The sequence below is a fragment of the Camponotus floridanus genome, unplaced genomic scaffold (genome assembly GCF_003227725.1).
Source record: "Camponotus floridanus strain SB8 unplaced genomic scaffold, Cflo_v7.5 scaffold92, whole genome shotgun sequence".
In the NCBI taxonomy this organism is placed as follows: Eukaryota; Metazoa; Arthropoda; class Insecta; order Hymenoptera; family Formicidae; genus Camponotus; species Camponotus floridanus.
In genome coordinates, this window is record NW_020229863.1 from 257906 (window position 1) to 329994 (window position 72089).

The following is a 72089-nucleotide window of genomic DNA, read 5'->3' on the forward strand; positions in this document are numbered from 1 at the left end:
CGTTTCGAGATGCGCTTGCAGGTAATGCATACAACGATGTTCGGTGCGTATAACCCTGGTTTTATATTTCGCGAAGGATGGATTGCGCGATGCAGCTGGATCGGTAACTCCCGATCCGGGGCGGCTCAAGCTCCACCTTCCGTGAGGGTTGCAGCTGCGGATTAGGCGGATTGCACTTTCGGCGTCAGAATCGAGAACTCTCGTTCGGAGACGGAGCACGCTCCACCTCTGTCTTCAGCTCTTTCTGTGCGTTTGGTAGGATGTCTCAAGGATTGCTCTTTGGAAGCGTACTGCTTCAAGCGGATCGGAGAGATGAGTTTAGCGTCAAAAATGTGGCCCTTTTTATACGAGCTAATTGCCCGCGTTGGCGCGTGACGGTATAACCCCTTCCGAACGGGTTTTCGGAAAACGGTACGGTCGGGCCCGTTCGGAGGGATTCGGGTAGGAGCCGAACGCGGGCTTTCGCCGGTCGACGGTTCGGGCCACATCGACTCTGTTCGGCGATGTTCGGCCGAATTTCGGTTTTCGGCAGTTTAAAAAGGTGGGCGCACCGCGCCCCTGCCTCTGCCCGGCGGGTGTTCTGCCGGGCGGCAGCTTCCGGCGGATGTTATGCCGGGAATCGTAACGATGCACCGGAATGCATCGTTACAGCTTGGATAGAAAAGAGAAAAGAAGATCGATTTTGGCTCTTATCTAAGAACCAATTTGGTTTCCAAAAAGATTGCTCGACATTAGACGCAATAACAAAAGTCATCCGATTTATAGAGGAAGAAATTAACAATGGAAATTGTGTAGTAGCAGTCAGTATAGACATCAAAAATGCCTTCAATAGTATTCCATGGAGGCACATTAGGAAGGCGTTACTACAAAAAAGATTTCCGAAGTATATACGTAGAATCATATAGTTATTTGTCGGACAGAAAAATTGAATACATAAATAAAAAAGAAAGAATCGAGGCATATAGTGTCACAGCGGGTGTTCCTCAAGGATCAGTTCTTGGTCCATTATTATGGAACTTAGCGTACGACACCGTGCTACAGGTTGAAAAGGAGCCTGGCTGTGAGACTATATGCTACGCCGACGATACAATGATTCTTGCCTCCGCGGAAACGTATGCAAATGCGCTGATTAAGATGAATATACAAATAGAAAGAATTATATACAGGATCAAAGAACTAAATCTAAAGGTATCCGTAGAGAAAACGGAAGCAATTGCATTCATAGGTAAGAAGAAGAGGCTTCCCAAGAATCCATCAATCATAATAGATGGTATAAGTATTCCATTAAAGACGAACGTTAAGTATTTAGGTATTATCTTGGATAATAAACTCACTTTTGTAGATCACTTCAACTATATTGGAGTTAAAGTGAATAAAGTAATACGAGCATTGAGTAAATTACTACCCAACTTACGAGGACCCCACGAATCCAAACGTAAACTATACGCAAACATAATATTATCAATCGTGGTGTGGAGCTGTATGGAGCTCCAATATGGAGCACAAAATTAAGAAAATCCGTAGCCTCACAAAGGCTATTAAAGAAACTACAGCGAATGATTGTCATACGAATAATTGCAGGATACCGTACAATATCCTTCGATGCTGCAATAATACTAGCAAGAACTCCACCATGGCTATATGTAGCTGAAATGTACACTAACATCTATCAGCAAGTGAAGGAGTTAAAAAACAACGATGACTGGACGTTGAAGCAGGAGAAGAGCATAAAGAAAACGGAGGAAATTATTATGCTACAAAAGTGGAAAGAGCTATTAGAAACGCCGAGTTTACCTGGCGAGAATTTAAGAAAAGCTATAGCTGCGTCATTCGATCTATGGACCAATCGATCATTTGGAGGAATTCAATTCCATTTAACTCAATTGCTTACAAATCACGGATGCTTCGCAAAATTCCTATATAGAATACGGAAAGTGGACACAATGCAATGTGTACACTGTACTGATGGTACAATAAATATAGACACGGCAGGACACACTATGTTTGATTGTAGTGGATGGACACAGGAAAGAGATGAAATGAGAAAAGTTTTAGGTAATGTTACTAATTTAGAAGACATCATTAACAAAATATGTAGAAGTAAGGAAAACTGGTCTGCAATGTGCAAATTTGCAGAAAGTGTAATGAAACAAAAAGAGAGAAAGAACGAGAGAAAGAAATAGAAAGAAGAAGAAGCATAAGAAGAGGTAGAAGGATAAGTAATAGTAGCGGGAATAGTAGTCCAGAGTTAGACGGTAGAAATAGTAGTCCTGACTCAGGCAGCTGACAATAGTGAAGTTAGATGAAGAACACCCTCTTCTTCATCTAACTGGTCAAACATAGAGGAGTCCAGTATTAGTTCAAAGAGAGACTTGACCGGAAATCGGACAATTCGGATTAAGACGAATCGGAAACAGGTAGAGCGCTGATGCGCAATTTAGGCAAGACCTGAGGAAGGAATGTAAAAACGGTTCCTTCAGGTCTTGAGCTAAAAGTAGGCCCAATACCAACGGGCCTCACGGGAGGTGGGTTTAGCTGGTAGTCGGGATTTTACATCCCGGAGTCCAGCACTACCCGGGGGGCCGTCCCTCGGGTGTGCGTAAATGCATTCCCACCTCCCTCCCCGGATGGTAAAAAAAAAAAAAAAAAAAAAAAAGGTTAGGTGGGGGGTTGGTTCCGGACGGAGCATGACGTGGTGCGTGTTCAAGAAATTTTAAAGTGAATTACTTCGATAATTCGCGACGCGGGGAGTCTTTTTAGGCTATGTCCTAAAAGAATGAAGTGCTGTGAAGTGCATAATATGTGGGTTTTACGGAGGGACGCTGATTACGTGGGAAATTAGTGTTTAATTGTGGCTTTGTCTTGCCACCTCATATTGATGACGTGGCACTCTATACTCTTGAACATTGGTTTGTGCGAAGAATATGTGGTACCTGTCGTTAGTTTGCAAGGAGTGATTCGATTGTGTTAATAGAGACATATAATTAATGCCTATTATCTGTAGTTAATTAAATATCGTTAAAGAAGTGTCTAGTGACATTTGCCTTTGTCTCTGCCACGTGGCACTTGAGGTTAGGTTGACGCCTAGGGATATTGTCTTGTGGCGCCGCCACGCCATGTGGCACTTTAGAGATTTTAGAGATAAATTGACTTATTGATGTGTCGTGGTGTTGACCCGGAAAAGTTAATTAAAACTGAGGTTAATGAACAGTTAGTTATTGGTTATACTTTATTATATTCATAAAGAAGTGCCTAGTGACATTTGCCTAAGACTCTGCCACGTGGCACTCGAAGTATAGATCGATTTATCGTGCTGTGTAGGTTAGGTTGACGCCTAGGGATAATGACCTCTGACGCTGACATGTGGCTTCTAGATATAAATAAATTTATGGGTGTGACGTGGTGTTGATCCGGAGAAATTAATTAATAAGTGAAGTTAATGAGCAGTTGATGAACAACCGAAAGCTTGAATGTAAAGCTGTGATAAATCAATGAGGTTATAATTAGTTGATTGTTGTATGTCTATATACCTAACCTCACTTTTAAGTCATATAGGAAGTGACAGAACAACTAAATTTTTGGTTGTCTGACTGTTTGGACGGTTACGGAAGTGCAAAGGCTTTTATTTAGGTGGAAAGTGACAAGTGTTTGGTCTTTATATGTTATAAAAGTTATGATTTATAACAATAACAGTTAGTTCCCTATGGAGTGGGTATATGAACATCAACATTGATATAAGTGTCTGTGGAAATACCCTAGGAAATCTATAGTATGTGTATATTAGGTTAGGTGTTTAGTGACATTTGTTCATGTGTCTCAGCCACGTGGCACATGAAATAAACAGGAAGACTGGAATATAATGCAAATGGAGCATAATGGATAAGGTCTAAGTGACAGGCCTAATGGAGCTCCTTCCATCCAGCCTGGAATTCTGGAATGACCAAATGGGCACACAGCGGCTCGGATGAAGGTATACTTAACCCTAACCTTACTATCACTTTTTCTAGTACTCAGAAAGCATCGAGCAGTTGACTGCTCGTTCTGAAGATTCTGGGAGTTTTCTTTCTCAGTATACCTGAGTTACCTTTGGTTTGGATCTGGGGAATTTCCCCAAGTGTATCTATAATACGTGCAACAAAATCTATAGTATAGTTCTGAATGTATGATCCATACACAAGACCTCGCGCGAACTAGAAGTTCCCCCAGCGCGGGATCTATAGTGCGTGACGCGGAATATAATATAGTGTAAAGCTACGACCCGCACATAAGACATTAGGGCAATTACCTTATTGAGTCTTAACGTACTACCAGGCATGAATAAATTGATTATAAAGACTGAAAACCGGAAGTTAGCATTGGAAAAGAGAAGGAAGACGAATTTCAGTGAAAAATTCGTACTATGGTATAGACTACCCTTCGAACTTACCGAATCCACATTTCGGAAGTGCGATCTTTGGTGGCTGCGCAGTAAAAACGGGTGACTTTACGCGAATGCGCAACATGGGGATAATAATCAGGGGACATTGCCCCTTCAAAGGGCACGGCCGGAAGTGAGGTCTGCAACGGATGCGCGGTGGACTTGGGACACCTCTATTGGTTGTGTCTGGTAGGACCGGCTTTCGGAAGACTAAAACATCGACCTTAAGTAATATAGTTAACGTGCAACACATAGGCCTTGTAGAGTTATTCTAACTCAAAAAGGTGATAAATTAGCTTATAAACATGAATTTAGTAACTTCCACTAGCCGCTGGTAAATTTTGCTGGGACAGTAATTCCCCTAGTGAGGATCTATAGTATGTGCAGCTAAGTATATAGTATAATATAGACCTATGATCAATATATAAAACATTGAATATGCTAACACATATTATACATAAGAGGACGAATTTTTACTACCAGATCAAATAACATTGGTAGTCGGAATAGCGATAATTTTCAAAACAAATTAAGATATATACCAAACTATTAATTTAAATAAATAATAATGAGAGGAAGGAAAAGGAACTAAAAACCATTTATATATTAATTTTCACACATTTATTCTTCGCTTAGTTATAATTACGTCACTTTGCACGCTTTTTATGATCGTGCGACGCAGGACCACTCTGCAGGAAGTCAAGTGGTTAAATACCCGGTTCGACACCGACATCACGATGGTCGCAAGGCGCAGGACTCCCTCGACCCTGTGACACCTTAATAAGGCCACCCGCTTGGGGATGAGCAACCCCGGATAGCGCCGACGATGCGGGTGCCCCTGGCGGCCGGCCTTCCTCGGAGGCATTTTTCTTTTCTTTTTTCTTTGTTCGTCTGAAAGGGTTAATTAACTGTTAATCAGTGACGGGTTCATCCACCAAACAGGCAATTAATAATAAAATAATCTAATGATAGTTACCTGAAGAATATCTATTCTGGAAGCGTGACGGAGAAAGCGACCCTTCTGGTTTGAAACTCTCCATTGAAGTGACGTACAATTGCGATAAAAAATGTTGGAATGTTAGGAATTTGAACTTTTTTGAGCTTTCCCTCGGGGCAAACTTTTTCAAACTTTTCGCGGAACTCAGAATACTACCGATTATGAATAATTTTGAGTCCGGCAGATTGAAGACCGGAAGTAGGCATAAATAGAGAGAAGGAAGGCGAATTTCGGTGGGAAAACCAGGATATAGGGTTGGTTACCCCCTGATCTGATCGAATCCACATACCGGAAGTGCGATATCTGACGGCTGCGCAGTAGATCTGGGTGGCTTTCTACGGATGCGCGTCGGGTGGACAGTAATTGGGAGATATTGTCCCCCTAAATAACACTGTCGGAAGTGATATTGAAAACCGGAAGTGGGCATAAACAGACAGAAGGAAGGTGAATTTTGGCGGGAAAACCGGGCCATAGGATTGGTCACCCTTTGAACTAATCGAATCCGTATACCGGAAGTGCGACATTTGGAAGTTGCGCAGTAGATTTGGGTGGCTTTCTGCAGATGCGCGTCGGGTGGATAGTAATCGGGAGGTATTGCCCCACTAAATAGCATTGCCAGAAGTGAAATTAAAAACCGGAAGTGGGCACAAATAGATAGAAAGAAGGTGAATTCCGGCGGGAAAATCGGGCCATAGGACTGGTCAATCTTCGGGCTAGCTGAATCTGCATACCGGAAGTGCGGGGTTTGGTGGCTGCGCAGTAGGCTTGGGTGGCTTTTGTGAATGCGCGTGGCGCGAACAGTGACCGGAAGGCATTGCCCCCCTGAGTGGCATCTCCGGAAGTTAGGTCTTTAATGGATGCGCGATAAAATTAGGACGCCTCTAGTGGAAGCGTACGCGGCGATCAGACATTGGAGGGTCGCATTCCCTCCCTCGTAAAGCATACCGGAAGTAGGAATAGTGGTCGGCATACGGTGAACTCCGATCTGGGGAATTTCTCCCTAGAGAATCTATAATTCTAGGGGTATAGTGACTTGGAAATGGGTAAACATAGTCGATAAGAAAGTGAACTCCGACGGAAGAATTATTTAGTAGTGACGATCATTACCTGAACTACATGTACCCGCATGCCGGAAGTGCGGACTTTGACGGCCGTGTAGTGGAATTGGATAAACTTGAGTGTATGTGCCCTGTGTGAACAAGTATAACAAGGTGTGGCACTGCCGATTAGGGCCCTCGAGGGTCGTTTTTGCTGACGGGCGCGCAGTGGACTCGTGCGGCGTTGAGGGGCGCACAGGAAGCGGGGACCCTGTATTGCGGATGGCTGGGACGTCGCTCCTGTGGTCGACACCGTTGAAATTCTGATTGGACTGAAGTGAATGGAGACCCGATGGTGGCGCGGTAAGTGTTCTGAGCTATTTGAACACCTTCTATAGACACGGGAGCGACGTCCAAGTTTCCTAACTAAGGGTATAGGGTTTTCTGGAGAAACTAACTAGGCCCTAGGAATTTTTCCGATACCTGAAGTATCTAGCTTTATGTACTGGACTGATATAACTATTTCTTATTTTTGCTACATACTTGGACTTAGTAGAGGTGAGCGGGCTCTTAGGGGGGGCTCGACGATCTGGTAATACCTCCAGATTGACCTGAGGCCTTACCCCACCGGGAGCCCGCAAAGATCTTATTTAGTAGGGAAATATACAGCGCGGGATGCGGTAATGGTGGCCCCCGTATGATTCAGGTATATGGTAGGCCAACCGTCTAGATAGATTAAATTGTATCCCGTTTTTTCGCTGTTATCTAAACCTAGAGATAGTCTCATCGAGTGAGTCTACAGGAAGAAATGGTTAGAATTTTGGATATACAAAAATATATGCATACAATGGCCAGCAATCAAAATACACCAGAAGAAATTTTTGGCCATGCGATACATAATCTTTATAAAATCGAAAATGACTTTCTGAAAAGAGGGAAACATGAGCTGAGAAATAGAACACGTGCTACGATCGCTCAATTAAAATCACTATATGATTATGGACAACAAATGTGTGTGGCTAGACTGTATGTAATCCATCGACTTAGGGTGTTTGAAGCACGGGAACACGAATGCAGAGCTCAGTATATTAAGAGGGATTACACCAATTTATGAAGACGAGACAAATAGTGACAAAAAGGAAAAAGATCACTTACAGAAAGATCCCCAACCTTGTGAGGATGACACAGAACTAGATATCATTATGGATACTAGAATGATTAAGGAGATCGACCTTTCGGAAGCTGCTCTACGAGATATTAGCAGAAGAATCGAGGAAAAAAAGAACACCTTGTCTGACATTGAACAACAAATGAATGACGTGTTCACTCTATTAACATCATCTGGAGAATATGGTGCACTGTCTCAGCAAGGAAAAGAACCAATTGGAATTCTTGGTTCTATTGGGTCTGAGTGGACCCAGGGTCTTGTATCACCCAACCACCCTAGAGATGGGGACACTCGAATTTTGTCTCCAAACAAAGATAATATGGACATGGACAACGAATTAGAAATAAACTTACAGCCGCAGAGGTCTCGGAGCCTCAGTGGCGTACCAGCCCTACGGTCCCTGGGGCGGGTATGTCTTCATCATACGTAGGGCTTGCTCTCTCCCTGGCGACGGGGGAGGAGCGTAAATTGGCTACCGTCGATGCTATGACAGGATGAAGTCGCTAACTTATTATCCATGGATTCCCTCAGTACAATGCAGGGGGAATCCGAAGCAAGGAGGAAATCCCTCCGGGAGGAAGAATTAAAAACTCCCAGTACTAAGAGAAAGGCCCGAAGCTCTCCTGGTGCACCTTCGCCCAGCGACAAAGAGACGGGACAGGTTTCACCAGCAATGGGGGTAACTAGGAAAACTACAATTAGGAAACGGAAGATAAGGACAAAAAAGATTTGTCGAAATACAGAGCAAGCTACGAATCCGTTACTGGACTCATCTTTCACTGAGTCATTGGACGAATTTGAAGAAAGTGGGGGTAAAAATGAAGAAACACCCGAAGAGAAAGATGACAATATGGAAAGTACAACGAAGCCGAGAAGAATAACCAGATTATCTGGGAAAACAGAAGATAGGGAAAGAATACAGGTCATCTCTAGTGACGAAGAAGACAGCATGGCAGTTATATCATCCGCTAGCTCAATTAAAGAGACTCGAGGCAGGAAAAATAAGGAATATAATAAAAATAAAAATAAAACTAGAAATATAACCACAAGAAAGGATAGTCTAGGGGAAGAGGGTTCCCTAGATTTAACTAATGAAGATAGGATTAATGAAACAGGAAATATAGATAAACCACACGAAAGGGGGAAAGGATTAACATATAAATTGCCTAACAAAATCTCTCAAAACAACAGGCAAAATAAGGTAGACTATGGACTCTGGACAACACACGAAGTAAAAGCTTTCGCATTAAAACTAATAGAAGATATTGACACAGCTAGGATGAAATGCAGTAAACTCTAAGGTGTAATAGATGAAGTCTTAAAGGACAGAATAACGGGCCTAAAGGATGTCGTAGAATGTCTGGTCGATAAAATCGAAGCACAAGGGGATATTAAACAACTACAGAAAGAAAGATTAGAAGCTGGCACAGAAAATAAACGATTAAAAAAGGATATCAATAAACTCGAACAGATTATCAACCAGAAGGATAAGGAGACGGAAGGAATAAAATTAATGTATGAAGAAATAGAAGAGAAATACATCCAGATGGAAGGTAATAGGAAGAAGGAAATGAAATTACTAGATGGGAACCCCGTAGCTAGTAAAGAAGATATGAAGGTCAGGAATTTACTACAAGATACCTATGCGCTAGTAAAAGAAGATGAACCAGTCTTCAGATCTCCAATAAAAGGCGTCAGAAAACAACTCCCGATAACCGGTAAAAAATTTAAACATCCAGAAACATTCTCGTTAACCCCTCATGGGGGAATTGGAGTAATAAGAGACATCTCTGAGACTGATTACACAGCCTTCCTGGCAGCTGGGGATATGGATACAATAACCCCAACCAGAGAATATGCAAACGAGCAGAGAAGTGAACTAGGAATTACAAATTCTGACAAGGAAAAAGTTAATGAAATCAGTAGGCAAATTAGAATGCTGAATGAAGAACGAAAATTCTTGACCAGAAAAAGGAAGGATAGAATTGAAGAAAATAAGGAGAAACCTAGAATCACAGGAAATGTGCAACTCATCCCGCCTAGGCACACCTACAAACAAGGAACTACTAGAGACAATCCAAATAACCAGGAATTATCGGAGGACCACGACCCTTACGTCGAGGAACAGACTAGGGAATATCTAAACACTCGGGAAACAGTTAGGAATAGACGACCGAGTGATAAATCAACTAGAAGGAACTCCAATAGAGGGGCTGACCCTAGGACTGGCATAAGGATAAGGAAACCACCTAAAAATGCGGTAGTTGCTATTCGAACACGCGACGAGACAACTAGTTACGCAGCCATACTTAAAAAAGCTAGACAGGAGGTATCGTTAGGGGAACTCGGAATCGAGACAACCAGGATTAAGAAGGGAATCAATGGCAATCTACTAATTGAAATCCCTGGTACCGAGGGAAAGAAAAAGGCCAAAATTCTCGCGGAAAAACTTCAGGAAAAACTAGGCGATGAGGAAGTTGCTATTACCAGACCCACAGCTATGGGGGAAATTAGGATTACTGGATTAGACGAGTCAGTCACAGTCGAGGAAGTGAAGCATTTAATTACCGAAACAGGAGGTTGTAATAATGATGAAGTAAGGATTAGTCCAATCAGACGAATGTACAACGGTATGGGCTCTGTCTGGATTCGATGTCCGCTGGTCTCTGCTAACGCATTGGCCCAAACAGGGAAAATTAAGATTGGACAGTAGCAAGAATTGAGCTCCTCGCCAAAAGACCTTTACAATGCTTCAAATGCTGGGAATTTGGACATGCTAGATTCTCGTGTCGATCTCCGATTGACCGAAGCGGACATTGCTATAACTGTGGAATACCCGGACACACGGCTAAAATGTGTGAGAAAGAGGAACCAAGGTGTGTGATCTGTGCGCGGAAAAATTACCAGGCAAATCATAGGATCGGATCTCGCTTTTGTAAAATGATAACCCATACAGGACCAAGAAAATCGTCATGGAAAACAGGAATATACGTAAGAAGAGAGGAAAAACCCCGAACCATAGGAAATTTTGTGACTCAAGAGGAAACAATGGAATATGATGAAGGGAATTATCATCGTTCAGATAAATCTGAATCATTGCTGGGGTGCACACAATATCCTCCAGCAATTTATGAAGGAAAGGGAGATTGAAATTGCATTCATCTCGGAACCAATATATATACCAGCGAAAAACTGGGTCAGCAGTATGAATAAGAATGCCGCTATATGTTGGTCACCAAACTCAAATACCCGGATTATCGAATCTATAAAGGAAGAAGAATTCGTGGCACTAGAAATAGAAGACATAATAATGATATCATGCTATATCTCGCCTAAATACAGCCTGAAGGAATTCTCCGCGGTTCTAAATCGAATAGAGAATAGAATTAAAAATTTAGACAAAGGAAGACAGATAATTTTAGGAGGAGACTTTAATGCGCACTCACTGGCATGGGGCTCCCGATATACATCTAGTAAAGGGAAAAAGTTACTAAACCTTATGGAAGAACTAAACTTGTTACTAGTTAATAGTGGAAATAGCCCAACTTGTACTAGACAACAGGGGAATTCAATAATAGACCTGACCTGGGCGACGCCCAAAACCTTAGGTAGAATCGGAAAATGGACAGTCGAAGACACGGTGCTGTCCCTCTCAGATCACAATTACATTACCTATAGTATAAATATGAAGAAACTCGCACACATCCCAGTTGCTCCTACTAGTACACCTCGACGATGGAGAACCGACAATATAGACGAAGAACTATTTGAGGAAGCAATAGAATGGAGTTGTCACTCCTGTAGTTTTCAAGGTACTCCAATAGCAAGGGATGTGGAATGGATCGATAAAACTATATCTCAGGCCGCTGACTTATCCATGAAAAGAGCTAAAAAACCAGGAAAGAGAAAACAAGCGTACTGGTGGAACAATAATATAGCGGAACTAAGACTGAAGTGTAACTATCATAGAAGAAAGTGGACTAGAGCAAAATCCAGCTGCAAGAAAGATAAAACTAAGGCTCATACAAATAAATATAACCAGGAGGAACTTTCTGAATTAGCAAACCTGTATAAAGTAGCGAAAAAAGATCTTAGTCAGGCAGTATATCAGGCAAAAGAAAATTCTTGGAAGGAACTAATTCGAGAGATTGATAAGGATCCCTGGGGAATTCCCTACAAGCTAGTTATGAATAAACTAAAACTTAGTGGTCTCAGTATAAGAGAAATACTTGATGAACATACTCTCAAAGAGGTAATTCACAAGCTATTCCCCAGAGATAAAAATAGGAACTACAACTTGAAGTGTAGGCGTAACGAATGGAAGGAGGAATGGGACTTGTGAGACTGTGAGTTTTGCGGAAACTAATAGAGTGCTACGCAGAAAAAACGCTAGGAATACGGCACCTGGAATAGACGATATTTCGAACAAAATGTGGAAAAAGACCCCAAACAATATGATCAATAAGGTTGCGGAAATATTCACCAAATGCATGCGGGATGGGGAATTTCCTGCCCAATGGAAAAGAGCAAGACTGGTATTAATCCCCAAAGGTAAAATTGAGGAACAAAGGGTTCCCAAGGCTTGCCCCATATGCCTGATAGATGACGTTGGCAAAGCCTTGGAACGAATCATAGTGGAGCGTATTGAAAATTGGACGCAAGAAATGGCAGAGAAAGGATATCATAACCCCACAATTTGTAAAGATCAATACGGCTTCAGGAAAAATAAGTCAACAATCGACGCCCTATCTAGAGTGACAGAACAAGCTATGGAAACAAGAAATGCAGGAAGAGTAACAATGCTGTTAAGTCTCGACATCGAAAACGCATTTAACAGCATCCCATGGAAAGAAATCGGTGATACATTAAAAAAGAAGAGATTCCCTAAATATCTAAGGAAAATACTGTATAGTTACTTTCACGACAGATATGTCGAATACACAAATAAATCTGGTGCTATAGTCCAAACTAGCGTAGAAAGAGGTGTCCCACAAGGATCAGTACTGGGACCATTAATTTGGAACTTGGTTTACGACCAAGTACTTAGAATTAAAAAAGAGGAAGACTGTGAAGTAATTGGATACGCAGATGACACCCTGATCATGGCTACGGCAGACACATATAAAGAAGCGAAATTCATGGCACACATTCAGGCCGAAAGAATTATACGTACCATCCGGAAAATAGGACTCAAAGTTGCGGTGGAAAAAACGGAAGCTATGATCTTCTTCGGCAAAAAGGGTAAAAGACCGCCCAAAGAGGACTTCCTGAAACTAGATGAGGTAAAAATCCCGATAAAAAGACAGCTGAAATACCTAGGAATGATCCTGGATAGCAAACTGAGTTTCGCGGAGCATTTTCGATATGTTGGTGAGAAAGTTGAGAAAATTAAAAGAGCCCTATGTAGGTTCATGCCGAATCTTCGAGGGCCTCATGAAGATAAAAGAAGGCTATATGGTCATATCATGCAGTCTATAGTCATGTATGGTGCACCGGTATGGTATGACCAATTCATTAAGAATTCCACTATACAAAGGCCGTTGCAAAAAATACATAGATACATAGCCACTAGAATAATTTCAGGTTATAGGACTATTGCATAAGAAGTTGCAATCCTGCTAGCCAGAACTCCTCCCTGGACCCTAGTGGCTCGTAAATATAAAAATACATATCACAGAACCAAGGAGCTAAAGAACAGAAACGAATGGGACAAACGTGCGGAGAAAGCATTGAAAAAGGAGGAAGAAGACAAAATGTACACAGGATGGAGGCAACGGCTTGGGAACAAGGAGTTACCTGGACGTAAATTAATAGAGGCCATTCTCTCTAGCTTTAGGGACTGGATTGTTAGGGAATCTGGGGGAATGAATTTCTCACTAACCCAGATCCTGACAGGCCACGGCTGTTTCAACGATTACTTATAGCGAATTAAAAAAGTTGAGTCAGCAATGTGCTCCTATTGTGAAAGATACATTGACGACGCAGAACATACACTGTGCCAATGTGTAGAATGGATTAGAGAAAGAGAAGAAATGAAGGTAGTAATTAACCAAAACATCAGCCTGAGGACGTACATAGAAGCAATATGCATCAACAGAGAAACATATCTAGCGGCTAACACCTTCGCTCATAAAGTCATGAGTAAGAAGGAAGAAGATGAAAGAAAAGCAAGACAGCAAAGAGAACAGGATAGCGCAACAGGAACACTGATCATCCCCTGACGCAACGTGTCTCATTCACTCAGCCACTCTTATCACACACATACTCCTCATAAATCTCACACACATTTCCTTTCATTACTTTGTGACACGGGAAGGAACCATGAAAGTCCACATGGTCATCTAGGAAGCCAACAATAACAACAATAAGAATATATCCTCAAACAAGTTGGAAAGCGGGTCATAAGTCGCCTAACTGACATCAGGGAAGAATGCAAAGCTGTCCCCTTGATGCCGGCAGTCAGAATGATAGTCACACCGTCAATCCTAGGGAGAGTTTTAGTCGGTAAACGGCGAGTATAATAGCCGGAGCCCGACAGTACCCTGGGAAATCCGCGCCCAGGGTCTGCGTAAGGCATTTCTCTTCCTTCCGAGCCGCACGGTAAAAAAAAAAGGTTAGGTTAGGTTAGGTTAGGTTAGGTTGGGGTGCGCGCCCTTCAGGATTGTCCTGCTTGGGATGTGCAGCGCCGTGTCCTCCGCGCCGCGGTCGGAGACGACCTCTCGCTTCCGGCCATCGTCGAAAAGATGGTCGGGAGCGAGGACGCCTGGGACGCCATGGTCTCCTTCTGCGAGGAAGTTATATCGCAGAAGGAGGCCGCGGAGAGGGTGAGGGAAAATGATCCGGATGCTCACCCTATCCGCAGGAGGAAGGGGGGTGCACGGAGGAGGGCCTATGCCCTCCAGAATCCGTAGCGCTCCCAGCGGGGATTTATTGCCCCGCACTTCCTCCAGTGGCGGGCCGAGGGAGATTAATATTCTCTCCCTCGGCTAGGGGCTGGGGGGTTCCTCTGTGCGCTGGATGAGCGCAGAGGTTTCTTCCCCCCGCATTATAGCCCCATCCCAGAAGGGTGGCGAGGCAGGGCGACCTGGCCTCGCCGCCATTCCTGTAGTGGGGTGGGGTGATTATCACCCTAGCCCCGCCTCCTACCGAGAGACCTCTCTTCAACCGAAGAGGGGTCGTAGCACGAGTATGGAGGGTCGCGGTTGATTGCGCAAGCGTTCCCGCGGCCCTCCCGGTAGCGTGCGAAGAGGTCGCCTTGGAGTTTTAGCGGGTAGTCGGGGCATTAGCCCCGGAGTCCCGCATAACTCCCCCCCTTATCATCCTTGGGGGGAGTATGCGTCAATGCATTTCTCCAAGTAAAAAAAAAAAAAAAAAAAAAAAAAAGGTTGGGGTGCGCGGATACGCGTGAGGAAAGACGTGTGTGCGTTCGGGAAGTTTTTAAACGGAATTTTTTCGATTATACGCGACACAGGGAGCTTTTTTGAGGCTATGCCCTAAAAGAGTGAAGTTTTGTGACGTGCATATTATGTGGGCTGTGCCGGGAATCGCCTTTAATGTGAATAATCGATGGTTATTGTAGCCCGGCCTCATCGTCCCACGGTGATGACGTGGCATTTCATACTTTCGAATATTTGTGATGAGGGAGATCCAAGTGGTTAATCTGCTCTTACTGAGTAGTCGGTGATGGATTTTTTGATAATAAAGATATATGATTAATGTTTATTAGTTATATTTTATCAAATACTTGTAAAGAAGTGTCTAGTGACATTGGCTGTGACTCTGCCACGTGGCACTTGATGTATGACTCATCGAGGTATCGATACATCGTTCGAGAAAAGTTGCCAAACCATAGTAACTTTGCATATTACTTGTTTTTAAAATAATTAGGAGCTTTGGGAGTGTAAATTGAGAGGACAAAATTACTTTGTGGATTATTTTTAGATTTTCTAGTGGTGGTGAAACTCTAGAAAACAATAAATCTATAGTTAGTTCTCTGCCTGAATGAGGGTGTACATAACCTCATTTTAGACAGAAAGTGATAGTGCTTGGAAAATCCCTTGGTGGATCTATAGTTTGTGCCTTGTAACATTGCTTATGACTCTGCCACGTGGCACCTGATGTATGACTTGCTTTTTCGAGATTTGCTAGTGGTGGCGAAATTCTGAAAAACAGTAAAATCTTTAGTTAGTTTCTTGCCTGAATAAGGGCTCACATAACCTCAATTTAGGCCAAAAGCGACAGTGCTTGGAAAAGCCTTCTGTGAAACTATAGTTTGTGCCTAGTGACATTCGCTTGTGACTCTGCCACGTGGCACTTGATGAAGGATTTGACTCAGCGAGGTATCGATATATCGCTCCTGTAAAGTTACTAAACGGTAGAAACTTTGCATACTACTGGTAATTAAAGTAATTAGGAGCCATGGGAGTGTGATCCGAGTGGACAAGATTATTTTTGTGGATTATTTTTAACTTCCAGTGGTGGCGAAACTATGGAAAATAAAAATCCATAGTTAGTTCCCTGTCTGAATGAGGGCTTACATAACCTCACTTTGGACAGAAAGTGACAGTGTTTTGAAAATCCCCTTTGGGATCTATAGTTTGTGTAGATTAAGTTGATGCCTAGTGATATTTGCTAGTGACTTTGCAACGTGGCACTTGATGTATGACTTGCCTCATCGAGGTATCGATATATCGCTCCTGTACAGTTACTAAACGGTAGAAACTTTGTATACTACTTGTAATTAAAGTAATTAGGAGCCTTGAGAATGATTCGAGTGGACAAGCCTTTTCTATGGATCATTTTCAGATTTCCAGTGGTGGCGACACTCTGGAAAACAACAAAACATACAGGGTGGGACAAAAGTCTGGAAACACCCTTGTAACTTTTGAACAGATCAAGGTAGAGAGTTGCAATTAGGAGGGATTTTGATAGGATCATAAAAGCTATTTTTTTATCAGGATGGCACCCCCCACCCCTTTGGGACAAAGGGGCGGGGGTGAGTTAAAAATCTTAAATAGAATGAGGGGTCGAGTGAGGGCTCGTTTGAAAGGTCTTTCCAAGACGAGAACAACGCGGGGTCACTGAGGTCTTTACGATTTTTTTTCACAGAGTTATGATTATTTAAATATTTCTACTCAAATTTTGCGATAACGCGAGGGTCCACAGTAAGGACGTGATGGCTATTAGACTTCGCGTGTTTAATGTTTGCGGACGCGCGTAACGGAGATCAAGACCCTGAGATTCGTCACTTTCCCAGTATTTTGTGACTCCAAACTTTCTCCGTTTTACGCGTGCGCGCGCGCGAGCGTGTGTGTGTAGGTCAGTGGGTCGATAAACGAGATCTCTTGCCGACCTTGCCAGCAATTATTTATTGATAATCATCACCGGCGTTTTGATACCGAGCGTCGATTGGCTTTCGCAACTTTTCAGCGGGTGTTTGTATGAGAATCCAGTCTTATTAATAAATAATTGTACGCGGTCGTTAATAAACAGTAATCAAATGAGCGTCGGGTAGCCTACCGGATTGCATTGAAATGGCGCTTACAGAAAGAGAACGTATTACTCTTTTCATGTTGCGAGGATACGGTGACCGCGAACGGTCATTTCGAGTAGTCCGAGATTTATTTAATGCAGAGTTTCGGCAAGGTCGGCAAGGGATCTCTGTAGCCACTGTACTGAAAACATGTAATCGTTTTCAAGATACAGGATGCGTTAGGGATCGACAAAGATCGGGTAGACCGAAGATCGCTACAAATGAAGATAACTCGATAGAGATATTACAATCATTCGTAGAAGATCCCAACACTTCTACTCGAAAAGCTGCCCAAGCTCATGACTGTAGCTATAAGTCCGTTCAACGTGTTCTCAAAAATTCCAAATTTCATCCATACAAAATAAATCTTGTCCAGGAATTAGTCGCACATGATTTTGATTGCCGACTCGAATTCTGTGACATAATGATGCAGAAAATTGATGATCAACCGGAATTTCATAACAAGATTGTTTTTTCAGACGAGGCTACGTTTATGTTAGACGGTTCAGTGAATAGACACAACAGTCGATATTGAAGTGATTCTAATCCGCATTGGATGAGAGAATCCAAAAGCCAATATCCACAAAAACTAAATGTTTGGGCTGGAATAGTTGGACAGCACATAATAGGGCCCTTCTTTATTGATGGAAATCTAACAGCACAAAAGTATGAGGCAATGCTCCGTGACGATATTGTACCAACTCTTCGCAACATTTTTGATCTAGATTTTGATTCCGTTTGGTTTCAGCAGGACGGTGCCCCTCCACACTTTGCATTACAAGTGCGGAATTTTTTAAACAACACTTTTCCTGAAAGATGGATAGGAAGGAGAGACGCAATCGAATGGCCACCCAGGTCACCTGATCTGTCTCCCCTAGATTTTTTCTTTTGGGGTTATCTAAAAGATCGAGTGTATAAAATTAAATCTCAAAATCTTAATGACTTACAAGTACGGATTATCGACGAAGTGGCATTAATTACTCCCGAAATATTACAAAATGTTCAAACCAATTTTTATGATCGTTTGGCCCATTGCTAAACTGTAGAAGGTCGACAGTTTGAACACTTATTGTAAACAGACCCACTGACCTACACACACACGCTCGCGCGCGCGCACGCGTAAAACGGAGAAAGTTTGGAGTCACAAAATACTGGGAAAGTGACGAATCTCAGGGTCTTGATCTCCGTTACGCGCGTCCGCGAACATTAAACACGCGAAGTCTAATAGCCATCACGTCCTTACTGTGGACCCTCGCGTTATCGCAAAATTTGAGTAGAAATATTTAAATAATCATAACTTTGTGAAAAAAAATCGTAAAGACCTCAGTGACCTCGCGTTGTTCTCGTCTTGGAAAGACCTTTCAAACGAGCCCTCACTCGACCCCTCATTCTATTTAAGATTTTTAACTCACCCCCGCCCCTTTGTCCCAAAGGGGTGGGGGGTGGGTGCCATCCTGATAAAAAAATAGTTTTCATGATCCTATCAAAATCCCTCCTAATTGCAACTCTCTACCTTGATCCGTTCAAAAGTTACAAGGGTGTTTCCAGACTTTTGTCCCACCCTGTATACAGTGATATTCCATCTCATTATGTATTTAAAAAAATTAAAATTAATGGCAGAATTATTAATTATCGCTGGGAGAGACGTCAAAGATACTTTAATTGTATTGGTCGTATGTATACCATCAGCCCGTCTCAGATAGAATTGTTTCATTTACGTATACTTTCACTACATGTTAAAGGAACTACAAGTTTTCAAGAATTAAAAACAGTTAATAATGAAATACATCAAACTTTCACTGCCGCATGTTTAGCATTAGGACTTATAGAAGATGATGATGAATGGTATCGTGTAATGAATGAAGCAAAAGTTTGGATGATGCCAAGACGACTTCGAAATTTATTCGTACGAATTTTAATTCATTGTCAATCAGTTCATCCGAAAAAGTTATGGGATGAGTTTAGAAAAGATATGTCAGAAGATTATATAAGACGATTTGGATCTGTAATAGGAATGAAAAAAGTTTATAATCATATTATTAATTTACTTCAAAAAGAAGGATCAAATATTGCTAATTTTCCTGAAATGGAACAAGAAATAGAGGAACAAGAAATAAATAATGAGGAACAGATTGAAGAAGATACATCAATAGGTATGCGACGATATGAACAATTACATACAGAACAAAAAGAAATTGTTGATACTATTTTAATAACAACAACAAATACAACAATAATAGTGAGAATGTTTTTATATTGATGGTCCAGGTGGGTCTGGTAAAACGTTCATTTATACAACCTTGTATTATCTACTTAAAAGTAGAGGCAAAATAGTTACTACGATGGCATTTACCGCTATTCAACATTACTTTCAAATGGAAAAACAATACACAAAATTTTTGGGTTATCTGTACCTCTTTTCAGCGATTCTACATCGAACATTAAAGTTCAATCTAGGAGCTAAAAATTTAAAACTTGTAGATGTTTTCATTATAGAAGCCCCTATGGCACCACGCTATGTATTAGAAATAATGGATCGAACATTACGTGATATAATGCAAAATGATTTATATTTTGGTGGTAAAATTGTTCTTCTTGGTGGGGATTTCAGACAATTATTATCCGTTAAAGAAAAAGCAACGCGTTATGAAATTATAAATTTATCGATAAAATTTAGTATTCTTTGGAAGTAATTTAAGATATTTTCATTAACACAAAATATGAGAACTTTATCACAGGAAAAAGAATTTGCACAATTTTTACTAAATTTAGGTAATGGTTCTTTAAATGATCATTCAGAAAATATTTGTATTCCAGAAAAATGTATAGCAAATGCAAATTCGAACATAGTTAAAGACATGTATGAAGATATTATAAAACGTAAACAATATCAAATTATGACTAATTACGTTATATTATCTGCAAGAAATGTCGATGTTGAAGAAATAAACGAAAAAGTAGTAAATTTATTGGATGAAACGACAGAAAGAGTTTATACAAGTATAGATACTCTTGAAACAACTGGAGATAATCAAGACATATATGAAGCAATTCCGATAGAATATCTCAACTCTTTAAATCCAACATGTCTTCCACCATATAAATTACATTCAAGAAAATACACTATTGTCATGCTTATTAGATAGATATCTTAGTATCAATGAAGGTTTATGTTATGGGTAATGGTACAAGATTATTAATTTTATATTTAGATAATAATTTACTGCGTTGTGAAATTTTAACAGGTAATAAACTTGGAGAAATTGTTTTTCTTAATCGTATCACTTTGTATTGCGAAAATATATCCATTTATATTCAGAAGAAAACAATTTCCAGTAAAATTGGCATTTGCTATGACCATAAATAAATCACAAGGACAGACTTTCGATAAAATTGCAATTGATCTTCGAAAATATATTTTCAGTCATGGACAACTGTATATCGCATTTTCACGAGTTCGTTCTTGTGATTCGTTGAAAGTTTATTTAAAAGATAATAATGCGAACAAAAAAATAAAAAATTATGTTTATATAGAAATACTTGATTAATGAAACAAAATAAATTAATATATGACATATGATTATGTTATAATAATAATAAAAAATGATAAAATTAATTAATTAATTAAAATTAAATAAATAATTTCAATTTTAATTTTTTAAATTAAAGAATAACATTTATGTAATCATCCTAATAACATTTATGTATCATTCTATTAAATTTTCAAATTATTATAAAAAGTACATATAATATATATTAAAGAATTTTAATTATAAATAAAGAACTTTATTTTAATTATTAACATACATTAGAAAAACATTAATTGTACTAAACTAAGTTACATATATCATCGATTTTTTTCAGTAAAAATTTCAAGATACCAATAATTTTCGAGTTATAATTGAGTAAAAATAAAGGTTTTTTCAAAATCTAAATCTTATGGAAATAAATTATTAACAAAATCACATTCTTTTATTAATTTCAAGTAGAGTTTACTTTAATAAAATTTTAATTTAAAGCTTATTGTTAATTGCAAAGATACATGGTAGCAAAAACTAGAAACATACAAAAAATCATAACTTTTCTCGATATTTTTGAAGAAAAAATTGTCTCCAAATGATCCCACGCACTTGCCATTAACAAATAATATTAATATTTCTATATTTTTGCTTTAAATTTTTATTTTAAAAGAATTTTAACAGAAATTAAAATTATTTTTTTAAATAAATAATAAAGTTAATTAATATTAACTATTAAATTTTAAGTTAAAAATTAAACAAATTTATTTTGACATAAGTAATTGTTTAATAATTAAATTTGAGTCGAAATATATCGCACGTATTGTTGTCTCTTTTCCATGTACATGATTAGTGGTCAAATTGAATAAAAATGAACATTGACCAATTTGATGACAGATTTTGGGTATGGTAAGTTATAAAAGTTTAGTTCGATATTTGACAGTGATACTTCGAGCGGGGTTAAATATGAAAATGATGAATAATGAGAAGAGGAAAAGGAATTAGTTAAGGGAGAAATATGGAAATGAGAGAATGGGATGAATATTTTAAAATAAAAACAATTAAAATTGAATGCGCAGAAAAAAAGGCGCGCGCATTAGCGCGCGCTGCGTGCTAGTCCACTATTAAAAAAGGCATGTTAAATTGATTCTCGCATGTATTGTTGCCGCTTTTCCGCGATGCTGATTGGTTGTCTCGCGATTCTCTCTCATTATGAATATATATTCAGAATATAAATTTGTTATCATCGCGGGTAATCGTTTATATTAATAGGTTAATAGTGTGTTAGAAAAATATTTTCATTATTGTATAATTATGCTATACTATTGTTGTGCAATTAATAAGTTGCTATGTGAAAAAACAGAAAAAGTAGATTTTATAAGAAATACACTTTAGAAGAAGAAATTATCTTAGTAGAAGCGATATGTCGGATCAAAAGGAATTTAAAAGAATGTATAAAGAAGTGGATAAATTATCTGAATTTGAATAATTATTAGATGGAAATGGAAGTTGTATTTTCTAATGAAACGTTAGATAATATTCGAATTAATGATTCGACCGTGTAAGTACTTAAATTATAATATATATCATTTTTTAAAATTAAAATTTAAAATATAAATTCTTATAACTTTTACATTATCAAATTGTTAATGATTCTTGTTAGAAGTTCGTAAGAGACGCGCAAGAGAAAAGTTGGGAAAGTTTTCAAGCTAAAAAAACTTTACATAAAAAATAAAATTTTCTTTTTTGACAGTTGGTACACAAGAATTGTTTACGTTTTATTTACTGTGTTTCTCTCACATATATTTATATTCTTTTAACATATTATATCATTTTATTATATTATTTGCATTGTCACACGAACAATATTTTATGAAAAACCTATTTATTGAAAAATTATATAATTAACGAAAAATTATATGTAGTATCTGTGAATATAACAAATAATTACATTTGTTGTGTGTGAATTTTTATGATATTGTAAATTTCTTCATTAGAATTTTTATTTAAATCATGTATGATTTATTTTTCATCAAATTATATTAATTTTTTTCGTAATTATTATTCGTAATTTTTTCTTCTTTTCATTAATTTAAGGTATAATTTTTTTAAATGTTAATGTTTTTGAAATTTTATAAGAAGTACACATTAGAAGAAGAAATTATCTTAGTAGAAACGATATGTCGGATCAAAAGGAATTTAAAAGAATGTATGAAGAAGTAGATAAATTATCTGAATTTGAACAATTAGATGGAATGGAAATTCTGTTTTCTAATGAAAAGTTAGATAATATTCGAATTAATGATTCGACCGTGTAAGTACTTGAATTTTATCATTTTTTAAAATAAAATTTAAAATATAAATTCTTATATCATTTACATTATCGAATTGTTAACGATTCTTGTTTGAAGTTCGCGAGAGATGCGCAAGAGAAAAGTTGAGAAAGTTTTCAAGCTAAAAAAACTTTACATAAAAAATAAAATTTTCTTTTTTGACAGTTGGTACACGAGAATTGTTTACGTTTTAATTACTGTGTTTCTCTCACATATATTTATATTCTTTTAACATATTATATCATTTTATTATATTATTTGCATTGTCACACGAACAATATTTTATGAAAAAACTTTATTTATTGAAGAATTATATAATTAACATAAAATTATATGTAGTATCTGTGAATATAACAAATAATTACATTTGTTGTGTGTGAATTTTTATGATATTGTAAATTTCTTTATTATAATTTTTATTTAAATCACGTATTATTTATTTTTCATCAAATTATATTAATTTTTTTCGTAATTATTTTTCGTAACTTTTTTCTTTTTTTGTTTTTTTTCGTTAATTTAAGGAATAATTTTTTAAAATTAATAAATTGATAAAGAATTAGGCTCTTTATGTATTTAACAATACGATACACTAAAAAAGAACGATTAAGAGTCACCGCGGTTGGTAGTGCGTAATTTTTTTTTCTTTTACAATTTCTCGTAAAAATTAAAACGTGACAATATCCATATATTTTACTTGGTGCATTTACCAAGATTTTCATTTTCAAGAATACTATAAAATCCTTCTTTACCCTCCTGAAGAGATGTAGGCGAGAAAAATTTTTTTAAATGTTTATGTTTTTGAAATTTTATAAGAAGTACACTTTAGAAGAAGAAAATGATCTTAATAGAAGCGATATGTCGGATCAAAAGGAATTTGAAAGAATGTATGAAGAAGTAGATAAATTATCTGAATTTGAACAATTAATAGATGGAATGGAAGTTCTGTTTTCTAATGAAACGTTAGATAATATTCGAATTAATGATTCAACCATGTAAGTACTTGAATTTTATATCATTTTTTTCAATTAAAATTTAAAATATAAATTCTTATATCTTTTACATTATTTGTTTATCATATATTTCGTTTTTATTAATAATTCTACATATTTTATACTGTAAATATTGTATTTTATAATTTTGTGTGAAAGAAATTAACTTTTCCATATATATTGTAAATTATTATATTATGTATTTCTGTTTTTTGTTTATTTATTATAAATTTTATAAACGTTTGTAAATTTTTTAAATTATTTCTTTAATAATAATTTGAAAGAAAATTTAATGACACAGTAAAAAATTTTGTGTTAAATTTAACATATTTCTCATGTCCCAATTTATCCACTCTAACTTTAATGTTAATTTAACAGAAGGCAAGTATGTAAATAAATAACACAAGTAATATGTTTAAAAATTTACACAAAAGTGTAACACTTAAATTTGATCTGGAAATAAAGTTTATGTTAAATTAACATATTTATAATGTTAAATTTAATTAAAAGGAAATGTTATTCTTACATTTTTATGATAAATAACAGAAGAGATATGTCGATTTAACATATGGAAACTGTTATAGAGAGAAAAATAACACAACTTATCTGTTCATTTTAACATATAACATATTTCATATTTCTTTATATGTGCATATATATATATATATATATATATATATATATATATACAGGGTGTCAATTAAGTCCCGGGACGGCTGAATATTTTCTCATGTAAGGTATTTTTGAAAAAGGTCAAGGTCATTTCTGAAGTAATTTTCAACGAGGAATTCAACGGTGACCTTCAATTTGACCTTGAGCTTGACCTTCAAGGTTATTTGAAGGTCAAAGTGTTTTTTTTAAATAGGAACCCCTATTTTTGATTGTATATTCTTATAGCTGACCTCGAGAGCTTTCCAAAACACTATAACAAAATATTTTTCCCTCAAGCATTTATCGAGTTATGATGCTTCAAATCATTTCTTAATTTTACATAAACCGTAAAATATCTTGTAAAATATTCACTTTTCGATTATTTTACCTTAATACTTTTATGTACAAAATAATGAGAGGAATCAATTGGCGTAAAGAAAACATATAGTTGTTTTTAAGAAAAAATATGGAATTGTTAATTGCAAATTACATATTTTTTCTTAAAAACAACTATGTTTTCTTTACGCCAATTGATTCCTCTCATTATTTTGTACATAAAAGTATTAAGGTAAAATAATCGAAAAGTGAATATTTTACAAGATATTTTACGGTTTATGTAAAATTAAGAAATGATTTGAAGCATCATAACTCGATAAATGCTTGAGGGAAAAATATTTTATTATAGTGTTTTGGAAAGCTCTCGAGGTCAGCTATAAGAATATACAATCAAAAATAGGGGTTCCTATTTAAAAAAAACACTTTGACCTTCAAATAACCTTGAAGGTCAAGCTCAAGGTCAAATTGAAGGTCACCGTTGAATTCCTCGTTGAAAATTACTTCAGAAATGACCTTGACCTTTTTCAAAAATACCTTACATGAGAAAATATTCAGCCGTCCCGGGACTTAATTGACACCCTGTATATATATATATATATATATTGCGACGTCGTTGCCCACCTCGAGAACGCCGATCCCGAGGAGATAGCGTGCAAGCTTTGGCCGATACGGTATTTAACGGTATAAGGTTTTAAGCGGTATCTCCAAATTACGGTAGCGTACGGTATCTGGTAGCTCCCCGGAAAGGAGAGTAAAATTGGGCGCCAGGCACGGTATCTCCGCGCCACGATAACGATACAGTGATATTCGGTAACCCAGGACTCAGTATGTGGCAGAGGAGCAGAGTTCTTTGTGAATTACATATATAGAGAGAGAGAGCGCTAGATAATGTGTGGAAGAGAGAGAAATAATCGACACTGAGTTAATCTTACTTACAATTACTTAAATAAATTACTAAAATAAATTACTAAAATATATTAAACAGTTAAGATACAGTTAAGTAAACGACGTCACAGAGACAAGAATAATATAATATATAAAATTTTGTAGATAAGAAAAAAAATGAAATAAGAAAGAACAGATAAATCTCGGAATATAAACAGCTGATAATACAAATGTGAAAGACAAGCGACTTAAGACTTATAACGGATAACGCGAAGGTCACAAATAATCATAACAGAAATAATCTATTTATAATGCGCGGCTACGGTGAAATGCAACGGTGAAAACGATACGAAAATGGTTATAATACGTATCTCATAAATCGTGATAAGAAAGCTCAGATAATAATTAACAGCGAAGTAATCTTTAATACGCGAGATACAAGAATAAGTCAGATTTCAGAACACGTTCGGAGTCGTGAGACTCGCCACAGGATTTCGATATAAATTGAACTGTGTTTCCTACAATAAACAGCAGTAATTAGCGGTAATCAATTACAAGATAAGACTCGCAATCGAAGTACAGCAGACGCGTACGATTTCGGAACACATTCAGAGGCACGAGCCTCAGGCGAATCTCGATATTAATCGAGCGAAACTTTATATAATATTTGACGGTAATTTATGATACAGATATTCGAAAGTAATGGATAACGAGCAGAAAATAATAACTGAATATACTTTTCGTATAGATTCAACTGCACAAGTCTCTCCAAAAATTTCGATATAAATCGAATTAGATTTTATACAATATTTGACGGTAACTTCTACTGCAAATAATTAATAACGGTCGATGCCGACTGATAGACAACAAATGAATATAATTTTAGTATAGGTTTGACGGCATACGTATTTTGCACCATTTCGGTATAAGTCGAATCGAACCTCCTTTACGATAATCGGTGATGATATTACACAATATATATTTGGCAGAAAACAAAGGCTTCGCTTAACGGTAGCTTCAAGGGTGTTTCTGCGGAAACTGTTTACCCTATTTAACGGTCTTATCGCGACCTTTTATACTCGGCAATAACGACTCGATGTTCAAACAATAGAATCTTCAAAGGAGCGATAACGGTAATATGTTTCGGCGGAGATTTCGCGTTGAATAATATTCTTGCGGAGCTGTTTTTCTCATTTACGGTAACTCGTGCTCGCGAAGAAATTTTCCGCGTAAATCCCGCTTTTTGGTACGCGATACGAAACGGCCAAAATTGCCACGTCACGCTAGGACGTCACTTAAATTTCGGCACGGAACGTAACGGTAACATAAACGATATTAAGGCTCCGGAGTAGTCACCGCGGCCATCTTTAAATCGTGACGTCATAAGCGAGAAAGGACACCCAGATTTATATTGCGACTGACATCTAAATAAAAACATATTTCAATGAAATAAGACTACCAATCTCTTCAGCACACCTGTAAAAATGGACGGATACTAATCCTTTCCTTTCACAATTTATAAATAGCCGTAAATTGAGTCCGAAATGAAGCCTTGAAAATGCGAAAAAACAGGCGATTTGACAGCTGTCGAAAGGAGAGGAAAGTGTTACTTTCTAAAGTTTATTCTTTATACAGCTTAGTATCCGTCCATTTTTACAAGTTTCCTTAATACATTGCAGATCACAACACTAGCACAAAGCAAATAATTATGAAATGGGACGCAACGTAAATTGGGCTGTCATTTCTCGCTTATGAAACCATTTTTCACGCCTTATAGTTCACCGATTTATAGCAGTGAGGCGCTGCATGAGAATTTTGACATGCGGGTAACGTGTGGGTAATATGTCGATATTATGTAAATAACGTAGAAATATTTGAGGTAACGTAGAAACATAATGAGGCCCTTGTACAATGCCAAGCAAGAACAATAAGAATAAGGAAGAATATAGGAAAGAGAGAGAGGAAAGATATTATTTATTATAATAAAAATAATTAATATTAAAATTTACTTTGTGAGATACGATATTAATTTTATTAATATTATTATTTTATATAATATTATAATTTTTTATATTATCATAAATTGTTGTTTATAAATTTTTATATTATTATAAATTGTTGTTTATAAATTATATATATATTTTTTAATATTTTTTAATATTTTAATGGGAATAATTAAAAATAAACACGGGCCCACATCCTTGTCCTCTCCATCCTCCTCTTCCTTCTCTCCATCCTCTTCTTCCTCCTCTCCATCCTCCTCTTCTTCCTCTCCATCCTCCTCTTCCTCCTCTCCAGTCTTCTGTACCGTCTCTTCTCCAGTTTCCTCTCCATCCTCCTCTCTATCCTTCTCTTTTCGCTCTTGTTGAATAATAACTAATGTACACAGAAAATGTTGCAATTAAAAAATTAAATTAAATTTACAAAATAGAAATAATTTTAAAACTTTTTGTATATATTTAAAAATACATACTTTTTATTTCTCTCCTTTAATGTTGTTCCTCCTCTTTTCTTCTTCTTTTCCTTCTCTTTTGTTTCATTTTCTTCATCAGTTGATTCTTCTTCTATACTCATCTCACTTTTTTCCTCATCTTCTCTTCTTTTTTCTTTTCTTAAATCTTTTTCCAATCTGCAAATTCAATCATGTCGTTTATTAAATGTTTTATTTACAGGACTTTAATATAAAGAATACTCTAACAAAAAAAAGAAAATAATCTAAAAAGAAAACAATACATGTTTTATACAGTGACAGGAAAAAGTTCCGGGACGGCTGGATAATTTGAAAAATACGCATCACAGAGGAAAATGACCTAGACAAGGTCAAGACAGTTGTAGGATTTTTCCCGGGCAATCCGACGGTGACCTTAGATTTGACCTTGGATAGTCATTTGAAAGTCACATAAAGATTATCTTCAATTTCTTAAATGGAACCCCCTATTTTTCATTGCATATTCTTGTAGCTTATCTCGAGAGCTTTCCAAAACACTATAATTAAGTACCTTTTCATTAAGTACTTTTTGAGTTATAAGGATTGAAATAATTTCTTAATTTTACATAAACCATAAAATATCTAGTAAACCATTCATTTTTCGATTATCTTAACTTCATACTTTTATATACAAAATAATGAGAGGAATCAATTGGTGTAAAGAAAACATACAGTTGTTTTTAAGAAAAAATATGGAATTGTTAATTGCAAATTACATATTTTTTCTTAGAAACAACTATGTGTTTTCTTTACACCAATTGATTCCTCTCATTATTTTGTACATAAAAGTATGAAGGTAAGATAATCGAAAAATGAATGGTTTACTAGATATTTTATGGTTTATATAAAATTAAGAAATTATTTTAAGCTTTATAACTCAAAAAGTATTTAATAAAAAGGTACTTAATTATAGTGTTTTGGAAAGCTCTCGAGATAAGCTACAAGAATATGCAATGAAAAATAGGGGGTTCCATTTAAGAAATTGAAGGTAATCTTTATATGACCTTCAAATGACTATCCAAGGTCAAATCTAAGGTCACCGTCGGATTGCCCGGGAAAAATCCTACAACTTTTGTCAAGGTCATTTTCCTCTGTGATGCGTATTTTTCAAATTATCCAGCCGTCCCGGAACTTTTTCCCATCACTGTATATATACAGGGTGTTCAAAAAGTCCCGGTACGGGGGAATAACTCGAAAAGTAAGGGTCGGACAAAGAAACTTCGGACAAAAGTTGTAGGGCTTACTCCGAGCTTTTATTTCGTGACCTTGAGTTTAACCTTGAGCTTGACCTTCAAGGTTATTTGAAGGTCAAAGTGTTTTTTTTTTAATGGGAACCCCTATTTTTGATTGTATATTCTTATAGCTGACCTCGAGAGCTTTCTAAAACACTATAATAAAATAATTTTCCCTCAAGCATTTATCGAGTTATGAGGCTTCAAATCATTTCTTAATTTTACATAAACCGTAAAATATCTTGTAAAATATTCACTTTTCGATTATTTTACCTTAATACTTTTATGTACAAAATAATGAGAGGAATCAATTGGTCTAAAAAAAACACATAATTGTTCCGAAGAAAAAATATGTAATTTGCAATTAACAATTACATATTTTTTCTTAAAAACAACTGTATGTTTTCTTTACACCAATTGATTCCTGTCATTATTTTGTACATAAAAGTATTAAGGTAAAATAATCGAAAAGTGAATATTTTACAAGATATTTTACGGTTTATGTAAAATTAAGAAATGATTTGAAGCCTCATAACTCGATAAATGCTTGAGGGAAAAATATTTTATTATAGTGTTTTGGAAAGCTCTCGAGGTCAGCTATAAGAATATACAATCAAAAATAGGGGTTCCCATTAAAAAAAAACACTTTGACCTTCAAATAACCTTGAAGGTCAAGCTCAAGGTCAAACTCAAGGTCACAAGATAAAAGCTCGGAGTAAGCCCTACAACTTTTGTCCGAAAAGTTTCTTTGTCCGACCCTTACTTTTCGAGTTATTCCCACGTACCGGGATTTTTTGAACACCCTGTATATACAGGGTGATTCAAAATAACCCCTGTGTCCGTGAAATGACACATTGTTGAGTCAATTCTAAGACGATTTTTCATTTTGCAAAATTTCGTCCGAAGCTTAGTTTTCGAATTATTAAAGAAAGAAGTTAACGCATGACGGGTCGGATACAAGAGATAGGCAAGGGTGACGCGAGACCCGTCAGACGCGGGCGCTTACGCGGGGCGCCTGCTGCGATCAGCTGGTATACACACAACACACATGCGACACATACATTCTCTCTCTGTCTGCTGTCTGTCTGTCTGTCTGTCTCTCTCTCTTTCTCTTTGATTCGCTCACTCTCTCTCACATTTTTTTTTTTTTTTTTTTTTTTTTTTACGAGAGGGGAAAATGCATTTTATGCATACTCACCGGTCGATCCAGTGAGTTATGTGGGACTCGAGTACCAAGTCGAATTACCAACTCGGTACTCCCTACCCACTAAAAACCCCTCTCTTTTCGCGAATTTTCTTTGACACACTGTCCCTCTGTCCTTCCCGAGATCCGTTTTCACATAACGTTAAAAAATAGTTATTATTACCTTGTTCGATGACTTCTGATGTATTGCTGTAATTGCTTGAAGGAGAAATGAATTTTCCGATAGATCGTACGTTCTCAAATTTAACGTAGATATCACGTTGCACAAGACAGAAATCCACACTAAATTATTAACTGAAAGTTTTTCTTCTTTTATGAACTGCATTCTTTTATAAACTTTAACGTAATCACATTTATTTATTCACTCGATGAGACGAGAAATTTACTGATGACTTTATCACTAATCACTGTCGAATAATAACTGTTGGCGATTAAAAATCACTCGATGAAAGAAACACGCGCGAACACGTTACTACACGATGCGACAATGCGACGATAATTACTCGGTGAGTGCAAGTGCCGCTGCTTCCTTGTCATGGTAGGTTGCGGTAGGTTAAGGTACTACTGGCGCTATCGAACGCGATCATGTGTTCGATTGAAGAATGCGTGGTAGACGTAAAGAATAAACATTTAACATATTAATATTATTATCATGAATATGTGTGATGTCCATACATCGTATGATATCTATTTAAAAATTAATTAGATTAAATAAGTGTTTTTAAAATATTTATTACTTTTATACACCCATATTAAATATTAATATTAAATATTTATTTAATTATTTTATCTATATTATTTACTATTTTATTTAACTATTTTATTTAACTATTTTATCTTTAAATATTCTATTTATTTATTTATCTATTTCATCTATTTATTTTTAACTATTTATTATCAATGATCGAAAATCGGTCATTGATAATAAATAGTTAAAAATAAATAGATGAAATAGATAAATGAAAAAATATTAATTAATCGCGTTTTATTCTCTCTCCTCTCTTTTTCTTGTGTTTTTAATTGCAAAATAAGATACTCCATACGTTAAAAAATTGGTCGCTCTGAAAAGAGCGGATTGTTCTTGATCGCCTTAAAAAGGGCGGATTAATTTTAAACATTTATAATAAATGTTCGAAGTGGCCCCCATCCATTCTAACGCATGCTCTCATCTGTTTCAATAAATTTTGTTGAACATTTTCCATTACGTCTTCTTCTATGGACCATACGGAATATCGCAATTTTGTTTCCAAATCTTCTACATTTTCAGGGAGCGTTTTGTATATCATTTCCTTGCAATATCCCCAAAGAAAAAAATCCAATGGATTTAAATCCGGGGATCTAGCAGGCCAACGTATCGGACCATATCGGCCCATCCAACGTCCAGGAAACTTGTCGTTTAAAAAAGTTGTTACAATCCTGGCATTGTGTGGACCAGCACCGTCCTGTTGAAAAATAATTTCTTCTCTTTGCGATAGCGGCACTTCTTCCAGGAAATCTGGTAAATTATTCTGTAATAATTCCAGATATGCTCCGCTGGTTAAAATATCCGGAAGGATAACTGGGCCCAGTATTTCTGTTCCCATAATTCCTGTCCAGATATTGAGCTTCCAACGAGTCTGAAAATTTCTGACTCGTGTAGCTCTAGGATTTTCTTCATTCCACAAATGCATATTATGTGGATTAAATATTCCCTCTCGTGTAAATAGCGATTCATCGCTAAATACACAAGTTTACAAATTCGGGTCAACTTTTGGACCCGAGCAGATGAGAACGATTCTTAACGTTATTTGGTGCCCTGAACTCAGATCTTCAATCCGTTTGTCAAGATTGGTTCTAGTTTTCGAGTTCGCGGATGGTGGCGGTACTGCGCTCTTATAACAGCTATCAGTTGACCACGTTGCATCGAACATCTTTCGGAACTTGTTTTTGTACTGTGATTGTGCTTCGGAACGTGTGAAAATGCAGAGAAAACGTTGCACAGTTGATTCAAAGTGTTTTTGTTACGTTTGTGGATGTTATATGCTCGGAAAACGTGGAAAAATCATAACAAATGCGCTCAAAGATGCGTATTTGCAGTACTTTGGTTTTGCTGTAGTAAACACTGACAAGCCATGGGTACCGAAATTGTTTTGTAACGCGTGCAGAACAAAGCTGTACAAGTGGTCACTTGGTGAAAATAAGTACTTTTCATTTTCTGTGCCAACGTTATGGAGAGAACAGAAAAATCATGTAGATGATTGCTACTTTTGCTCAATGAATGTCGTCGGTATGAATGCAAAGAAACTAGCACGGTATGAATATCCGGACGTATCATCAGTGTCGAAGCCAGTTCCACGTACGGACAGTGATCCATTGCCAATTTGTCCAGGTATAAGCGAAAAAAATGTCCTAAGAACTTCGTCTTCATCACCGGCGAACAATGAAAGCGATTTCGTTATGGAAGAAAAGCATTTACTTTCGCAAAGTGAACTGAGTGATTTGATTCGCGATTTGAATTTATCGAAACAAAAAGCAGAGTTGCTTGCATCACGTTGCAAGAATGGAAACATCTTGACCCTACAACACAAGTCACTATATACAGAAATAGAAATCACGCGATTTTACCTTTCTTCAAAAAAGAAAATGACATGTGTTTCTGCAATGACATCAAAGGTTTATTTGATGTGATGAATAAAGAAAAAATATGTAATTGTTAATTGCAAATTACATATTTTTTCTTAAAAATAACTATGTGTTTTTTTTACACCAATTGATTTCTCTCATTATTTTGTACATAAAAGTATTAAAGCAAGATAATCGAAAAATGAATATTTTATTAGATATTTTACGGTTTATACAAAATTAAGAAATGATTTCAAGCCTCATAACTCGAAAAGTACTCAATGAAGAAATACTTTATTATAGTGTTTTGGAAAGCTCTCGAGATAAGCTACACGAATATGTAATAAAAAATTGGGAGTTTCATTTAAGAAATTGAAGGTTACCTTTACGTCATCTTCAAATGACTCTCCAAGGTCAAATCATTGCCACTATCTGATGGCCGCCTTTAAGCCATACAACTTTTACTGAGGTCATTTTTTGATTGTAGACTTTTCCTAAGAGATATTTGAGTGGATCACTTAAAATGGCCCACCCTGTATATACAGGGTGTCCTACACCACCCGTACACCCCTTTTCTTTCAAAATCTAAGCATTTTAGAGAAAAACGTTTTCGACAAAAATTGGATGGTTTTGAGGGAAACATAAGATGGTGTCATTGGTTTGACCTTGGATGGCATCGTTAAGGTCAGGTCAAGGACACCTTTAATTTCTTAAACGGAACCATCTATTTTTTATTGCATATTCTTATAGCTTATGTCGAGAGCTTTCCAAAACACTATAATAAAGTATTTAATACTTTTACGTACAAAATAATGACAGGAATCAATTGGTGTAAAGAAAACACATAGTTGTTTTAAAAAAAAATATGTAATTGTTAATTGCAAATTACATATTTTTTTCTTAAAAACAACTATGTTTTTTCTTTACATCAATTGATTCCTCCCATTATTTTGTACATAAAGGTAAGATTTTCCAAAAATGAATATTTTGCAAGATATTTCGGTATATGTAAAATTAAGAAATGATTTCAAGCCTCATAATTCAGAAAGTACTTAATAAAAACTAACTAAATTATAGTGTTTTGGAAAGATCTCGACGTGAGCTACCAGAATATTTAATAAAAAGTAGGGAGTTCCATTTAAGAAATTGACGGTGATCTGCACGTGACTTTCAAATGACTCTCCCAAATCATTGCCACTATCTGATGGCCCCCTTCAAACCATACAACTTTTGTGTGAAACATTTCTTTCTAAAGTGTATAGTTTATTGTAATTTAATTACTATAAAAAACAATATGCAAACGTTTTATTAATCTGAGATATTTGCGCATTATTCTCATCAACTCATTTCATTAATTTATAGGAGAAAAGAAAAATTGAAAAAAATAGATATATTGAATAAAGAAATTAATGTATTAAATAAAGAAATAATGCAAGTAGATCAAAATAAGCATACTTTTCAGGATGATGTAATTATGCATGATAATTTAATTGCAATGGATATCGAAATAAATATAGATGAGGAAAAATTGACACAAGAGCACAATGACACATTAGATAGTAATGAGCTAACTTTTCACCAAGATAGAATTATGCATGGCAAATTAGCTGCAATGGGTCTCGAAATAGATACAGACAAGGAAATAACGACATATACATTAAGTGATAATGAATTGGGAAAAATATTAGAGGACAGTGAGACTGAAGAAAGTGACACTTTAATAATAGATAACAATATAGATGCATATCGCCTAGAAAGTAATACTATGCCACGAAAATGTATCGTAAATTTTGTCTATCTTTTTGAACAATTACATGAAAAATTTGATAACCATAGTCACGGAATAGAATGTAGTTTTCGTGACTTAATATTTATTGGTGCCAGAGCGTATGGACTAAAAAATAAATTCTTTTTCAAATGCCGAATGTGTCATTTTGAAAGCTTCGTCTGGAGTAAGTCGCCCCCTGACAAAAGTCTACATGTAAATATAGGGGCAGTGGCTGACACAATACTAACTGGTACAGGATATACACAGTTACAAGAAAGTTGCGCTCTATGAATATTAAGTGCATGACAAAGAAAACTTACGAAAAGGCCCATGAAACTGTTGCTGAAGCATTTGCAAAAATTGTGGAAGAAAGCATGAATGCTGCTGCGAATGAAGAACGTGATTTGGCATTACAACGCAATGAAATAATAAATGGAATACCACATATAGCAGTAAAAGGTGATGGAAGCTGGATGAAAAGATCATACAGAACAGGACGGTATGATTCTTTATCAGGTGTAGGCACAATAATTGGTGCACGAACAGGCAAAGTACTGCACATGTCTGTTAAAAATAAATATTGTGCAGTTTGTGTTGCAGCAGAGAAGCTTAAAAAAGAACCTACAAATCATAAATGTTATAAAAATTGGGGTAGAGATTGTAGTTCAACAAGTATGGAAGCAGAAGCGATTGTAGAAGGATTTAAGAGAAGTATAGAAAAGCGCGGACTAATTTATTCCACATTTATAGCAGACGGAGGTAGCAGTGTATATAAAAAAATAATGCAAGTAAATCCATATCCAAATGTTTTTATAGAAAAAATAGAATGTCGAAATCATTTATTGCGCAACTTGGCATCAAAAATAAAGGAAATAGCAAAAACAAAAGGAGGTTTTGGCAAATTAAGAAATTTTATTGGTAATCGGATACTTCAAATTAGAACAGCTGTAACGAAAGCTATAGAATATCGTTTGGAGGAGGAAAGTACAATGCAAGAAAAAATTAAAGCTCTCAAAATAGACGTGGATAATATAATAAATCACGTTTTTGGCGAACATAATGGATGTGCAAGAATAGGATATTTTTGCGATGGATCGCAAAAAGAAAACGAAGAAAATTATATTCCAGAATTAAAAAGATGTGGACTATATGAAAAGCTTCAAAATGCATTAAAATATATAAGTTGGAATGCCAAAAGTTTATTACAAAATAAAGACAGTAATAGAGTAGAAACTTTTAACTCTGTAATAGCAAAATGTACTGGTGGAAAAAGAGTTAATTGGTCTAAGAGGATCGTATGAAACGCGTTGTAATGCTGCAGCAGTCACATTTAACACTGGCAAGCCTATAAGTCGATTAAGTAATGTTCTGGGAACAAAACCAGGGGAAATAGCAGTGCATTTAGAAGAAAAGAAAAAAACAAGTACACATTATATGAGAAAACGATCAACACCGCAACGTTACGTAAAACGTGCAATAAGTGACAAAGATTATGGGCCGCAGGCTGATAAACCTGATGCAACATCAGCCGAAATTGAATTAAGAAAAGCGCAACACACGCATATGCTACGAGATTGGCAATTAAAGCGAATAGCAATAGAAGAAGAAACTAAAGAACAAGTAGCAAGCGGCATTTGGCGATATTATCGCACAAAAATAATAACCGCTTCTCACTTTGAACATATATGTAAAATGAGAAAAAGTACTTCTTGCGTGTCAAGAGTTAAATCAATAATATATCCATAACAATTAAATGTGGAATCAGTGGAACACGGGATAAAATACGAAGATATTGCACGCAAAAGTATCGAAAGTGCACTGAATATTAACATTAAACGTTGCGGATTATTTATAGATAAAGAAATACCATTTTTAGGCGTTTCGCCAGATGGATTAATAGGAGATAATGAAATTGTAGAAATAAAATGTCCTTTTGCAGCACGATTTTTAACACCAGAAGATGCGATTGCAGCAAATATGTCGAATCTGCAATCGTTATACAAGAATGCAACAGATAAAGAAATGAAACGCAGTCACGTTTACTATTATCAAATACAAGGACAATTACATATTACACAACGCGAATACTGCATCTTCGCATTATGGACACCATTTGGATTAAAAATGGAACAAATTAAACGTGATGATATTTTCTGGTCAGAAAATATGGTTAATAAACTGGCACAATTTTATGAAGACTGTGTTTTACCAGAATTACTTAATCCAAGACTGGAAAGAAATATGGCAATTCGTGATCCAGATTATATAATTGAAGCAAAAAGACAAAAAATTATGGAAAAAGAAAACATGAAGAAATAGATTAAATGGAAAAATTGAAAAAAAGACAGATACACAGATAAGCATTGCATTAGAAAAAGGAATAAATATATGACAATGCATTCTGCGCTGGGAGCAGTGATTACTGTCAAAGTAATGCATTCTGCGCTAGACGCAGTGATTACCATTAAAATAATGCATAAACTTACTGCGGTAGGCGCAGTGATTACTGTCAAAATAATGCATTCTGCGCTGGGCGCAGTGATTACTGTCAAAATAATGCATTCTGCGCTACGCGCAGTGATTACCATCAAAATAATGCATTCTGCGCTGGGCGCAGTGAGTATCAATATCAAAATGCATTTTGCGCTGGGCGCAGTTAATCATAGACAAATGAAATGTATGTGCAATTCTGTTTATGTACTTGCATTCTGCGTTGAGCGCAGTGAAAATCTAAAATGAAAAAATATATAATAAATCGTGCTAATTACCCATATATACATATGGGTGCATTTATATCTTGCCGTTAGAGTTGCAATTATCAATTCTCTAATGGGTAGATATGATTGCAATCCGTATGTACAGTAGGTCTACTATCCAGTAGGATTCGGTTTCCGTCTCTCCAATGTTTTTCGTTTTTTTAAATTATATATTTTATGTAAATTTACAAATATTTATTTCTCTAAAGACTAATTAATTTATTTGTAGATAAATAAACATTTGTGGTAAGATGTAAGATTGTCGAAAATACTTCAATTTTCGTATTATATGTCATCTTACTATAAAAAATTATATTTTTTTATTGCACATTTTTTGAAAGTAATTGTTATGAAATATTTATGATTAAAATGACACCAAACACGACATAAATCGGATTATTTTTAATTACATAAATAATTAATTTTTTGATTATTGATTAATTAAAAATCATCCGATTTATGTCGTGTTTGATGTCATTGTAATCAGAAAATTCTCATTAATCCATTAAAATTATTTTCAAACCGATAAAATGCGAAATAAAAGTTTCAATTTTTATTTTCTAAAATGTTTATATTATAGATAAGATAAGATCTTCGCGAGACTGGTGAGTTGTCGAAAGTGAGGGAGAGACCAAGTAAGGAGTAAGCGAGATGAACAACATGAAAGAGTTCCGAAGTCTCGCTCGCGAGCCTTCCTTTATCTCCAGTCTTTCGTATTATATTTCATCTTTCCGCAGAAAATACAGTTTTTACATTTCGCATTTTATTGATCCGAAAATAATTGTAATGGAGTAATGAGATTTTTACGATTAAAATGACATCACACACGACATAAATCGAATTATTTTTAATTACATAAATAATAAAAATATTCATGTAATTAAAAATTCTCCGATTCATATTGTATTTGATATCATTTTAATCGCAAAAGTTATGTGTTTTCTTTACATCAATTGATTCCTCTCATTATTTTGTACATAAAAGTATTAAGATAATCGAAAAATGAATATTTTACAAGATATTTTACGATTTATGTAAAATTAAAAAATTATTGCAAGCCTCATAACTCGAAAAGTACTCAATAAAAAAATACTTTATTATAGTGTTTTGGAAAGCTCTCGAGGTCAGCTATAAGAATATACAATCAAAAATAGGGGTTTCCATTTAAAAACTTTTAATTGATTTTTCCGTGTCCTTAACAACACTATCCAAGGTCACACTAATCATGCTATGTAATGCGCCCCTTAAAGTTCTACAACTTTTGTTCGGAACATTTCTCAAGTAAATGCGTATTTATCGAAATACCAGCCTGATACGGTCGCTCTGATACACCCTGTATAAGATATATAATTATTATTAATTACATATATATTATTATTATATGTATAATATAAGATATATAATATTATATTTATTATAAGCTTCGATGCTCGCGTATATATATATATATATATATATATATATATATATATATATTTATATTTATTTCCCTTCGTATGCTTTACGATTCGATTTTCGAGCCGCGTCGTCATTTAGATATCACTAATATGACCACTAATGAAGATTTATCAGGAAAATAAATATAAGAAAGTTTTGTTTGGTTTAAAATTTTTAATGTTAATTTATTTAATAACTATATATTATCACCATTTCTCTGTCATTAGGTGCTTTCCTTTTACATCAAAATTCAAATAAATATCACTTCTGTTTTTCTTCAACATTAATGTTAAAGAAAGACAGAAGTGAGATCTATCTGATCTATTTATCTTTTGATATAAATGGAAAGCACCTATTATTATGAAAGAACTGTAGAACGACTTACCATATGATCACTGGTAAGTCGTTACATATAGTTCTTATTCCAACCGCACTCTCAACCTGTTGTCGTCATCGTCAACTCAGAGTTTCACGGTGAATACTCCGGAGCCTTAAAACGGCACGATACAATATTTGACGATACGAAACGGTACGGAATTTTACTGTACTGTACGTGACTGTCGGTACGAACCCCCCTGAGAGGGACAAATCCGCGACCCCCGGTGTCAGCTGGCGTCCGGTAACTAACGCGAGATAAGCACCCAGGCTTTCTTCGACGATAGTGCGAGAAGACCGGTACACGGAATTGACGCCAGCTGTTCCCGGGAGAAAATCGAGCGACTATTTGGGCGGCGGCTTACATTTTCGAAGTGACGGCTTCCTCGGAGGGTCGTCTCCTCTGGGCTCGCGACTAACTGAACTTGCTCGAGGCTCACCGAACAGTGAAGAATATTAACTGTGTCCGCAAGGCCCTCGGATCCCGCGCCGATCTTCCGCGCATTCCATCAATTTTTGGAGAAACAGGGAGTTGATTCTCCGCTCCCTTCAGAGTCACAGCTGTAGGACGGCATTGCCCTTGCGCAGGGGCTCAGGATCCACGTGCGACAGTATCTGATGGTTGTTCTGATCCTTGTAGACGAGACCGGCTGGCCAGGCCGTATCCTCGTCTTTTTCGGAATCCTCTTCATTTCCCAGTCGGCCGCCTGGGAGGTTGTTTTCAGTTCCGTCGTCCGGATTTTCTGCCGTCTTTTAATCTGAAATTTTTCGGTTTTAATGTTTTGCAGAATTAAGAATAGCTACGGCGCAGTAATCCCATTACATCACCTTTCGTTTTCCTGCGGTATCTTCGGTATCTTCCTATACGGCTCCCTCTCCTCTAGGTATCTCGTTGTGTCTTCATTTACAAATGGCGGTATCGCACGCACGCACAGTAGTCGCACTCTATTCACGGATTTTATATTCAAGCTAAAATAAATCTAAATGATCAAATTATAATTAATCTTGGTTCCCTCTCAGGCGCGAGGGACGACCCGGCACACGCTTTTTCCCTCGGCGGAGGCGCTGTGACGGAGCTCAAAAGCGTCACGTCACAATATATATATATATATATATATATATATATATATAAAGTTTAAAAGAATCATATGAAATTAAAGGAACAAATGTCATTGGTATCATTACTAAATATTAGTTGTATGCATAGAAAAAAATGGAAAAAAGTTTGTAAGCGGTATAAATTTAGGAAATATATACATATAAACTATATAAAAATTATTACAATATAATTGATTATTAATTATTAGTAATAAATAATTATTATTTATTATTAATTATTGTTATTACTATTAAAAATTATTATTATTATCAGAATAGGTTGTTATAGTCCGAGAGACTATAACTTATTATGCCATTATAATAGAATATATAATAGAACATTCGCGAACCGTGCAAAACCGCCATCTCAGCAAACCACGCGCAAGAACGCTCGCCGGAAACGCGAAAGACGCTAGCGAAGGGATTCGACTTTGAACCTCCTTCGCTTGCATTTGGACTTTGGACGCCACGAAGAACCCCCATGACCATACATCGGTCATGTCGCTAGGCGATCCCCTCCAAAACACCCTCGAAACCGAGGAAATAAAAGCCGTCCACCGCGAATCCGCGGCGGACAGTCGTTAATTATAAATCAAACAACTAGTGCGAGACCGAGGGTTAACCATTATATAGTACGACGAAACATCCGACGAAATTGATAAACACCCTAAATCTGAGAACGAAGCGATTTAGAAAAGGACGACGAAGAGAGGGCTCAAAAGAAACTGACTAATGTCGAATAAATGAATATATTTGTATAAAAGAAATTTATAATAAAAGTTGCACAAAAAATCCAGGAATTAACTTGAAATTCCCGGCTACCCCACACCCTGTGCCGCGTCCGGCACAACATTTCTGGTGGCAGCGGTGGGATAGCCGAGATCGAGGACCATCCTGGATCCTTAACGCCTGCAACAAAAAGAAAATACAAAATTAATAAACTGGAAAGAGCAACTGCTATATTAAAGCAGATAGTCTCAACCAGCACGCAACACACACGGACGACAGTGATAAGGAAATCACGGCCAAGCAGCTGAAAGCCGAAAGGAAACACCAGCGCTCAAGGACCAACGTCGATCCATGGCCAAGGCAACTCAACGCAGACGGACAACGCATCGCCGACGAACAGCGCACCAACGCGGGACAACGACCCACCAGCAGCATCAACAGTCGAGCGATACGATAAGCGACCCGATAAGTTACGACCATGCGAATCACCGTACTACTACTGTAAGTCGAACTTTATTTAAATGTCAACACCGTCAAAACAAGTAAAATTTAAGAGTCCGCGATTTCTGAGCGTGCCAGCCCGATTGGCAAATAGATTCGGAACAGTAACTCCGATACAAGTAGCAGAAGAAGCTGCTCGCGATATTCGTAGAAGCGTGCGGAAAAATTTAGAAAAACATTATTCGAGTTCTAATTCGTCTGAGGAACACGAACCAAGTAATAACGATAATTCGGTACAAGACGAACCAAGTCGCGTTACAGTACGAAGAAATTATTCACCGATATCAGTTGATATTAGTTTATTCGAGCCACGTGCGCAAGTGAATATGGAAAATGAAGCCGTCGATAGAGAAATCGAGCGCATGCGAGCGCAACAGGTCGAACTAAACGCAGCCGCGGCCTATGAGGACGCAGGTCAGCCGGCCGAAGGAACGAGTAACGTATTACTCGCCGAACTCGTACACAGTTTCCGCGAAATGCAAACCGAAATGCAGTACATGCGCGAACAAATGCGAGAGATACAAACCGCACAAGCAAATTTAAACGAAACGCGAGTAAACGCAAACACTGTCCCACTCGACGTAACGTACGGACGCACTCAACGCGATATACGAAACCGATGTAGCGCAGCCCCGCACTATGTATCATTAAAAGAAGCGCGAACAATGATTCCCGAGTTTGATGGGACGACGCGACATAAATTACAAGAATTCTTAAACGCTTGTACGTACGCGGTACAAAATATTAATCCCGCGGACGAAGAATCGTTAATACAAGCAATCTTATATACTACATTAAGAGGTAAAGCCATGCAAGATTTCGAAACGCGAGATATCCAGACATTTGAAGAATTAAAAACACAGCTCGAAACTTGCTATCAAGCGAAGCAAAGTACAACACACTTACAGATAGAATTTAATTCTTTAAAACAAAAGTCAAGCGAAACCGCCCATGCATTCGGCCAACGTGTCGATACGTTAGCCATGAAACTATGAGTCCATGGTGGAAGGAGAAGAACGGCCTCCTTCATTTAAACAAGCAATACAAGAAACCATTAAAAAACAAGCGCTAATAAATTTTCAAATCGGATTACGCGATGAATTAAAAATTCTTGTGCGATCACAAAGATATACTTCGCTTCAAGAAGCGATAAATGGCGCGAGCACGGAGGAGAAGCTTATCGGCCCGTCTATAACACGAGCATCCGGCTTCTCCTATAAAAATAAATTCGACGTTAAAACGCGACCAACTCGAGATACTAACATACAATGTTATAAATGCGGAAAATCTGGACACTACGGACGCGATTGTCGAAGCAGTAATAAATATACATTACCAAAACCGGAAAAATCCACGCGAATAAATACTTTGAATAAATTTTGCAAATATTGTAAAAAGACAGGACACACCCGCGAGGAATGCTGGAGCCTGAACGGACGTCCTAAAATAAATAACACTAATAATAACCGTAATTCTAAGCCGGTTAATCAAATAAAACATAAAGAAAGCGAGCGTGAGCAAAGGACTCCGCATAGACAGAGAAAAAAGAGCACCGACTCCCCAAGTGATAGCGAAGAAGAAGAGGAGGAGGAAGCGAGAAGGAAACAACCGCGACCTGCCTTAGAGTATTGCGTGACGCATATAAAAAACACGCACACAGCCAAAGACGAGCTACTGCAGGTATCACTACCAATCCGTGAATTAAATGGCGAAACGATAAATATGCTGTACGATTCCGGATCAACAATTTCCCTAATTAAATTGAAAAATTTAAAGGACGATACACCTGTATACGAAAAGAAAATTGCACTCACAGGAATCAGTGGACATAAATTATACACACTAGGGAAAATGTACGCGACAATTACACTCAACAAACGTGCCATCAAGCATGCATTTTATGTCGTAAAGGATGACATAGCAATAAAGCATGAAGGAATTTTAGGAATAGATTTCCTTAAAAAACAAACAGCAGCCTGCGATTACAAACGAAACCAAATAAAAATAAAGGATAGTATATTAAAATTACATCCATGCAGAAAAATAATTCTGAAACCTCGCAGCGAGACAATTATTAAAGCAGCTGTAAATCAGAATCATATAGGAATAGTCCGAACAAGCGAAGCAGCCCCAGGAGTATATATTGGAAACGGCCTGGTGGAACCAAACAATTTTTCATGCCCTGTGAATATGATAAACACGACAGACAAAGAGATCGAAATGCCCACTCCAATAGTTACACTAGAAGACATGGAGGAAGATACAGAGCAAATAAATAAAATAGAAACAAAAGGGAAGGCTAAAAGTACTATTTCTCGTAAACAACAAATTTGACAACTACTGCGAACTCAACATTTAAATAAAGAAGAAAAACGAACACTGTTAGAAATCTGTGAAGAATACAATGAAATATTCCATCTGGAAGGAGAACCATTGACATGCACCGCGACGGTCGAGCATGAGATAAGCACGCGTGCCGACACCGCGCCAGTGAATGTAAAACCATACCGATTACCCGAGAAACATAAGGCGGAGGTAAATCGGCAAGTACAAGAAATGCTGCAAAACGAAATTATCAGGACAAGCACGAGTCAATGGAACGCACCATTATTAGTAGTGCCAAAGAAAGCAGATGCATCAGGAAAACCGAAACTCCGAGTAGTCATAGACTTCCGGAAATTAAATGAATTAACCATAGGCGACTCATTTCCGTTGCCTAATATTACTGATATTCTAGATCAACTGGGAAATGCAAAATATTTCAGTACATTAAATCTAGCGTCAGGATATCATCAAATCCCAATGGCCGAAAAAGATAAAAATAAAACAGCTTTCTCAACTCCCTACGGACATTACAAATTTAATCGAATGCCGTTTGGATTAAAGAATGCACCAGCGACTTTTCAAAGGCTGATGAATTCAGTGTTAATGGGAATACAAGGACTTAGATGCCTGGTCTACCTTGATGACATCGTCATATACGGATCAAGTTTACAAGAGCACAACAAGCGATTAAAAGAAGTTATGCAAAGACTGCGAAAAACTCACTTAAAATTACAGCCAGACAAATGCGAATTTTTACGCAAGGAGGTAATATATTTGGGTCATATTATTTCCGAAAACGGAATATCTCCAGACCCATCGAAGTTAACAGCAATAAAAGAATTTCCGACGCCGAAAAAAGTCAAGGATATTCAATCCTTTATAGGATTAGCTGGATATTACAGAAAATTTATCGAGAATTTTTCAAAGATCGCAAAACCGCTAACAAAATTAACTAAAAAATCGGAAAAATTTATTTGGACAATGGAACAGCAAGCAGCATTTGAAACATTAAAAGAGAAACTAATGACTGCACCAGTGCTGAAATATCCTGATTTTACAGAAGAATTTATTGTGACCACTGATGCCTCCGACTATGCGATCGGAGCAGTGCTATCATAAGGAGAGGTAGGCAACGACCGACCGATTGCTTACGCCAGCAGAATATTAACAAAGGCGGAGCAAAATTATAACACTACGGAAAAGGAATTATTGGCAATTGTATGGGCTGTTAAACATTTTAGACCATACATATATGGAACAAAATTTAAGATTATCACGGACCATAAACCTTTAATATGGTTGTTCAATGTAAACGACCCCGGATCGAGATTAATCCGATGGAGATTAAAACTCAAAGAATATGATTACGAAATCATACACAAGGCTGGAAGAGCAAACGCAAATGCCGACGCCTTAAGTCGCAACGCGATACCGGGACCATTGCTGGAAAAGGATAAAGAAATTCTAAAGATAGAAGAAGAAGAAACAGATACTGATAATATAACCACATACACAGAAGAAGAGAAAAAACAGACATTATCAGAGTATCATGATGCACCTATAGGAGGGCATCAAGGAATTGAACGAACGATTAAAAGAATCCGCTTACAACATAATTGGAGAGGATTAACTAAAGAGAATAGACGTAGAACAATTTATCGCGAAATGCGAATCGTGTCAAAAAAATAAATTATCAAGAAAAAATAAAGTTCCCCTAATAATCACCGACACGCCTAATAAACCATTTGAAAAATGCGCGCTAGATATAGTAGGACCGCTAACTATTACTAATAATGGAAATAAATATTTATTAACCTTCCAAGACAATTTAACTAAATTTAGTAAAGCTATTCCGATCCCAAATCAAGAAGCGAATACTATCAGCAAGGAATTTGTTACAAAGATAATTCTTGAACACGGAATACCGGAAAAAATTTTGACAGACCAAGGAACTAATTTTATGAGCGAGATCTTTAAAAACACGTGCAAACTATTAAAAATAAACAAAATACAAACAACCGCGTATCCCAGAGAGTAATGGCGCGTTAGAACGATCGCATCGAACGCTAGCAGAATATTTAAGACACTATATAAATGAGGACCAAACAGACTGGGACGAATGGATACCGTTCGCGATGTTCACGTATAATACGACGCCGCACACTACTACAGGATATACACCCTTCGAATTGATGTACGGACATCAAGCCGAAATTCCGACAGCGTTAACAAAACCGCCTAAACCAACATATAATTATGACTATGTGCAAGAACTAAAAGAAAGACTACGCGCAACAAACCAACTCGCAAAAGAACATATAAAAGAAGAAAAATGTAAAGCCAAGAAACAATATGATAAAAACACAAAAGAAGCACAATTTAAAATAGGGGATAAAATGTTAGTATACGACGAGACACTACGACGCGGAAGATCAAAAAAGCTAGAATCGTTATGGACAGGACCGTATACGATTTTAGAAAAGAACTCCGACGTAAATTATACAATAAAAAAAGGAAGGAAAACGATACGCATGCACACCAACAAATTAAAACTATTTATAGAACACTAATAAACACAAGAATAAATACACACTAATAATAAATAAACTCACTTACCTATGTGGGCGACCATGCCCACGGCCTGTGGGGGGCAATCGCTCCGGTAAACGCAAGGCCGCAGCAAGGGCCCTTCCCCTGGGCACCACGTTTTGGCGACCCCGGCCCAGGCCACCACCCCGGCCCAAGCGCAGGAGGCGCTCTACACGGCGCTCTACACGGCGCCCGAATAGCGCCCAAGTCTTCAAAATACCGGGCCTCCTCCGCTCGAAAAATTTCCAAGAAGTCCCAGTCCCACTCGAGGAACTCACGAGCGAGAGGAACCATCTCCTCAACAAAACGCACACCAGAGTCAAAATTTACGGTGACCCGTAAAGATAACGGGCGACGCAAATATACCCGCGCACAGGCCTGTTCGAACCGGTCGCGCGGTAAAGGCGAGCCACCGGATAAATCCCGCATTCGAGGCAAATCGGCCTCGCAAACTTCAATGTCGTCACACGGAACTTCTTCCGACGAAGATGGATAAGACGACATTATCAAAATCTTTTTTTTTAGCAAACTGTCCAACGACTAGCGAGAGACTGAAGCTCGCGAAGGGACATAATACATAGCAGAGCTAAGTTGAGAAAGATTAAAACTAATCCCACACTGATAAAATTAGCAAGAAATAAAAAATATGATACTCACAGAGTGTATAATGCAATAACCACCTAACATATATTCTTACAAAGCATTGATATGGGAAATCAACCCCGTTCTCACTAGGGGAAGACGAGAACCGTCTTCCGTTCGAGATCCTAGAATTCAGACACAACCCGGGGATCTACTATGAAAAACTCGGACATCTATATCAAACCAAACAAACCTGGAAATTAGTCATCAAATTCGACATAACGGCATTAAATGATCGAACCTGGCAAATCAACCAATATATTAAACAAACTAATGAAATGTGCAAAGAAATAAAACCAGAAAATAGCATAAAACAACGTGCGATAATTTAAAAAATATTATTAATAATGATTCAAATAATCTAGATAAAATAATAACATTAATAAATACATTATATAAAGTTAAGTCAGATAAACGTAGAGGCTTAATCAATGGCGTAGGCTCTATCACAAAAATCCTATTGGAATAAATGGATGAAAATGACAGGAAAAATTAATAAACGAACCAAGTAGGATTATTAGACAAAACAAACAACAAGATCTTAGTGACACACGTCGACAAAAACCAGGAATTAAATTTTAAACTCTCAACCATAAACTACCTAAACACCAAACTTGGAACAATATATTTAGAGTAAAATATATAATGCGAAACTATACCTTAATCACTTGTTATTATTATGAGATTTTATACTACGCTGAGAAGAAACTAGACGAACATTTTACTTGGTTAATGAATAGCAATGATAAATATATTTAATAAGAGATGCGAAAGATATCTCTGAAGAAATATCTAACATTATATACGTCAGAATAAAAGCAGTCCAATTATTAACACCCTATAACTTGACATGTATAAACCAACTTAAAAGGATAGCCGTACTTCAATTCCACGAGGCTCTCATATTTTCCCCTTTTGAAATTAATCAAAATGATCCATGTTCCTTTGCGGTTCCTTGCTTTTGTTTTAATGTGAACGATATAGAAAATTTTATAAAAATAAAATGCGTTATTGCTGAAATATATCGAAAATATATACAATATTTAAAATTTCCTTCCATTCATTAAACGCAACCTATGTACGAANTTTTAAAGGACGATACACCGTATACGAAAAGAAAATTGCACTCACAGGAATCAGTGGACATAAATTATACACACTAGGAAAATGTACGCTACAATTATACTCAACAAACGTGCTATCAAGCATGCATTTTATGTCGTAAAGGATGACATAGCAATAGAGCATGAAGGAATTTAGGAATAGATTTCCTTAAAAAACAAACAGCAGCCTGCGATTACAAACGAAACCAAATAAAAATAAAGGATAGTATATTAAAATTACATCCATGCAGAAAAATAATTCTGAAACCTCGCAGCGAGACAATTATTTAAAGCAGCTGTAAATCAGAATCATTATAGGAATAGTCCGAACAAGCGAAGCAGCCCCAGGAGTATATATTGGAAACGGCCTGGTGGAACCAAACAATTTTTCATGTCCTGTAAGTATGATAAACACGACAGACAAAGAGATCGAAATGCCCACTCCAATAGTCACACTAGAAGACATGGAGGAAGATACAGAGCAAATAAATAAAATAGAAACAAAAAGGAAGGCTAAAAATACTATTTCTCGTAAACAACAAATTTGACAACTACTGCGAACTCAACATTTAAATAAAGAAGAAAAACGAACACTGTTAGAAATCTGTGAAGAATACAATGAAATATTCCATCTGGAAGGAGAACCACTGACATGCACCGCGACGGTCGAGCATGAGATAAGCACGCGTGCCGACACCGCGCCGGTGAATGTAAAACCATACCGATTACCCGAAAACATAAGGCGGAGGTAAATCGGCAAGTACAAGAAATGCTGCAAAATGAAATTATCAGGACAAGCACGAGTCAATGGAACGCACCATTATTAGTAGTGCCAAAGAAAGCAGATGCATCAGGAAAACCGAAACTCCGAGTAGTCATAGACTTCCGGAAATTAAATGAATTAACCATAGGCGACTCATTCTCGTTGCCTAATATTACTGATATTCTAGACCAACTGGGAAATGCAAAATATTTCAGTACATTAGATCTAGCGTCAGGATATCACCAAATCCCAATGGCTGAAAAAGATAAAAATAAAACAGCTTTCTCAACTCCCTACAGACATTACGAATTCAATCGAATGCCGTTTGGATTAAAGAATGCACCAGCGACTTTTCAAAGGCTGATGAATTCAGTGCTAATGGGAATACAAGGACTTAGATGCCTGGTCTACCTTGATGACATCATCATATGCGGATCAAGTTTACAAGAGCACAACAAGCGATTAAAAGAAGTTATGCAAAGACTGCGAAAAACTCACTTAAAATTACAGCCAGACAAATGCGAATTTTTACGCAAGGAGGTAATATATTTGGGCCATATTATTTCCGAAAACGGAATATCTCCAGACCCATCGAAGTTAACAGCAATAAAAGAATTTCCGACGCCGAAAAAAGTCAAGGATATTCAATCCTTCATAGGATTAGCTGGATATTACAGAAAATTCATCGAGAATTTTTCAAAGATCGCAAAACCGCTAACAAAATTAACTAAAAAATCGGAAAAATTTATTTGGACAATGGAACAGCAAGCAGCATTTGAAACATTAAAAGAGAAACTAATGACTGCACCAGTGCTGAAATATCCTGATTTTACAGAAGAATTTATTGTGACCACTGATGCCTCCGACTATGCGATCGGAGCAGTGCTATCACAAGGAGAGGTAGGCAACGACCGACCGATTGCTTACGCCAGCAGAATATTAACAAAGGCGGAGCAAAATATAACACTACGGAAAAAGAATTATTGGCAATTGTATGGGCTGTTAAACATTTTAGACCATACATATATGGAACAAAATTTAAGATTATCACGGACCATAAACCTTTAATATGGTTGTTCAATGTAAACGACCCCGGATCGAGATTAATCCGATGGAGATTAAAACTCGAAGAATATGATTACGAAATCATACACAAGGCTGGAAGAGCAAACGCAAATGCCGACGCCTTAAGTCGCAACGCGATACCAGGACCATTGCTAGAGAAGGATAAAGAAATTCTAAAGATAGAAGAAGAAGAAACAGATACTGATAATATAACCACATACACAGAAGAGAAAAAACAAATATTATCAGAGTATCATGATGCATCTATAGGAGGGCATCAAGGAATTGAATGAACGATTAAAAGAATCCGCTTACAACATAATTGGAGAGGATTAACTAAAGACGTAGAACAATATATCGCGAAATGCGAATCGTGTCAAAAAAATAAATTATCAAAAAAAATAAAGTTCCCTTAATAATTACCGACACGCCTAATAAACCATTTGAAAAATGCGCGCTAGATATAGTAGGACCGCTAACTATTACTAATAATGGAAATAAATATTTATTAACCTTCCAAGACAATTTAACTAAATTTAGTAAAGCTATTCCGATCCCAAATCAAGAAGCGAATACTATCAGCAAGGAATTTGTTACAAAGATAATTCTTGAACACGGAATACCGGAAAAAATTTTGACAGACCAAGGAACTAATTTTATGAGCGAGATCTTTAAAAACACGTGCAAACTATTAAAATAAACAAAATACAAACAACCGCGTATCACCCAGAGAGTAATGGCGCGTTAGAACGATCGCATCGAACGCTAGCAGAATATTTAAGACACTATATAAATGAGGACCAAACAGACTGGGACGAATGGATACCGTTCGTGATGTTCACGTATAATACGACGCCGCACACTACTACAGGATATACACCCTTCGAATTGATGTACGGACATCAAGCCGAAATTCCGACAGCGTTAACAAAACCGCCTAAACCAACATATAATTATAATGACAATAAAAAAGGGAAGGAAAACGATACGCATGCACACCAACAAATTGAAACTATTTATAGAACACTAATAAACACAAAATAAATACACTAATAATAAATAAACTCACTTACCCATGTGGGCGACCATGTCCACGGCCTGCGGGGTGCAATCGCTCCGGTAAACGCAAGGCCGCAGCAAGGGCCCTTCCCCTGGGCACCACGTTTTGGCCACCCCGGCCCAGGCCACCACCCCGGCCCAAACGCAGGAGATCCTACACTCGCTGATGCGCCCGCATAGCGCCCAGATCCTCAAAATTTCGGGCCTCCTCCGCACGAAAGATTTCTAAGAAATCCCATTCCCACTCAAGAAACTCACGAGCGAGAGGAACCATCTCCTCAACTACACGCACGCCGGAATCAAAATTTACGGTGACTCGTAAAGATAACGGGCCACGCAAATATACCCGCGCACAGGCCTGTTCGAACCAGTCGCGCGGTAAAGGCAAGCCACCGGATAAATCCCGCATTCGAGGCAAATCGGCCTCGCAAACCTCAATGTCGTCACACGGAACTTCTTCCGACGAAGATGGATAAGACGACATTACCAAAATCTTTTTTTTAGTAAACTGTCCAACGACTAGCGAGAGACTGAAGCTCGCGAAGGGACATAATACATAGCAGAGCTAAGTTGAGAAAGATTAAAACTAATCCCACACTGATAAAATTAGCAAGAAATAAAAAATATGATACTCACAGAGTGTATAATGCAATACCTAACATATATTCTTACAGAGCACTGATATGGGAAATCAGCCCCGTTCTCACTAGGGAAGACGAGAACCGTCTTCCGTTCGAGATCCTAGAATTCAGACACAACCCGGGGATCTACTATGAAAAACTCGGACATCTATATCAAACCGAGCAAACCTGGAAATTAGTCATCAAATTCGACATAACGGAATTAAATGATCGAACCTGGCAAATCAACCAATATATTAAACAAACTAACGAAATGTGCAAAGAAATAAAACCAGAAAATAGCATAAAACAAACGTGCGATAATTTAAAAAATATTAATAATGATTCAAATAATCTAGATAAAATAATAACATTAATAAATACATTATATAAAGTTAAGTCAGATAAACGTAGAGGCTTAATCAATGGCGTAGGCTCTATCACAAAAATCCTATTTGGAATAATGGATGAAAATGACAGAAAATTAATAAACGAACAAATAGGATTATTAGAAAACAAACAACAAATCTTAAAACACGTCGCAAAAAACCAAATTAAAATTTTAAACTCCACCATAATACATCTAAACAAATTGGAAAATATATTAGATTATAATGGAAAACTAATTAATCACTATATTAGAGATTATACTACACGAGAAGAAATAGACGAACATTTTACGGTAATAATAGCAATGATAAATAATTTAATAAGGGATGCGAAAGATATCTTGGAATATCTAACATATATACGTCAGGGTAAAATGCATCCATTACTAACACCCATAACTGACATTATAAACCAACTAAAGGAAGCCGTACTTCAATTACCACGAGGCTCATATTTCCCCTTTGCAATTAATCAAAATGAATGGGTAACGATAGAAAATTTTATAAAAATAAATGCGTATTGCGAAAAATCGAAAATATATACAATATTAAAATTCCCCATCATTACGCAACCTATGTACGAAATTTTTAATGTCATTCCGTTACCAACAACCGACTATAAAAACAAATTTGCTTATATAGAAATAGAGAATAAGCTAATGATTGTAAATAAAGAAATGCGTACCTATTTAAGTTTAACAAAACAAGATCTAACTAATTGTATAAATAAAAATAAACAATACATATGCGAAAGCAATCATCCGATATATCACTTAAATATAAATACGCCGTGCGAAATAAAAATATATGTATACGAAACAGATTATCGAGAATATTGTAACGTAAAACACGTAACAGTAAACCATACGATATGGATTGACTTACGTCAACCACACTCCTGGCTATACTCGACAGCATCCGAACAGCAAGCCACAATAAAATGCGAGAAGCACCCTGATTATAAGAAAATAATCAGAAATACAGGTCGAATCACCCTACGTGACAATTGTAAATTGATGTCGACAGACATAATATTACAGACTAAAACAATTACATATACTTCAGAAATCGAAGAATTTCAACCCGAATATAATATAACAATCTTTAAAGATAACAACTATACAAACGACACACAAAAACTTAAAAACATAATAAATAATCCAACAGAGCTAAAAGAACTAAATAACAAGTTAGAAAAGATAAATAAAGATTTAAATAATAACGAAAATAACTTCTTTAAACAAAAAACATTTATATATCCAATGGCTTCCAGTGGAATAACCACTATAATTATTATAATAGTAATAATATGGATAATTATCCAATATAAAAAGAAGAAATCTAAAAAACCGACTGTTACAATAATAGACGAAACTGACAAAACATACGGAATGCCTAGACCAATATTAAAACGAACTAAGAGCACACGATTTTAGAATAAATAAGTTTAATTTAAGAAACGATTATAATGAATATTGTACACGCGAAATATATTGTATTTAAAATAAGGATAGGCATATACACATTTAGAAGATAGAAAAACTTCGTTTGCAACCTCCGTTTTTCTTTTCCAACGGGGGAGGGATGTTATAGTCCGAGAGACTATAACTTATTATACCATTATAATAGAATATATAATAGAACATTCGCGAACCATGCAAAACCGCCATCTCAGCAAACCGCGAGAACGCTCGCCGGAAACGCGAAAGACGCTAACGAAGGGATTCGACTTTGAATCTCCTTCGCTTGCATTTGGACTTTGGACGCCACGAAGAACCCCCATGACCATACATGGTCATGTCGCTAGGCGATCCCCTCCAAAACACCCCCGAAACCGAGGAAATAAAAGCCGTCCACCGCGAATCCGCGGCGGACAGTCGTTAATTATAAATCAAACAACTAGTGCGAGACCGAGGGCTAACCATTATATAGTACGACGAAACATCCGACGAAATTGATAAACACCCTAAATCTGAGAACGAAGCGATTTAGAAAAGGACGACGAAGAGAGGACTCAAAAGAAACTGACTAATGTCGAATAAATGAATATATTTGTATAAAAGAAATTTATAATAAAAGTTGCACAAAAAATCCAGGAATTAACTTGAAATTCCCGGCTATCCCACACCCTGTGCCGCGTCCGGCACAACAATATATATATATATATATATATATATATATACACTACTCAAAAAAATTAAAGGAACAAAAAATTTTAAAAATTTTTTGGGTCATTTTTGAAGCGCTGTAACTTCTAGACAAATGATCGTACAGAAACGAAAAAAAAAGCATTTCGAAGCTTGAAATCTCTAGTTTACAAGCCTTACATTGAAAAATTTTTTTGGAGCTTCCGTCGAAGAGCAAACAAAAGAAATATGTCGAAACAAAAATTTTCGAAATTTCTTTTCAACTTTAAATGCATCCACGGACTTGAAAAAATTTTTTGGGACTTTTTCAATACCAAGGTCAGAAAGCCTGATCATTTAGCTTTAATTCGCTTTTTGAACGAACTCTGTACGACCATTTGTTCCGATGATATCGACGATTGAGTGAAAAGTGACCATTTTGTCTTTAATCTCTGATATCTCATGAACCAATAACGCTACAGGAAATCTAAGGACGGTTCTGAAAACTTGAATAAATTCTCTAAAAGCACTGTTCATTGCGTTTGAAGAAAAAAATTTTTTTTCACCTCTCACATTGGTTTGAAAAAAGTACAAAAAAGTGACTTTTTTTGCTTTTTCAGTGAAGCTACTGCACTTTTGCAAATAATCACAAAAAGGCTAATGTTTTCAAGTTTTTTTTAAGCTTAATGTATCCCCAATAGCCCTGTAAAATTTCAATGCGATCGGTTCATTCGTTTTTCTTTCCCGAATGATCAAACTTTTGAAAAAAATTAAAGGAACACGTTTATCACCCTAAAACATCAATTAATGATTATCAACATGGAAAAAACATTTTTTTTCCTGTTTTTCCTCTACGATTTCACATTCATCACTTGTGAAATTTGGAAAAAAAAAATTTCTAAAAAATTTTTCAAAATTCTTTTTTTCTCATTTCTTTATCTAATTTGACCGCCACCATTAGCATTACCCAAAGCGTACCACGTGGAGGTTGGATGGTCGGATTTACGCTTCTTGTGTGTTTGTGTGTGTGTGTGTGTGTGTGTGTGTGTGTTTGCGATTCTTAAGGATGTGAGACCCCACGGCTCGTCAGTTCCGCGGTATTTAATGACTCCAAACTCAATCCCTAAGATGTGTGTTCGTGCGTGTGATGTTAATATCGGGTGTTGCCACCTCTTGCACGAATCACTGTCCTCAATCGCTCTGCCATATTGATGCATCGTCTTATCGCTGCCATTGGAATAGTCCGCCAGATGCGCTGAAGTGCTCGTTCCAATACAGCTATAGTCTGCAAACCCGGATACTCCCGTCTCAATCGGCGTCCCATCATATCCCAGACATGTTCAATTGGATTTAAATCAGGACTCATTGCTGGATGCCCCAAGACTGTGATTTGATTATCTGCTAAAAACTGTCTTGTGATGTTAGCCGTGTGAGGGCGAGCATTATCCTGCATGAGTATAAATCCTCTTGAACGTTCTCGGAGAGGCAAGACGATGGGTTCGAGAATTTGATCGATGTATCGCCTAGCATTCAAATTCCCTCGGATTATCACTAACGGGGTACGCCTCCATCGTGAAACTCCACCCCAAACCATTACCGATCCTCCATTGAAGGCGACAATAGGTTGAACAAAGTTCTGCTGAAAACGTTCCCCACGACGACGCCAAACTTGAGGTCGTCTATCGTTACCGAATAGGCAAAACCTAGACTCGTCTGTGAACAAGACATTACTCCATCGCCGTGTACTCCATGGCAAATGTTGACGTGCGTAAGCTAAGCGAGCTTGGCGATGTCTTACATTCAATATGGGAACACGGTTTGGATGTCTTGCTTGCAGTCCCGATTCACGATGACGATTTCTAACCGTTTGGTCTGAAATGTTACGCTGTTGTTGTTGTCCTGGTTGTTGCCGTTGTTGTTGTTGATAACGTCGATTGGGAAAGTGCCGAGCAATAGAATTTGCATGAGCAAACGGTTCTCTCCGAACGTGCCGAATAATTCGTCGATCGTCCCGTGGGGTAGTCACACGACGTCGACCTTGTCCAGGTCGACGACTGTATGCCGCAGTTTCTTGATAACGCGTGTAGGCGCGATGCACAACGGACTGACTAACACCCATCATGTTACCTACTTCGCGAAAACGATAACCTTCCTCGACGAGAGTCACTAGCCGAGCGACTTCGGGTTCTGATAAATGCCGTCTTGGCATGATTGAGAAAAAAAAGACTAAAAGTTTATTAAAAAATTTTCAGTCTTTTTTGATAAAAAAGTGTGTAGTACTGTATACAGTATACAGTATACCCTAAGCTGTTTCCCGCTGAGTGTTTACGCATTCGAAAGGTTATTTGGTAAACAATATTTTTTAGCTTGCAAATCTTACAGGTGATCCTAAAAACAGTTTTTTTCAAAACTACACTTTTTTTTATCAAAAAAGACTGAAAATTTTTTAATAAACTTTTAGTCTTTTTTTTCTCAATCATGCCAAGACGGCATTTATCAGAACCCGAAGTCGCTCGGCTAGTGACTCTCGTCGAGGAAGGTTATCGTTTTCGCGAAGTAGGTAACATGATGGGTGTTAGTCAGTCCGTTGTGCATCGCGCCTACACGCGTTATCAAGAAACTGCGGCATACAGTCGTCGACCTGGACAAGGTCGACGTCGTGTGACTACCCCACGGGACGATCGACGAATTATTCGGCACGTTCGGAGAGAACCGTTTGCTCATGCAAATTCTATTGCTCGGCACTTTCCCAATCGACGTTATCAACAACAACAACGGCAACAACCAGGACAACAACAACAGCGTAACATTTCAGACCAAACGGTTAGAAATCGTCATCGTGAATCGGGACTGCAAGCAAGACATCCAAACCGTGTTCCCATATTGAATGTAAGACATCCCCAAGCTCGCTTAGCTTACGCACGTCAACATTTGCCATGGAGTACACGGCGATGGAGTAATGTCTTGTTCACAGACGAGTCTAGGTTTTGCCTATTCGGTAACGATAGACGACCTCAAGTTTGGCGTCGTCGTGGGGAACGTTTTCAGCAGAACTTTGTTCAACCTATTGCCGCCTTCAATGGAGGATCGGTAATGGTTTGGGGTGGAGTTTCACGATGGAGGCGTACCCCGTTAGTGATAATCCGAGGGAATTTGAATGCTAGGCGATACATCGATCAAATTCTCGAACCCATCGTCTTGCCTCTCCGAGAACGTTCAAGAGGATTTATACTCATGCAGGATAATGCTCGCCCTCACACGGCTAACATCACAAGACAGTTTTTAGCAGATAATCAAATCACAGTCTTGGGGCATCCAGCAATGAGTCCTGATTTAAATCCAATTGAACATGTCTGGGATATGATGGGACGCCGATTGAGACGGGAGTATCCGGGTTTGCAGACTATAGCTGTATTGGAACGAGCACTTCAGCGCATCTGGCGGACTATTCCAATGGCAGCGATAAGACGATGCATCAATATGGCAGAGCGATTGAGGACAGTGATTCGTGCAAGAGGTGGCAACACCCGATATTAACATCACACGCACGAACACACATCTTAGGGATTGAGTTTGGAGTCATTAAATACCGCGGAACTGACGAGCCGTGGGGTCTCACATCCTTAAGAATCGCAAACACACACACACACACACACACACACACACACACACACACAAACACACAAGAAGCGTAAATCCGACCATCCAACCTCCACGTGGTACGCTTTGGGTAATGCTAATGGTGGCGGTCAAATTTGATAAAGAAATGAGAAAAAAAGAATTTTGAAAAATTTTTTAGAAATTTTTTTTTTCCAAATTTCACAAGTGATGAATGTGAAATCGTAGAGGAAAAACAGGAAAAAAATGTTTTTTCCATGTTGATAATCATTAATTGATGTTTTAGGGTGATAAACGTGTTCCTTTAATTTTTTTCAAAAGTTTGATCATTCGGGAAAGAAAAACGAATGAACCGATCGCATTGAAATTTTACAGGGCTATTGGGGATACATTAAGCTTAAAAAAAACTTGAAAACATTAGCCTTTTTGTGATTATTTGCAAAAGTGCAGTAGCTTCACTGAAAAAGCAAAAAAAGTCACTTTTTTGTACTTTTTTCAAACCAATGTGAGAGGTGAAAAAAAATTTTTTTCTTCAAACGCAATGAACAGTGCTTTTAGAGAATTTATTCAAGTTTTCAGAACCGTCCTTAGATTTCCTGTAGCGTTATTGGTTCATGAGATATCAGAGATTAAAGACAAAATGGTCACTTTTCACTCAATCGTCGATATCATCGGAACAAATGGTCGTACAGAGTTCGTTCAAAAAGCGAATTAAAGCTAAATGATCAGGCTTTCTGACCTTAGTATTGAAAAAGTCCCAAAAAATTTTTTCAAGTCCGTGGATGCATTTAAAGTTGAAAAGAAATTTCGAAAATTTTTGTTTCGACATATTTCTTTTGTTTGCTCTTCGACGGAAGCTCCAAAAAAATTTTTCAATGTAAGGCTTGTAAACTAGAGATTTCAAGCTTCGAAATGCTTTTTTTTTCGTTTCTGTACGATCATTTGTCTAGAAGTTACAGCGCTTCAAAAATGACCCAAAAAATTTTTAAAATTCTTTGTTCCTTTAATTTTTTTGAGTAGTGTATATATATATGTATATATATCTGTTTAAGTTTCCGAATTTTTAACTTCTTTTTTTTTCTCTTTAAACCTAGGAATGGCTAAATTTCACTTTAAATTTCATTTTGTTTAAGATAGAAATTTAATACAATGACAGAATTGCAGCATGTTTTATTTTAATTAAATCTGAATTTCTAAAATTTTCTTTGATTCTTCATACGTAAAATAAAATTTTACTTTATATTAAATAATAATGCAATAATAATGAAATCTATAATAGTAAATATATAATGATAAAAACTTAATTAAATCAATAATTTTGACGTATAATATATAGTAACATATCGGATGGCAATTAATAAATGATTTAGTAATACAAAAGTGTAGTTGGCCCAGAAGTGCTAAAAATGCATATATATTTTTTGCAGAAAATATAAATAAATTTTACAAAAAGATGTGAAATCCTTCCAAAAAAACCTTACAAAGGTAAAAAAAATATGCCAAGTACATAAAAAATATTCCACCTTGTACGCAACAAAACGTTTAATAAAAAAATACCCTTATAATAAATAATTTATAAAAATTTTCCCTCAAAAAATATATATAATTTTCCTAAAAAGAATCAAAACTAAATATGAAATCAATGATTAATTAGCCAAGTACATTGAAGCAATTGATAAGGATTTTAAATTTGAAATATTTGTCACAAATTCAATCTTGCATTTATATATTAGATTCTCGACAAAATAAAAATGAATTTCAAAATAAGTTCCAAGTAAATTTGGAACTAAAAAAATTAAGACCAAAACAACTTACAAAAACTTGGCATGCTCCGGGTCGTATTATAATTCACATATTTCTATAATTGAAATTAATTACAGGTATATAATTCGCAAACTTTGTAAAATTATATGTATTATAATGGATAGAAATCGAAGAAATACGATTTAACATTGCAGTATTCAAAACATCATATAATGCACAAGTTGGCATTAAACAAACTGTATCTATTGATAAGCTTTGCAAATAATCACATAATTCTTGTAATCGGTCATCACAATTAGTTTCTTTAAAATTTATTTTCCTATTTTCTAAAATAATTACATCTACACCTGTTACTGTTCCAACACGAATTCTCGTTAATATATCTCGCTAAGAATTATCACCTTGTTGTCGCACGTTAATTTGTAATTCATCATAGCTAAATAAAGTCCATAAATTTATAGATCCCATTGCACCAATATACTTTTCAATTTTTAGTTTAGATAATTCAATAAAAGGCGGATCCTCATGCATAGGTGGAAGTTGTAATAAATCTCCAGAAAGAAGTATATGTTTTTTGCCGAACCATCCATTATTACAATCGATTAAATATTTCTGTTAATCGAAGATGTATATACATTAAAGTGATATATGAAATCATTGAAACTTCATCGATAATTATTAAAACAACATTTTTAAGTTCGTCTCGTATAATTTTAAGCATTATATCAGAAAGTTGTTTATATTTGGCAGTATGGGCATGTTCTACTGGTAACTGAAATAATCTTTGAATAGTAAGTCCATCAATATTAAAAGCTGTTATACCAGTTGGTGCAGTTACTGCTATATCTTTTCCTATATACTTTTTGATCCAGAATCTAATAGTTTTTATCAAAAAACTCTTTCCAGTACCACCCTCACCGCTTACATAAAGTCTAAGAATTTCATTATTTTCATCAGATATGCCAGCAGTAATTCTATCAAAGATTCGTTTTTGATCAGTATTTAATTGCGTCACCATTTCATCTACATTAACTTCATCAACTTTATTGCCAATATCTTTAAAGTCTTTCATAGCTCCTTCAACTTCGATAGGAGCACATTCTAATGCACCATTATCAAGGCAGTCATTTTTATCTTCATCTTTTGTAATTTCTGATTTTTTGTAATTTCTGAATTTTTTTCTCAATTAATTCTTGAATATTATCCATACCTTGCTGAATGTCAGTTATTCTTTCGTGATACTGAAGAGCAGCTTTCAATTTAAATTGTATTAAAGAAAATGCTTCTACATAACTATCACATTCATTTTTTAATTCAGTAATATCTCTCCAAGGAAATAATAACAATAATGAGAAATAGTAATGCTCTGGCTGAGTGTGCACTTTGCATTTGTAATGATTGATAAGATATCCACGTTTACGTTTTTTTAAATATAAAGATTCATCAAGCACGTAATACTCTAATGTCTTAGAGATTGGTTTAGTTTTCACAATATCATACCATTTTGCATAATCATATAAATTAGTAGATTCTAATTCTTTAGGTCTGCTTGGATAATATGTATCAATTAAAGAAGGATAAAAAATATCCACAGATTCAGAATCTAATATTTCAATCTCTTTGCAAGATTTAAGTTTTCTACTCCTAATCATATTTACATCTAACCATCTTATAGTCTTTCTTTGTCAGTACCATATAATGGTATTCCTAACAAAGAATCAGCAGCTTCAAGAGCTCCACATTCCCTATAATTGAACATACGCATTCCAATATTCCAAATATAATTTCTTAATGATTTTGTTGAATTTATCTTTTCAAATGTATTTTCGGCGTTATTGCTCTTCTTTGCTTTAGAAACATATTTCGTAGCATACTAAGTCAATAATGTAGATTCTTCACCTATAAATTGAATATCCATGTTTCCTTCCCAAGCAGTAAGAATAGCTGGATTATAATCATTAATATTAATTTCCTTTTTAGATCGTGGCAAATCGTATAGTCTGCTTTTTGTTTTCAACTTTCTTCTATCCGCTATTGAAACAGCAACATCTCTAAGTTTCAAAGTGTCTGTTATGGGTCGTGAAAAACCAAATCTGCATACTTTCAAAAAACTTATTTTAGTTTTTTTGCTACGCAAGCAGTAATTATTATGTTATGTCGTTGATGTGTATTTACACGTCGATATAATTCAGGTGATAACTCTTTATTTGGCATCCTACAAGTGGCATATTTTAAGATAAAAGATGCAATATCCTTATTAGATGATGTGCCAATTATCGAGGCATCTTTTATCTAAATTAATAAATAAAAATGTTGGATACCTCTACCTTGATATTCACGACGTCAAAAATAATGAGTGACTTCTCCGATTGGATTATCAGGTCAACAAATAAAATCAAGCATAGCTTTAAATTTATTATTCACGAATCTCGAAGTTGATACAAGATCGAAAGCAATAAGTTCGTTTGCAGATTTTTGATTGACAGTTGGTTCATTCATCTCTCGAAGATATTCTATCAAATCTGTCCATAACCACTCACTGAGAGTAAGAAACCAAGTAGCAGGTCCATAATTACATATCATACAGTGCAAATTACTTCTAGGTATTCTCCAATATTGTTCTGTATTCCGTAACTTGGAAAATATAATGTTTAAGTTAGATTCAAGCTGCTGATTAGATAATTGCTCCAAATAAGAAGCAGCTGTGTATCCTACCTTTCACGAGGATTGGTAATATTCATTTTATGAAATATTCCACTATTTAATGGTCGCATATTATTATCATGTAATAAATAGAAAAGATATTGTATGTTTAATCTAAATTGCGAGTGTTGTGACATAAGTCTCATTTTAATATATTCAAAATCAGTTATACGGACACTTCTAGTTTCATGCTGTCCACACCATATGGATATAAATCAGAGAAATATTTTATATCCAAATCTTTAGTACGATTATCCAATGGAACATCTTGAATTTTTACCATTTGATAAAGCATAGTTGCAGATTCATTTATTCTTTTTTCATACATAGGATATATTGTAAATTGTTCATAATATTGATCTGTTTGTCACATTTGAGTCAATAATGCCTTGTATTTTTCCTTAGAAGTGTTATTTTTTTCATTTTCTTCATTATCTTTCTCTAAATTTTTGTCATAAAGTTCTAAAAAATCATGCTCTTCAAACTTTACATTTTGTAATTCAGAATGGAACAAATTTTCAGGAGATGTTGGTAGTATAATATCTGAATATATAGGATTATTTTGTTTTAATCATATTAAGGCAGTCCATACTTTTTTTACATTGACTAATTTCTCCCAAATTATATTTGCTTTAGTTGGAATACTACGAACTAATATATGTAATTCATGATTTAGATTAATAGGTTCAGTCGAAGGACAAATTTTTTTTAAGGTTTCGTTTAACGGCAGCTGCAAATGAAATGTTCTGCCTTTCACTTTTGAAATCATTTCTTATGCGATAGATTTTTATTCATTATCGTATGCGCTCTTTGCACAGTTTGGAATGTTTTCGCTCGTTGTATAAGAATTCGTTCATATTCATTTAATGTTGTTATTTCTTTTGGTACTGGTAGAATTTCAAGTTTATTGGTTCTACATGTTGGTGGCAATTTGTTCTTTTTGAAATGTTGATCACAAAATTTACAAATAATACAATTTTTTTCATTTCTAATCCTACATCATTAATAAAATTATTCCAAACTGTTTTATGATTTTTCTTATCAATTTTTATCATGATATCTTTTTTGAAACAATATTTTACACAAGAAATACAGGCATATTTTGGAACATCGTTTCGTAAATGCTTTAAAAGCTAATTTCATCCTCATTTAAATTAATTTCCGTAGTCACCTGTGCAAAAGTTTTTGCTTTTTGTTGAGCCTTAATTACTATATCTTGAAGTGCATTTATATCAACATCATTTAATGCTTTATGTAATTTAGTTTTTTATTAAAATTGATTAAATTATGTATTAATCTTTTAATATATTGTATCATTGGATAATGGGAGAATATTATTTCAATAGGTAAAAACCATGATTTACATACTTATAGTCAATATAACAGCAGTGAGAATGACCTTGTCACGTGTGATTTCAGCGTGATTTGTCGTCGGATAACGGGAATCGGAAATCCGGGTTCGGTAGGTTTTTCAAAAGAGCGAGAGCGTGTGTAGGCTACTAAAAGAGATGTGTTTATTGGTTGTATGTAATACAGTGTACGTGTGTACGCGTGTAGGATCGTGAACGCGTGTTGTGAACGTGTTCGATCGCGATGTTCAGCGCGAAACGCAAGTTAGATGTTCGACGCAATATGCAGAATGCATATGCACGTCGTGCGCGCGTGATATAACGATATTGGATTGCACTAAGGATCGTACAATAGTTTTTAGTCGTGTGTATTTTGAATATAATGCGCTTTTGGATCGTATTGATATCTTTAAATGCTATTTACAGCGCGTGTTTTGATTACGGCGCGGTCAATGACCGTTTGACGTCGCGCGTATGGTTTTTATGTATGCGTGTCTGAAGGATCGGTCTAGTCGGCATTTTGTGCTGGTTTACGGGGAACGCGCGCTATATTTCCGCGAAATGGTTCGTATGTGTTTACGAGAAATGCGCGCTGTATTCCTGCGAAATTATTCGTATGCATTTGTGAAGAATTGTAATTCTCGGTAAGCTAAGGAGAGTTTTCCGGGAACGCAGTGCTGACGAGAATAACTCGTCCGAGGTAGCTCTCCTCTCTGCCTCGTGAATAGATGCACTAGCGTCTGGCGGCCGGATTATAGACCGGTGGTCGAGAACTCTCGACGGAATCAGAGTGCACTCTGATTTCTTTTCCTGGTCGGATTATTGATCGGATAGATAGAGCTTGATCGAGGATCGAGAGTGCTCAATGGAGGAAGAGTTCGCTCTACCTCCTTTCCTCGAAGCTAGATTTCTTTGTGTAGGAGCGGTCTAGGTTTCGGAGCTGCTTCACTGTCGTGAGCGGATCGGAAAAAGGTAATTAGTGTGCCGAACGTGCCCGTTTTATATCGGCTTAATTGCCCGCGTCGGCGCGCGGCGGTATTACCCCTTCCGAACGGGTTACGGAAAGCGGTACGGTCTGGGGCCCGCTCGGAGGGGTTCGGGGTGTGCGCCGAACGCGGGTTTTCGCCGGTCGCCGTATCGGGACACATCGGCAACACTCGGCGGTATTCGGCTCCCTTTTTGAAAGCATTAAAGAAGTTTAAAAAAATGTGGGCGCACCGCGTCCCTGCCTATGCCCGGCGGGTGTTCTGCCGAGCGGCAGCTTCCAGCGAATCGCATGCCGGGTAGATACGATGCATCTAAGGGGGTGCACGGGGTGCATCGTTACAACCTACTTTGTTGTCTTGACGTATTTGATTGGAACAATTATAACATAAAATTTTTTACGAAGTGTCTGTAATGTACAATTTAAAAATTTTTCAAAGCAACACTTCATATCGTTAATAATGATCTCTTCCATTTTACAAAGAGAACTACAGCGCCATGTTTTTCTGGGTTTATGTTTTGATTCTATTAAAAGTATAATATTAATTGCTTTACTTTCAGAATCCATTATAATAGGTTTAGAAATATTATATACATGATAGATAGTTTCTACAAAATATAATTCCGAAGAAGCGGTATGTTTATCTTGTCCGCAAAACATATTTACGTAATCTCTACTAAATTTTGATGAAGAACATTTTGTTGCATGTGTCAGACAAACTTCAATTTTTTGTTTACACTTATTAAATATTTTTCTCATTTGTAGAATATAATTTTTTCTTATATAAAAGTACCATTTTGTTATACGTTCAGCCTCCAATCTATTTTCAGACAATGACGACATTCTAAGAAGCTTTGATATGTTTCTAATACACTTTTCTTTATTATACTTTATATTCTGCTTATTTTTATATAATAGTATATTGTTTTTATGTAATCCATAATATTCTTTTTTCAATTTCTTTATATCATTTTTATGTTTTTCATAATATTTCTTTCTCGATTTCTTAATATCATTTCTGTTTTTTATAATATTTATTGTTCGATTTTTTTATATCATTTTTGTATTTTTTATATTCTTTCTTTGATTTCTTTATATCATTTTTGTATTTTTCATAATATATCTTATTGAATTTTTTAATATTATTTTTATGTTTTTTATTATATAAATTTTTTTAATTAAGAAATTGTTTCTATGTAATTCATATTTTTTATTAAAAATGTTTTTTTTATTTACGCATATAACATAATTCTTATCTGAATAAATGTCACAGTTTTTCCTTGCTTTTTTTTATTTCTATCCCTATCATTATAACTATTCATTTTTCTTTTTATACCATGTTAATCTCTAGTTAAATCTTTAGTAATTGCAATATTATTAGTATCCACACTATTCTCACTGAATGTATGATTAATTTGTTCTAAATTTATTCCTATAACTTGAGGGAAATGTTCTATTCTATTTGATTGAAACATTTCTGCTAAATGTTGACGCATTAAATTATGGTCATATATAATTTTATTTGGTTGGAGATCAAATAAAAGAGATACTGCAAAGGCTATTGCAAAAACCCCGCAATCATTACCATTAGGTTGTGATTGGACCGTTGGAAACTGTACTGGTTGCTTATCAAAGGAGTAAAATGGATATAATTTTGTGTTTTGATGTCATCGACAAAGAGGCTTGTTGGTCGTGCTAATTTTGTAACTGTTGGAGCATCCTCATCTGCGTTGGGATATTCACGATATTCGATGTATTTCACATTTGGCGTCACGTCTTCCATTGGCGTTTTTAACATTGTTGCACGACAGTTTTGACAATTATTTCTTTCGATACACATATCCTGCAAAAAATATTATCGCATTTTCATCATAATTATTGAGTATACTTACATTTTCTGTGTCTATATCACATTCTTCAAGAATGTCTGCATGTGTATTAAATAAATTTGTTATCGAGGCAACATCATCATCATCATCATCAATATCATCATCAATAATAGCAAAATTATTTTTATTCATACGATTTTCAACCGTCTTAATAAGCTGATTTGGTTTATTAATGAGAGCCTCACTTTCATGACATTGCACATTTCCTTTATCACTTGTTTCAATATAACCTGTGGAAATTATATGCCTGAATGATAATCGAACCATTCTTGCTGTTGAATTAGGATTAAATTTTCCACGTTGCTGAATTTTTGAAAACAAATGTTCTACCGCATCTTGGTTGCATAAACATGTTGCAAGTTCAAATCCTTCATTTTTACTTGCAAGTTCCTTATACAGAGAAAGAATTGCTTGTGTCGTAATAGCAAAACCTTTGAAGCAAGGAACTTGACTTATTTTATTCGGAAACTTGGACCATCCTAGGGACCATTGCATAAAGTTTGATAATAAATCTTCAATGTCAGGACTTTTTCTTGACAATGGCCGTTTTCCACCAAATGTGTGACATTAAAACTATGAATTACAAGCATCAATTACGTTGTTCATATGCTCTGCAAAATCAGCTGTTGCTTTCCAAATACTTGAATCTAATCTTTTATCATCACCAGCTATTTTAATTGCAGCTGCGAATGTATAATTGAAATGCTAAATAATTGAAATGCTCTTTTCACATTCATAGCTTCAAAATAATTCGGACGAATGTGTGCTTGTGTAATATGGGATAATAAATTTGAGCCTCCTTTTGTCACATTATCGCACCAGATTTTTGCACCAGGTCTTTACAAAATCAGAATATGATGCGATTATTTCTCCTTTGCAATATATCTTGTCATGCGTTCTAAGGAAACTCGCTAGTCTTTTTACTAAATGCGGAAAATCATATGAAGCATGATATCTTTTATTATTGTGCATGAAATACGGTTCTTGGACATCAACGCCTAGTTGACTATAAGTGGCTTCATTATTTGTATCTTGATCACATGTTACTAGTTTCACGTCAGCACCTGTTTCAATCAATTTATCCAGACACATGACTAAGTAAACTATTTCATGTGATCTCATACATTTGCCTTCTAAAAAATATGTCAATGGTTGTCGCCATGGATGATGTGCATTCAGAGGCATTCAAGGCAAAAGACACATTTGGTTCTTTCTGCTTTTCTGCCCAATGATCCTAAATCAACAAGACCTTCTATCTGCTCCAGTTTTGAGGAATATTCTTCATAGCTTTTTATAGACATCTCATCCCATTTTAAAGCATACACTCTGTGTTCTTCAGGGATTTGTGCAATTTTTTCTTTTAATTTTTTAAATATAATATCACAAAATCCTGGTTTTATACTGTATTCTTCTATCCATCTCTTCTAATTGTTCTTTGTCCAGGAAAATTACAACCTGCTTTCTTTAAACGGCAAAATGCTGAGGCTAAATAATAATATAATTGCTTGGAAAGTATTTTCTCTTCTTCAGTATATCGTGTACGTGGCATATGCAGTTGTAAATTTATCATTGTTTTTGCCACAGGATATAATTCTTGTTCATTTATTAAATTCTGTAGCATTTTTTTTGTTTTTTCTTGTTTGATTTTTTACAATTTTGTGCCATACATCGCAACTGATATTTTAAGCGTTTTATTTTTTAACGTAAATTGAAATTTTCTATTCTCAATGCTCTTTTTATTATTTTGGGATTGTTCTTTTTATTATTATACAGGGTCTACCAAAAGTGTGGAAACCCCTAAATATCTCGGAAAATATACGTTTTACAGAAAAGTGTTTCCAACAAAAGTTGTAGGGTTTAAGAAGATCTATATACTGATTCTATCAGTTTGACCTTGGATGGCGTCGTCAAGGTCAGGTCAAGGTCACATTGACTTTTTTAAATGACACCCCCTACATTTGATTGCATATTCTTATAGCTTAATTCAAGAGCTTTCCAAAACACTATAATAATGTTCATTTTTATTAAGTACTTTGCGAGTTATGAGGGTTGAATGATAGAGTAGCGCCGGTATTAACATTATCCAAGGTGTACTACATGGAGGTTACTCGCTCGGATTTGCATCTGTTGTGTGTGTGATCCAGCTAACTAAGGCAAGATCGGTCGTGGATCCAGTCAGCAAAAGCAAAGACCCAACCAAATTACAATCGAGCATTTAAAGACCTGGAAAGCAATCGACATAGTAAACAGTAAATAAATTTGTGGATGCTCATTTATCATAATAATTGTTCGAAATGTGTGCGTGTGCGTGCGTGCGGTGCGTGTATACAGAGATCAGGTTAGGTTGCACCAAACGATTGCAAATGTGTTTCAATGTGTTAAAGTAAATGCTGAAAGTGGCTGCCATTTACTTCCTGACAATATGCTAATCTTTGGTAGAATGTAGAAATGACTTTACGATTCGTTTCAAAAGGTATCAAAGCCATTTCATCCCTTATTCGCTGTATCAATTCGTGAATGGTTTTAGGTTTTGTTCTGTAAACCTTACTCTTCAGATATCCCCATAGATAATAATCAAGAGGAGTTAGATCTGGTGACCGAGGTGGCCAATCCTCTCCTCCCTCATTTCCGTTCCTTCTTCCTATCCACCGTAGCGGAAAAGTCTCATTTAAAATACGACGTGGTCCTGCACCAAAATGAGCAGGAGCTCCATCATGCTGAAACCATATTTCTTGGAAATTATTTGGAAAAGTATTCTGTATGGCTGGAATTATTTGATCAACAAGTAATCTCTCATACCTTTGAGCGTTCAAATATTCTTCAAAAAAAAAACGGCCCTATTAAATAGCCATCTATTATTCCGCACCATACATTTATTTTTTGTGGATGTTGTGTGTGAGTTTCCCGCACCCAATTCGGATTCTCATCTGACCAGAAACGAAAATTTTGATTATTAACTTCTCCCGTTAAGGTAAAAGTTGCCTCGTCTGTGAAAACAATTTGATAAGGGAAGATGGGCCGGACATCTATTAGTGCCATCATTCTTTCACAGAAATGTATACGACGCTCCTCATCTCCGTTTTGCAATTCTTGAACGTATTGCAATTTATATGGATGGAACTTGTTCTTCTTTAAAATTCTCCAAACCGACATGGGAGCAATATCGTGAGTTTGAGCGACTCTCTGAACACTAGAATTGGGATCTTCAATAAATGTCTGCAGAACATCAAGTTGTTTTTCTTCGTTGGTTGCAGACAATGGTCTTCCTGACTTAGAGCGATTTCTTACGCTACCAGTTTGTCTAAAACGTTCTATTGTTTTTAACACAGTGGACTTATTAATTCGACGGTTCGGATACGTGTCATTAAATAATCGAACGACATCAGAGAACGATCTTTCGTTATCACCCCATCCACGCATCATGAGGATAGTGATTCTTTCACGTTCCGACAAGTCGCCAGCCATTTTTAAAACGTTTAATTTTAATTAATCGTACGTTGTATTTGGACGATAACAATTAATTTCTGCTTGCTCAAAGCTGAAGTTAGAAGGTGCTCGTTCTTTGATAGCTTTATACATTCTTAGTTGAATTTTAAATGCGAGTTAGACTGCATGTAGTGCGTCACATAGCGGTAAATGAAGGAACTAACGAGACGTTTCATACACGTTTTATGGAGCAATTTTTTGGCAATTTGACTTCAGCGAAATATGAGGATATGTTGAGGAATCGATCTTGCCTTAGTTAGCTGGATCACACACACAACAGATGCAAATCCGAGCGAGTAACCTCCATGTAGTACACCTTGGATAATGTTAATACCGGCGCTACTCTATCATTCAACCCTCATAACTCGCAAAGTACTTAATAAAAATGAACATTATTATAGTGTTTTGGAAAGCTCTTGAATTAAGCTATAAGAATATGCAATCAAATGTAGGGGGTGTCATTTAAAAAAGTCAATGTGACCTTGACCTGACCTTGACGACGCCATCCAAGGTCAAACTGATAGAATCAGTATATAGATCTTCTTAAACCCTACAACTTTTGTTGGAAACACTTTTCTGTAAAACGTATATTTTCCGAGATATTTAGGGGTTTCCACACTTTTGGTAGACCCTGTATATATATATATATATATATATATATATATATATTTTTTTTTTTTTTTTAATTAATATTAAGATTAATTATTAAAATTTTAAAAACAATAAATAATACAAAAAATAATGCAAAAAATGCAAATAATACAAAAAATATAAAAGAATAATGAAAATTAATTAAAATAATTGTTTATTCTATTTTATTTATAATTGTTATTCCTTTTTTTTTCTTCAATTTTCATAAACTTTTTACTTACACTGTTGAATCATACATTTGTATTTTTCAAGTACATCACTTGGTGTTAATAGTTTCATTGCATTTAAATTGTTAATTTCAATAAGTTTATCAATATGATTCTCAGAGTTTTGAAATATATGATTTGAGTTATGATCTTCCGAATCATCCAAATTATATTGTGACATTTTTAGATTTAATATTGTAAAGATGCAAAATTAATAATTATCCTACAAAATATACAAAGATGAGATATATATATAATATATATATATTTCATTAATTATTTTACATGAATCTGTTGTTTGAAATAATAATTTAAAGAAAATATTAAAATAATAATTTTTTTTAATGAATTAAAAAAGATTTATAATTTTAATGCTTTAAAATAGTGTTTCAAAAATATTTTAAAAAATTTTTAAAAATGTTTTAAAAAATATTATTTCCTGATTACGGGATGAAAATATAAAAAATACAATTTACATATTCTATTCATTCTTCTATATCAATAATTTGTCATGTTTTAAATGTCAATATTTTTTTTGTAAATCATAATGTAAATTATATGCAAAATTATTATAGATTCTCTTCTTAAAATAAAAATTGCAAATTATTTGAATGACACAAAAGTATTTAAAACGTATAATTAGAAAAATTAATACAAAGAACCATTGTAGCCTTTCATAATATTCAATATACAAACATAATTTTA

The 72089-nt window shown here is 36.0% G+C and overlaps 2 protein-coding genes across 2 annotated transcripts; both read left to right on the top strand.

Moving 5' to 3' along the window:
• Positions 1-6530: 6530 nt before the first annotated feature.
• Positions 6531-10332, top strand: LOC109610185. Its single transcript, XM_020028334.2, has 4 exons — positions 6531-6594; positions 7499-8028; positions 8113-8850; positions 8944-10332. The coding sequence occupies exons 1-4, from the start codon at positions 6531-6533 to the stop codon at positions 10330-10332; spliced, it is 2721 nt and encodes a 906-aa protein (XP_019883893.2).
• A 342-nt stretch (positions 10333-10674) lies between these two features.
• Positions 10675-11961, top strand: LOC105253992. Its single transcript, XM_011262409.2, has one exon. It carries the CDS (start codon positions 10675-10677, stop codon positions 11959-11961), a length of 1287 nt encoding a protein of 428 aa, XP_011260711.2.
• The last annotated feature ends 60128 nt before the right edge of the window (positions 11962-72089 follow it).

Excerpts from the sequence above, each read along its gene's own strand:
- LOC109610185 (XM_020028334.2), top strand. The coding sequence starts at position 6,531 with ATGTACCCGCATGCCGGAAGTGCGGACTTTGACGGCCGTGTAGTGGAA. Across the intron at positions 6,595-7,498 it reads GGAATTGGATAAACTTGAGT|GGTGTTTGAAGCACGGGAAC; the intron begins GTATGTGCCCTG and ends CCATCGACTTAG. Across the intron at positions 8,029-8,112 it reads CCCTACGGTCCCTGGGGCGG|GATGAAGTCGCTAACTTATT; the intron begins GTATGTCTTCAT and ends ATGCTATGACAG.
- LOC105253992 (XM_011262409.2), top strand. The coding sequence starts at position 10,675 with ATGATGAAGGGAATTATCATCGTTCAGATAAATCTGAATCATTGCTGG.